Source organism: Coregonus lavaretus (genome assembly GCF_964263955.1).
Source record: "Coregonus lavaretus genome assembly, contig: HAP1_SCAFFOLD_230, whole genome shotgun sequence".
Taxonomy (NCBI): domain Eukaryota; kingdom Metazoa; phylum Chordata; class Actinopteri; order Salmoniformes; family Salmonidae; genus Coregonus; species Coregonus lavaretus.
The window spans coordinates 640682-707384 of NW_028157598.1; the positions used below are offsets into that span (position 1 = coordinate 640682).

At 47.4% G+C, this 66703-nt stretch overlaps 2 protein-coding genes across 2 annotated transcripts in view; one reads left to right on the forward strand and one right to left on the reverse strand.

The window, feature by feature from the left end:
• Positions 1-6616: 6616 nt before the first annotated feature.
• LOC311125210 (uncharacterized protein) lies at positions 6617-44691 on the reverse strand (the record flags this gene model as incomplete). Its single annotated transcript, XM_084199263.1, has 2 exons — positions 6617-7841; positions 44496-44691. The coding sequence occupies 2 exons, from the start codon at positions 44689-44691 to the stop codon at positions 6691-6693; spliced, it is 1347 nt and encodes a 448-aa protein (XP_084055389.1). The 3' UTR covers positions 6617-6690.
• A 21834-nt stretch (positions 44692-66525) lies between these two features.
• LOC311125211 (uncharacterized protein) overlaps positions 66526-66703 on the forward strand; it is a gene marked incomplete at its 5' end in the record, with an annotated part of 1886 nt that continues 1708 nt past the window's right edge. The window contains one exon of the mRNA XM_084199264.1: positions 66526-66588. Coding sequence (XP_084055390.1) covers positions 66526-66588 — 63 coding nt within the window. The remainder of the gene's footprint in view (positions 66589-66703) is intronic.

Genomic DNA, 66703 nt, shown 5'->3' on the forward strand with positions numbered 1-66703 from the left:
CCATATAGAGTCCTCTCCCCCCAATGTCCATGCCAAAACAGGTTTCATCCATATAGAGTCGTCTAACTCTCCCTCAATGTCCATGCCAAAACAGGTTTCATCCATATAGAGTCCTCTCCCCCAATGTCCATGCCAAAACAGGTTTCATCCATATAGAGTCCTCTCCCCCAATGTCCATGCCAAAACAGGTTTCATCCATATAGACTCCTCTACCTCTCCCTCAATGTCCATGCCAAAACAGGTTTCATCCATATAGACTCCTCTACCTCTCCCCTCAATGTCCATGCCAAAACAGGTTTCATCCATATAGAGTCTAACTCTCCCTCAATGTCCATGCCAAAACAGGTTTCATCCATATAGAGTCCTCTCCCTCAATGTCCATGCCAAAACAGGTTTCATCCATATAGAGTCCTCTACCTCTCCCCCCAATGTCCATGCCAAAACAGGTTTCATCCATATAGAGTCCTCTCCCTCAATGTCCATGCCAAAACAGGTTTCATCCATATAGAGTCCTCTCCCTCAATGTCCATGCCAAAACAGGTTTCATCCATATAGAGTCCTCTACCTCTCCCCCCAATGTCCATGCCAAAACAGGTTTCATCCATATAGAGTCCTCTCCCTCAATGTCCATGCCAAAACAGGTTTCATCCATATAGAGTCCTCTACCTCTCCCCCAATGTCCACGCCAAAACAGGTTTCATCCATATAGAGTCCTCTACCTCTCCCCCAATGTCCATGCCAAAACAGGTTTCATCCATATAGAGTCCTCTACCTCTCCCCCAATGTCCATGCCAAAACAGGTTTCATCCATATAGAGTCCTCTACCTCTCCCTCAATGTCCACGCCAAAACAGGTTTCATCCATATAGAGTCTAACTCTCCCTCAATGTCCATGCCAAAACAGGTTTCATCCATATAGAGTCCTCTACCTCTCCCTCAATGTCCATGCCAAAACAGGTTTCATCCATATAGAGTCCTCTCCCCCAATGTCCATGCCAAAACAGGTTTCATCCATATAGACTCCTCTACCTCTCCCTCAATGTCCATGCCAAAACAGGTTTCATCCATATAGAGTCCTCTCCCCCAATGTCCACGCCAAAACAGGTTTAATCCATATAGACTCCTCTAACTCTCCCCCAATGTCCACGTCAAAACAGGTTTCATCCATATAGAGTCCTCTCCCCCAATGTCCATGCCAAAACAGGTTTCATCCATATAGAGTCCTCTACCTCTCCCCCAATGTCCATGCCAAAACAGGTTTCATCCATATAGAGTCCTCTCCCTCAATGTCCATGCCAAAACAGGTTTCATCCATATAGAGTCCTCTACCTCTCCCCCAATGTCCATGCCAAAACAGGTTTCATCCATATAGAGTCCTCTACCTCTCCCTCAATGTCCATGCCAAAACAGGTTTCATCCATATAGAGTCCTCTACCTCTCCCTCAATGTCCATGCCAAAACAGGTTTCATCCATATAGAGTCCTCTACCTCTCCCTCAATGTCCATGCCAAAACAGGTTTCATCCATATAGAGTCCTCTCCCCCAATGTCCATGCCAAAACAGGTTTCATCCATATAGAGTCCTCCCCCTCAATGTCCATGCCAAAACAGGTTTCATCCATATAGAGTCCTCTCCCTCAATGTCCACGCCAAAACAGGTTTCATCCATATAGAGTCCTCTCCCTCAATGTCCATGCCAAAACAGGTTTCATCCATATAGAGTCCTCTCCCTCAATGTCCATGCCAAAACAGGTTTCATCCATATAGAGTCCTCTCCCCCAATGTCCAGGCCAAAACAGGTTTCATCCATATAGAGTCCTCTACCTCTCCCTCAATGTCCATGCCAAAACAGGTTTCATCCATATAGACTCCTCTAACTCTCCCTCAATGTCCATGCCAAAACAGGTTTCATCCATATAGAGTCCTCTAACTCTCCCTCAATGTCCATGCCAAAACAGGTTTCATCCATATAGACTCCTCTACCTCTCCCTCAATGTCCATGCCAAAACAGGTTTCATCCATATAGAGTCCTCTCCCCCAATGTCCATGCCAAAACAGGTGTCGTCCATATAGAGTCCTCTACCTCTCCCTCAATGTCCACGCCAAAACAGGTGTCATCCATATAGAGTCCTCTACCTCTCCCTCAATGTCCATGCCAAAACAGGTTTCATCCATATAGAGTCCTCTATCTCTCCCTCAATGTCCATGCCAAAACAGGTTTCATCCATATAGAGTCCTCTACCTCTCCCTCAATGTCCATGCCAAAACAGGTTTCATCCATATAGAGTCCTCTACCTCTCCCTCAATGTCCATGCCAAAACAGGTTTCATCCATATAGAGTCCTCTACCTCTCCCCCAATGTCCATGCCAAAACAGGTTTCATCCATATAGAGTCCTCTATCTCTCCCCCAATGTCCATGCCAAAACAGGTTTCATCCATATAGAGTCCTCTCCCTCAATGTCCATGCCAAAACAGGTTTCATCCATATAGAGTCCTCTACCTCTCCCTCAATGTCCATGCCAAAACAGGTTTCATCCATATAGAGTCCTCTACCTCTCCCCCAATGTCCATGCCAAAACAGGTATCATCCATATAGAGTCCTCTATCTCTACCCCAATGTCCATGCCAAAACAGGTTTCATCCATATAGACTCCTCTACCTCTCCCCCAATGTCCATGCCAAAACAGGTTTCATCCATATAGAGTCCTCTCCCCCAATGTCCATGCCAAAACAGGTTTCATCCATATAGAGTCCTCTACCTCTCCCTCAATGTCCATGCCAAAACAGGTTTCATCCATATAGAGTCCTCTATCTCTCCCCCAATGTCCATGCCAAAACAGGTTTCATCCATATAGAGTCCTCTCCCTCAATGTCCATGCCAAAACAGGTTTCATCCATATAGAGTCCTCTACCTCTCCCTCAATGTCCATGCCAAAACAGGTTTCATCCATATAGAGTCCTCTACCTCTCCCCCAATGTCCATGCCAAAACAGGTATCATCCATATAGAGTCCTCTATCTCTACCCCAATGTCCATGCCAAAACAGGTTTCATCCATATAGAGTCCTCTCCCTCAATGTCCATGCCAAAACAGGTTTCATCCATATAGACTCCTCTACCTCTCCCTCAATGTCCATGCCAAAACAGGTTTCATCCATATAGAGTCCTCTCCCTCAATGTCCATGCCAAAACAGGTTTCATCCATATAGACTCCTCTACCTCTCCCTCAATGTCCATGCCAAAACAGGTTTCATCCATATAGAGTCCTCTCCCTCAATGTCCATGCCAAAACAGGTTTCATCCATATAGACTCCTCTACCTCTCCCTCAATGTCCATGCCAAAACAGGTTTCATCCATATAGAGTCCTCTACCTCTCCCCTCAATGTCCATGCCAAAACAGGTTTCATCCATATAGACTCCTCTACCTCTCCCTCAATGTCCATGCCAAAACAGGTTTCATCCATATAGAGTCCTCTAACTATCCCTCAATGTCCATGCCAAAACAGGTTTCATCCATATAGAGTCCTCTACCTCTCCCCCAATGTCCATGCCAAAACAGGTTTCATCCATATAGAGCCCTCTACCTCTCTCCCTCAATGTCCATGCCAAAACAGGTTTCATCCATATAGAGTCCTCTACCTCTCCCTCAATGTCCATGCCAAAACAGGTTTCATCCATATAGACTCCTCTACCTCTCCCCCAATGTCCATGCCAAAACAGGTTTCATCCATATAGACTCCTCTACCTCTCCCCCAATGTCCATGCCAAAACAGGTTTCATCCATATAGAGTCCTCTAACTCTCCCCCCAATGTCCATGCCAAAACAGGTTTCATCCATATAGAGTCCTCTAACTCTCCCTCAATGTCCATGCCAAAACAGGTTTCATCCATATAGAGTCCTCGAACTCTCCCCCAATGTCCATGCCAAAACAGGTTTCATCCATATAGAGTCTACCTCTCCCCCAATGTCCATGCCAAAACAGGTTTCATCCATATAGACTCCTCTACCTCTCCCCCAATGTCCATGCCAAAACAGGTTTCATCCATATAGAGTCCTCTACCTCTCCCTCAATGTCCATGCCAAAACAGGTTTCATCCATATAGACTCCTCTACCTCTCCCCCAATGTCCATGCCAAAACAGGTTTCATCCATATAGAGTCCTCTAACTCTCCCTCAATGTCCATGCCAAAACAGGTTTCATCCATATAGACTCCTCTAACTCTCCCCCAATGTCCATGCCAAAACAGGTTTCATCCATATAGAGTCCTCTAACTGTCCCCCAATGTCCATGCCAAAACAGGTTTCATCCCTATAGACTCCTCTAACTGTCCCCCAATGTCCATGCCAAAACAGGTTTCATCCATATAGAGTCCTCGAACTCTCCCTCAATGTCCATGCCAAAACAGGTTTCATCCATATAGAGTCTAACTCTCCCTCAATGTCCATGCCAAAACAGGTTTCATCCATATAGAGTCCTCTACCTCTCCCTCCAATGTCCATGCCAAAACAGGTTTCATCCATATAGAGTCCTCGAACTCTCCCCCAATGTCCATGCCAAAACAGGTTTCATCCATATAGAGTCCTCTAACTCTCCCCCAATGTCCATGCCAAAACAGGTTTCATCCATATAGAGTCCTCTAACTCTCCCCCAATGTCCATGCCAAAACAGGTTTCATCCATATAGAGTCCTCTAACTCTCCCCCAATGTCCATGCCAAAACAGGTTTCATCCATATAGAGTCCTCTCCTCCAATGTCCATGCCAAAACAGGTTTCATCCATATAGACTCCTCTACCTCTCCCTCAATGTCCATGCCAAAACAGGTTTCATCCATATAGAGTCCTCTAACTCTCCCCCAATGTCCATGCCAAAACAGGTTTCATCCATATAGAGTCCTCTACCTCTCCCTCAATGTCCATGCCAAAACAGGTTTCATCCATATAGTCCTCTACCTCTCCCCCAATGTCCACGCCAAAACAGGTTTCATCCATATAGAGTCCTCTACCTCTCCCTCAATGTCCATGCCAAAACAGGTTTCATCCATATAGAGTCCTCTAACTCTCCCCCAATGTCCATGCCAAAACAGGTTTCATCCATATAGAGTCCTCTACCTCTCCCTCAATGTCCATGCCAAAACAGGTTTCATCCATATAGTCCTCTACCTCTCCCCCAATGTCCACGCCAAAACAGGTTTCATCCATATAGAGTCCTCTACCTCTCCCTCAATGTCCATGCCAAAACAGGTTTCATCCATATAGACTCCTCTAACTCTCCCCCAATGTCCATGCCAAAACAGGTTTCATCCATATAGAGTCCTCTACCTCTCCCCCAATGTCCATGCCAAAACAGGTTTCATCCATATAGAGTCCTCTCCCCCAATGTCCATGCCAAAACAGGTTTCATCCATATAGAGTCCTCTACCTCTCCCCCAATGTCCATGCCAAAACAGGTTTCATCCATATAGACTCCTCTAACTCTCCCCCAATGTCCATGCCAAAACAGGTTTCATCCATATAGAGTCCTCTCCCCCAATGTCCATGCCAAAACAGGTTTCATCCATATAGACTCCTCTAACTCTCCCCCAATGTCCATGCCAAAACAGGTTTCATCCATATAGACTCCTCTTTCTGTTTCTCCCCTCCCCCATTTTACATTTAAGACAGAGGCTCTTATCCAGAGCAATAACTCACAGCGAGTAGGTCCACCCTCTCTCTCTCTAAAAGTAGAGACAAAGGTCAACCAATGAGGCCCGAATTAAAAACACAATGATCTCTTTTTTCCCACCAAGACGTGATGTGGATTTCACCCCCCCCCCCCCCCCCCCAAAAAAAATAAATCATTAAGGTTTATTGACGAATAAAAAAATAAACATTGATAAAAACATTCTACATTAGGACATTATTCAATTGATATCATGAAATAAAAAGACAAGCTATCATGAGTGTGTACCAACCATTTATAAACCCTGGATTGCTCATGCCATGTATTGACTTCTACTGTATTTCAGAACAATGTTTCAAGGACAGAATTATATTTTAGTATTTAAGTATTTTGTTGCTGTAGTTTGGACCGTAACATTAGTACTCTCTAAAAAATTATACTTTAAAGAAACATTTTTATATATTTTGTTTTTTGTTTATTTTTTTGTTTAACATAATATAATTTGAAAGGATGCATTAAGGAGTCTGTAATAGAATACACGAGGCAAAAACAAATGTAGAAATTAATAAATGCATTTCTATCGCTTCCTAAGTATATTTTTTAACAATAGTGTGCCAAGATGGAGGCCTTATGTGTTCTACTACCCAGGTCTGGGTGTTGGAGATCATTCCACACTCTGGGTTCTACTACCCAGGTCTGGTGTTGGAGATCATTCCACACTCTGTGTTCTACTACCCAGGTCTGGTGTTGGAGATCATTCCACACTCTGTGTTCTACTACCCAGGTCTGGGTGTTGGAGATCATTCCACACTCTGTGTTCTACTACCCAGGTCTGGGTGTTGGAGATCAGTCCACACTCTGTGTTCTACTACCCAGGTCTGGGTGTTGGAGATCATTCCACACTCTGTGTTCTACTACCCAGGTCTGGGTGTTGGAGATCAGTCCACACTCTGTGTTCTACTACCCAGGTCTGGGTGTTGGAGATCATTCCACACTCTGTGTTCTACTACCCAGGTCTGGGTGTTGGAGATCATTCCACACTCTGTGGATCTCCTGAGTGTATTTTCTGGTGTTTAATCAGAGAACTTGAATGAGAGTATCTCTTGTCACATTGATCACAGCTATAAGGCTTCTCTCCAGTGTGTGTTCTCTGGTGTACGGCCAGGTTGCTTGAGGTAGAACAACTCATCCCACATTCAGAGCAGTGGTAAGGTTTCTCTCCGGTGTGCGTTCTCTTGTGTGATATCAGGTTACTTGAGGTAGCGCATCTCTTCCCACAGTCTGAGCAGTGGTAAGGTTTCTCTCCAGTGTGGGTTCGCTGATGTACTATCAGTATGTCCAATAAAGCAAAACTCTTCCCACAGTCAGAGCAGTGGTGAGGCTTCTCTCCTGTGTGTGTTCTCTGGTGAGATTTTAAATGTGATGATCTAACAAAACCCTTCCCACAGTCAGAGCAGCGGTAAGGTTTCTCTCCAGTGTGTATTCTCTGGTGTACAATCAGGTGACTTGGCTGAGTAAAACTCTTCCCACATTGATCACAGCTGTAAGGCTTCTCTCCTGTATGTGTTCTCTGGTGTGTTATCAGGTAGCTTGAGGTAGTAAAGCTCATTCCACAGTTGGAGCATCGATAAGGCTTCTCTCCAGTGTGTATTCTCTTGTGTACAGTCAGGTTTGATGACTGAGTGAATCGCTTCCCACATTGATCACAGCCATAAGGCCTCTCTCCTGTGTGTGTTCTCTGGTGTATAATCAGTTCACTTGAGGAGGTTAAGCTTTTCCCACAGTCTGAGCAGGGGTAAGGCTTCTCTCCAGTGTGCGTTCGCTGGTGCAGCTTTAAAAGCTGTGATGTTGAAAACTTCCTCTCGCAGTCAGAGCAGTGGTAATGCTTCTCTCCTGTGTGTGTCAGCTGGTGTTTTGTCAGGTTCCCTAGTTGAGAAAATCTCTTCCTACAATTAGCACAGCTATAAGGTTTCTCTCCTGTATGGATTCTGTGGTGTATTTTAAGTTCTGTTGAAGAGGTGAAACTCTTCCCACAATCAGAGCAGCAGTGAGGTTTCTTCCCTGTGGGTCTCCGCTGGGGTTTCTTGAGGTGTTCTGATGTGGAGAGACTCTTCTCTGCCTCGTCAGCATCATGATGTTGTTGAGGCTCCCCAGAGGATCCAAGATAGTCACGTCTCTCTCCTGTTTGAACAACAAAGTCAAACAGTCAATGTAGTGAATGTTTAAATGCTTTTACAAAATTATTATAGTAAAATAGATTATGTTAGTCTTACAATAAGTTATTACAGTTGCTGAAACCTTTGGCAGTGCTCCAGATAACTTTAGGTCACCAATTTTATTATTGCTATTATTTTATTATCAGCTTTACAACAGAGTAAACCACATCAAATAAAACCACAGCAAATAAAACCACAGCAAATATAGATCAATAAATCTATCAATAATACAAGATCATACTTGATGACAAAAGTATATCGTGTTATAAACTCTCCTTCTGAACTACAGTATATAGTGTTATAACCTCTCCTTCTGAACTACAGTATATAGTGTTATAACCTCTCCTTCTGAACTACAGTATATAGTGTTATAACCTCTCCTTCTGAACTACAGTATATAGTGTTATAAACTCTCCTTCTGAACTACAGTATATAGTGTTATAAACTCTCCTTCTGAACTACAGTATATAGTGTTATAAACTCTCCTTCTGAACTACAGTATATAGTGTTATAAACTCTCCTTCTGAACTACAGTATATAGTGTTATAAACTCTCCTTCTGAACTACAGTATATAGTGTTATAACCTCTCCTTCTGAACTACAGTATATAGTGTTATAACCTCTCCTTCTGAACTACAGTATATAGTGTTATAACCTCTCCTTCTGAACTACAGTATATAGTGTTATAACCTCTCCTTCTGAACTACAGTATATAGTGTTATAACCTCTCCTTCTGAACTACAGTATATAGTGTTATAAACTCTCCTTCTGAACTACAGTATATAGTGTTATAAACTCTCCATAACTTCTGAACTACAGTATATAGTGTTATAACCTCTTCTTCTGAACTACAGTATATAGTGTTATAAACTCTCCATCTGAACTACAGTATATAGTGTTATAAACTCTCCTTCTGAACTACAGTATATCGTGTTATAAACTCTCCTTCTGAACTACAGTATATAGTGTTATAAACTCTCCATAACTTCTGAACTACAGTATATAGTGTTATAACCTCTCCTTCTGAACTACAGTATATAGTGTTATAAACTCTCCATCTGAACTACAGTATATAGTGTTATAAACTCTCCTTCTGAACTACAGTATATCGTGTTATAAACTCTCCTTCTGATTTTAACACCACACTCCAAAAAGCAAGTCCTGCAGGCTCTAGTTTGATCTTATCTTGATTATTGTCCAGTCGTGTGGTCCAGTGCTGCAAAGAAAGACCTGGTTAAGCTGCAGCTGGCCCAGAACAGAGCGGCACGTCTTGCTCTTCATCGTAATCAGAGGGCTGATATAAATACTATGCATGCCAGTCTCTCTTGACTAAGAGTTGAGGAGAGACTGACTGCATCACTTCTTATTTTTATAAGAAACATTAATGTGTTGGAAATTCCTAATTGTTTGCATAGTCAACTTACACACAGCCCTGACACACACACACTTACCCTACCGGACATGGCACCAGGGGTCTTTTCACAGCCCTGACACACACACACTTACCCTACCAGACATGCCACCAGGGGTCTTATTCACAGTCCTGACACACACACACTTACCCTACCAGACATGCCACCAGGGGTCTTTTCACAGCCCTGACACACACACACTTACCCTACCAGACATGCCACCAGGGGTCTTTTCACAGTCCTGACACACACACACTTACCCTACCAGACATGCCACCAGGGATCTTTTCACAGCCCTGACACACACACACACACACACTTACCCTACCAGACATGCCACCAGGGGTCTTTTCACAGCCCTGACACACACACACTTACCCTACCAGATATGCCACCAGGGGTCTTTTCACAGTCCTGACACACACACACTTACCCTACCAGACATGCCACCAGGGGTCTTTTCACAGCCCTGACACACACACACTTACCTTACCAGACATGGCACCAGGGGTCTTTTCACAGCCCTGACACACACACACTTACCCTACCAGACATGCCACCAGGGGTCTTTTTACAGTCCTGACACACACACACTTACCCTACCAGACATGCCACCAGGGGTCTTTTCACAGCCCTGACACACACACACACACTTACCCTACCAGACATGCCACCAGGAGTCTTTTCACAGCCCTGACACACACACACTTACCCTACCAGACATGCCACCAGGGGTCTTTTCACAGTCCTGACACACACACACTTACCCTACCAGACATGCCACCAGGGGTCTTTTCACAGCCCTGACACACACACACTTACCTTACCAGACATGGCACCAGGGGTCTTTTCACAGTCCCCAAATCCAGAACAAATTCAAGAAAGTATTATATAGAGCCATCATTGCGTGGAACTCCCTTCCATCTCATATTGCTCAAATGAACAGCAAACCTGGTTTTTAAAAAAAACAGCTCACGGCACAACGCCTCTCCCCTAGATTTGACCTAGATAATTTGTGTGTATGTAGTGATATGTGCGGTTTTAAAAATTGATGTGGCTCTGTCCTTGAGCTGTTCTTGTCTATTAATGTTCTGTATTATGTCATGTTTCGTGTTCTATGTGGACCCCAGGAAGAGTAGCTGCAGCTTTCTGCAACAGCTCGTGGGGATCCTAACAAAATACCAAATAAGCATTTCGCTACAACCGCAATAAAATCAGCTAAACATGTGACCAATAACATTTTATTTGATTTGCCAAAATAAGTCTAAAAACCACTTTTTTACCACAGATTTGACCACCTACGAAGGTGGTTTGAAATGTGGCTTGAAATATCTGATTCTGTGTCCTTTTTGGCTGTTCAGACTGCAGGAAAAAGAACAGATTCGAAATCAGAAAAGCAAAGAAAATAGGATTTGAGTCACTTCAAACTGCCAATGTGAACAAGGCTTTAGATGACAGCATCCAATTTTGCTTTGTTTTTCAGATATTGTGTGAGGAACTCAACCCTCTGGTTCCATAGAGAGGAGAACGCCTGGAGGATCGTGTGTTGGCCTCTGGGGAACTCAACCCTCTGGTTCCATAGAGAGGAGAACGCCTGGAGGATCGTGTGTTGGCCTCTGAGGAACTCAACCCTCTGGTTCCATAGAGAGGAGAACGCCTGGAGGATCGTGTGTTGGCCTCTGAGGAACTCAACCCTCTGGTTCCATAGAGAGGAGAACGCCTGGAGGATCGTGTGTTGGCCTCTGAGGAACTCAACCCTCTGGTTCCATAGAGAGGAGAACGCCTGGAGGATCGTGTGTTGGCCTCTGAGGAACTCAACCCTCTGGTTCCATAGAGAGGAGAACGCCTGGAGGATCGTGTGTTGGCCTCTGAGGAACTCAACCCTCTGGTTCCATAGAGAGGAGAACGCCTGGAGGATCGTGTGTTGGCCTCTGAGGAACTCAACCCTCTGGTTCCATACAGAGGAGAACGCCTGGAGGATCGTGTGTTGGCCTCTGAGGAACTCAACCCTCTGGTTCCATAGAGAGGAGAACGCCTGGAGGATCGTGTGTTGGCCTCTGAGGAACTCATCCCTCTGGTTCCATAGAGAGGAGAACGCCTGGAGGATCGTGTGTTGGCCTCTGAGGAACTCAACCCTCTGGTTCCATAGAGAGGAGAACGCCTGGAGGATCGTGTGTTGGCCTCTGAGGAACTCAACGCTCTGGTTCCATAGAGAGGAGAACGCCTGGAGGATCGTGTGCTGGCCTCTGAGGAACTCAACCCTCTGGTTCCATAGAGAGGAGAACGCCTGGAGGATCGTGTGTTGGCCTCTGAGGAACTCAACCCTCTGGTTCCATAGAGAGGAGAACGCCTGGAGGATCGTGTGTTGGCCTCTGAGGAACTCAACCCTCTGGTTCCATAGAGAGGAGAACGCCTGGAGGATCGTGTGTTGGCCTCTGAGGAACTCAACCCTCTGGTTCCATAGAGAGGAGAACGCCTGGAGGATCGTGTGTTGGCCTCTGAGGAACTCAACCCTCTGGTTCCATAGAGAGGAGAACGCCTGGAGGATCGTGTGTTGGCCTCTGAGAGGAACTCAACCCCCTGGTTCCATAGAGAGGAGAACGCCTGGAGGATCGTGTGTTGGCCTCTGAGGAACTCAACCCTCTGGTTCCATAGAGAGGAGAACGCCTGGAGGATCGTGTGTTGGCCTCTGAGAGGAACTCACCCCTCTGGTTCCATACAGAGGAGAACGCCTGGAGGATCGTGTGTTGGCCTCTGAGGAACTCAACCCTCTGGTTCCATAGAGAGGAGAACGCCTGGAGGATCGTGTGTTGGCCTCTGAGGAACTCAACCCTCTGGTTCCATAGAGAGGAGAACGCCTGGAGGATCGTGTGTTGGCCTCTGAGGAACTCAACCCTCTGGTTCCATAGAGAGGAGAACGCCTGGAGGATCGTGTGTTGGCCTCTGAGGAACTCAATCCTCTGGTTCCATAGAGAGGAGAATGCCTGGAGGATCGTGTGTTGGCCTCTGAGGAACTCAACCCTCTGGTTCCATAGAGAGGAGAACGCCTGGAGGATCGTGTGTTGGCCTCTGAGGAACTCAACCCTCTGGTTCCATAGAGAGGAGAACGACTGGAGGATCGTGTGTTGGCCTCTGAGGAACTCAACCCTCTGGTTCCATAGAGAGGAGAACGCCTGGAGGATCGTGTGTTGGCCTCTGAGGAACTCAACCCTCTGGTTCCATAGAGAGGAGAACGCCTGGAGGATCGTGTGTTGTCCTCTGAGGAACTCAACCCTCTGGTTCCATACAGAGGAGAACGCCTGGAGGATCGTGTGTTGGCCTCTGTGAGGAACTCAACCCTCTGGTTCCATAGAGAGGAGAACGCCTGGAGGATCGTGTGTTGTCCTCTGAGGAACTCAACCCTCTGGTTCCATAGAGAGGAGAACGCCTGGAGGATCGTGTGTTGGCCTCTGAGGAACTCAACCCCCTGGTTCCATACAGAGGAGAACGCCTGGAGGATCGTGTGTTGGCCTCTGAGGAACTCAACCCTCTGGTTCCATAGAGAGGAGAACGCCTGGAGGATCGTGTGTTGGCCTCTGAGGAACTCAACCCTCTGGTTCCATAGAGAGGAGAACGCCTGGAGGATCGTGTGTTGGCCTCTGAGGAACTCAACCCTCTGGTTCCATAGAGAGGAGAACGCCTGGAGGATCGTGTGTTGGCCTCTGAGGAACTCAACCCCCTGGTTCCATAGAGAGGAGAACGCCTGGAGGATCGTGTGTTGGCATCTGTGAGGAACTCAACCCCCTGGTTCCATACAGAGGAGAACGCCTGGAGGATCGTGTGTTGGCCTCTGAGGAACTCAACCCTCTGGTTCCATAGAGAGGAGATCGCCTGGAGGATCGTGTGTTGGCCTCTGAGGAACTCAACCCTCTGGTTCCATAGAGAGGAGAACGCCTGGAGGATCGTGTGTTGGCCTCTGAGGAACTCAACCCTCTGGTTCCATAGAGAGGAGAACGCCTGGAGGATCGTGTGTTGGCCTCTGAGGAACTCAACACTCTGGTTCCATACAGAGGAGAACGCCTGGAGGATCGTGTTGGCCTCTGAGGAACTCAACCCTCTGGTTCCATACAGAGGAGAACGCCTGGAGGATCGTGTGTTGGCCTCTGAGGAACTCAACCCTCTGGTTCCATAGAGAGGAGAACGCCTGGAGGATCGTGTGTTGGCCTCTGAGGAACTCAACCCTCTGGTTCCATAGAGAGGAGAACGCCTGGAGGATCGTGTGTTGGCCTCTGTGAGGAACTCAACCCTCTGGTTCCATAGAGAGGAGAACGCCTGGAGGATCGTGTGTTGGCCTCTGAGGAACTCAACCCCCTGGTTCCATAGAGAGGAGAACGCCTGGAGGATCGTGTGTTGGCCTCTGAGGAACTCAATCCTCTGGTTCCATACAGAGGAGAACGCCTGGAGGATCGTGTGTTGGCCTCTGAGGAACTCAACCCTCTGGTTCCATACAGAGGAGAACGCCTGGAGGATCGTGTGTTGGCCTCTGAGGAACTCAACCCTCTGGTTCCATACAGAGGAGAACGCCTGGAGGATCGTGTGTTGGCCTCTGAGGAACTCAACCCTCTGGTTCCATAGAGAGGAGAACGCCTGGAGGATCGTGTGTTGGCCTCTGGGGAACTCAAACCTCTGGTTCCATAGAGAGGAGAACGCCTGGAGGATCGTGTGTTGGCCTCTGAGGAACTCAACCCTCTGGTTCCATACAGAGGAGAACGCCTGGAGGATCGTGTGTTGGCCTCTGAGGAACTCAACCCTCTGGTTCCATAGAGAGGAGAACGCCTGGAGGATCGTGTGTTGGCCTCTGAGGAACTCAACCCCCTGGTTCCATAGAGAGGAGAACGCCTGGAGGATCGTGTGTTGGCCTCTGAGGAACTCACCCCTCTGGTTCCATAGAGAGGAGAACGCCTGGAGGATCGTGTGTTGGCCTCTGAGGAACTCAACCCTCTGGTTCCATACAGAGGAGAACGCCTGGAGGATCGTGTGTTGGCCTCTGAGGAACTCAACCCTCTGGTTCCATAGAGAGGAGAACGCCTGGAGGATCGTGTGTTGGCCTCTGAGGAACTCAACCCTCTGGTTCCATAGAGAGGAGAACGCCTGGAGGATCGTGTGTTGGCCTCTGAGGAACTCAACCATCTGGTTCCATACAGAGGAGAACGCCTGGAGGATCGTGTGTTGGCCTCTGAGGAACTCAACCCTCTGGTTCCATAGAGAGGAGAACGCCTGGAGGATCGTGTGTTGGCCTCTGAGGAACTCAACCCTCTGGTTCCATAGAGAGGAGAACGCCTGGAGGATCGTGTGTTGGCCTCTGAGGAACTCAACCATCTGGTTCCATAGAGAGGAGAACGCCTGGAGGATCGTGTGTTGGCCTCTGAGGAACTCAACCATCTGGTTCCATAGAGAGGAGAACGCCTGGAGGATCGTGTGTTGGCCTCTGAGGAACTCAACCATCTGGTTCCATAGAGAGGAGAACGCCTGGAGGATTGTGTGTTGGCCTCTGAGGAACTCAACCATCTGGTTCCATACAGAGGAGAACGCCTGGAGGATCGTGTGTTGGCCTCTGAGGAACTCAACCCTCTGGTTCCATACAGAGGAGAACGCCTGGAGGATCGTGTGTTGGCCTCAGAGGAACTCAACCATCTGGTTCCATAGAGAGGAGAACGCCTGGAGGATCGTGTGTTGGCCTCTGAGGAACTCAACCATCTGGTTCCATACAGAGGAGAACGCCTGGAGGATCGTGTGTTGGCCTCTGAGGAACTCAACCATCTGGTTCCATAGAAAGGAGAACGCCTGGAGGATCGTGTGTTGGCCTCTGAGGAACTCAACCATCTGGTTCCATACAGAGGAGAACGCCTGGAGGATCGTGTGTTGGCCTCTGAGGAACTCAACCCTCTGGTTCCATAGAGAGGAGAACGCCTGGAGGATCGTGTGTTGGCCTCTGAGGAACTCAACCCTCTGGTTCCATAGAGAGGAGAACGCCTGGAGGATCGTGTGTTGGCCTCTGAGGAACTCAACCCTCTGGTTCCATAGAGAGGAGAACGCCTGGAGGATCGTGTGTTGGCCTCTGAGGAACTCAACCCTCTGGTTCCATAGAGAGGAGAACGCCTGGAGGATCGTGTGTTGGCCTCTGAGGAACTCAACCCTCTGGTTCCATAGAGAGGAGAACGCCTGGAGGATCGTGTGTTGGCCTCTGAGGAACTCAACCCCCTGGTTCCATAGAGAGGAGAACGCCTGGAGGATCGTGTGTTGGCCTCTGAGGAACTCAACCCCCTGGTTCCATAGAGAGGAGAACGCCTGGAGGATCGTGTGTTGGCCTCTGTGAGGAACTCACCCCTCTGGTTCCATACAGAGGAGAACGCCTGGAGGATCGTGTGTTGGCCTCTGAGGAACTCAACCCCCTGGTTCCATAGAGAGGAGAACGCCTGGAGGATCGTGTGTTGGCCTCTGAGGAACTCAACCCTCTGGTTCCATACAGAGGAGAACGCCTGGAGGATCGTGTGTTGGCCTCTGAGGAACTCAACCCTCTGGTTCCATAGAGAGGAGAACGCCTGGAGGATCGTGTGTTGGCCTCTGAGGAACTCAACCCTCTGGTTCCATAGAGAGGAGAACGCCTGGAGGATCGTGTGTTGGCCTCTGAGGAACTCAACCCTCTGGTTCCATAGAGAGGAGAACGCCTGGAGGATCGTGTGTTGGCCTCTGAGGAACTCAACCATCTGGTTCCATAGAGAGGAGAACGCCTGGAGGATCGTGTGTTGGCCTCTGAGGAACTCAACCATCTGGTTCCATACAGAGGAGAACGCCTGGAGGATCGTGTGTTGGCCTCTGAGGAACTCAACCATCTGGTTCCATAGAGAGGAGAACGCCTGGAGGATTGTGTGTTGGCCTCTGAGGAACTCAACCATCTGGTTCCATACAGAGGAGAACGCCTGGAGGATCGTGTGTTGGCCTCTGAGGAACTCAACCCTCTGGTTCCATACAGAGGAGAACGCCTGGAGGATCGTGTGTTGGCCTCAGAGGAACTCAACCATCTGGTTCCATAGAGAGGAGAACGCCTGGAGGATCGTGTGTTGGCCTCTGAGGAACTCAACCATCTGGTTCCATACAGAGGAGAACGCCTGGAGGATCGTGTGTTGGCCTCTGAGGAACTCAACCATCTGGTTCCATAGAAAGGAGAACGCCTGGAGGATCGTGTGTTGGCCTCTGAGGAACTCAACCATCTGGTTCCATACAGAGGAGAACGCCTGGAGGATCGTGTGTTGGCCTCTGAGGAACTCAACCCTCTGGTTCCATAGAGAGGAGAACGCCTGGAGGATCGTGTGTTGGCCTCTGAGGAACTCAACCCTCTGGTTCCATAGAGAGGAGAACGCCTGGAGGATCGTGTGTTGGCCTCTGAGGAACTCAACCCTCTGGTTCCATAGAGAGGAGAACGCCTGGAGGATCGTGTGTTGGCCTCTGAGGAACTCAACCCTCTGGTTCCATAGAGAGGAGAACGCCTGGAGGATCGTGTGTTGGCCTCTGAGGAACTCAACCCTCTGGTTCCATAGAGAGGAGAACGCCTGGAGGATCGTGTGTTGGCCTCTGAGGAACTCAACCCCCTGGTTCCATAGAGAGGAGAACGCCTGGAGGATCGTGTGTTGGCCTCTGTGAGGAACTCACCCCTCTGGTTCCATACAGAGGAGAACGCCTGGAGGATCGTGTGTTGGCCTCTGAGGAACTCAACCCCCTGGTTCCATAGAGAGGAGAACGCCTGGAGGATCGTGTGTTGGCCTCTGAGGAACTCAACCCTCTGGTTCCATACAGAGGAGAACGCCTGGAGGATCGTGTGTTGGCCTCTGAGGAACTCAACCCTCTGGTTCCATAGAGAGGAGAACGCCTGGAGGATCGTGTGTTGGCCTCTGAGGAACTCAACCCTCTGGTTCCATAGAGAGGAGAACGCCTGGAGGATCGTGTGTTGGCCTCTGAGGAACTCAACCCTCTGGTTCCATAGAGAGGAGAACGCCTGGAGGATCGTGTGTTGGCCTCTGAGGAACTCAACCCTCTGGTTCCATAGAGAGGAGAACGCCTGGAGGATCGTGTGTTGGCCTCTGAGGAACTCAACCCCCTGGTTCCATAGAGAGGAGAACGCCTGGAGGATCGTGTGTTGGCCTCTGTGAGGAACTCACCCCTCTGGTTCCATACAGAGGAGAACGCCTGGAGGATCGTGTGTTGGCCTCTGAGGAACTCAACCCTCTGGTTCCATAGAGAGGAGAACGCCTGGAGGATCGTGTGTTGGCCTCTGAGGAACTCAACCCCCTGGTTCCATAGAGAGGAGAACGCCTGGAGGATCGTGTGTTGGCCTCTGTGAGGAACTCACCCCTCTGGTTCCATACAGAGGAGAACGCCTGGAGGATCGTGTGTTGGCCTCTGAGGAACTCAACCCTCTGGTTCCATAGAGAGGAGAACGCCTGGAGGATCGTGTGTTGGCCTCTGAGGAACTCAACCCCCTGGTTCCATAGAGAGGAGAACGCCTGGAGGATCGTGTGTTGGCCTCTGAGGAACTCAACCCTCTGGTTCCATAGAGAGGAGAACGCCTGGAGGATCGTGTGTTGGCCTCTGAGGAACTCAACCCTCTGGTTCCATAGAGAGGAGAACGCCTGGAGGATCGTGTGTTGGCCTCTGAGGAACTCAACCCTCTGGTTCCATAGAGAGGAGAACGCCTGGAGGATCGTGTGTTGGCCTCTGAGGAACTCAACCCTCTGGTTCCATAGAGAGGAGAACGCCTGGAGGATCGTGTGTTGGCCTCTGAGGAACTCAACCCTCTGGTTCCATAGAGAGGAGAACGCCTGGAGGATCGTGTGTTGGCCTCTGAGGAACTCAACCCTCTGGTTCCATAGAGAGGAGAACGCCTGGAGGATCGTGTGTTGGCCTCTGAGGAACTCAACCCTCTGGTTCCATACAGAGGAGAACGCCTGGAGGATCGTGTGTTGGCCTCTGAGGAACTCAACCCTCTGGTTCCATACAGAGGAGAACGCCTGGAGGATCGTGTGTTGGCCTCTGAGGAACTCAACCCTCTGGTTCCATAGAGAGGAGAACGCCTGGAGGATCGTGTGTTGGCCTCTGAGGAACTCAACCCTCTGGTTCCATACAGAGGAGAACGCCTGGAGGATCGTGTGTTGGCCTCTGAGGAACTCAACCCTCTGGTTCCATACAGAGGAGAACGCCTGGAGGATCGTGTGTTGGCCTCTGAGGAACTCAAGCCTCTGGTTCCATAGAGAGGAGAACGCCTGGAGGATCGTGTGTTGGCCTCTGAGGAACTCAAGCCTCTGGTTCCATACAGAGGAGAACGCCTGGAGGATCGTGTGTTGGCCTCTGTGGCTGTTGGCCAACCAGGAACATTTTTGTGGCTGACCGCTTTGGCTTAAGCACCACCAGCTGCTCCAAATAGTTGAGGCTGAACCAGCTGATGCCCAGCTACATCAAGTGGCCAACACCCGCCCAGCTACCACCAGCTGCTCCATATAGTACAGGGCCTGAACCAGCTGAGGCCCAGCTACATCAAGTGGCCAACACCCGCCCAGCTACCACCAGCTGCTCCATATAGTACAGGGCCTGAACCAGCTGAGGCCCAGCTACATCAAGTGGCCAACACCCGCCCAGCTACCACCAGCTGCTCCATATAGTACAGGGCCTGAACCAGCTGAGGCCCAGCTACATCAAGTGGCCAACACCCGCCCAGCTACCACCAGCTGCTCCATATAGTACAGGGCCTGAACCAGCTGAGGCCCAGCTACATCAAGTGGCCAACACCCGCCCAGCTACCACCAGCTGCTCCATATAGTACAGGGCCTGAACCAGCTGAGGCCCAGCTACATCAAGTGGCCAACACCCGCCCAGCTACCACCAGCTGCTCCATATAGTACAGGGCCTGAACCAGCTGATGCCCAGCTACATCAAGTGGCCAACACCCGCCCAGCTACCACCAGCTGATCCATATAGTACAGGGCCTGAACCAGCTGAGGCCCAGCTACATCAAGTGGCCAACACCCGCCCAGCTACCACCAGCTGCTCCATATAGTACAGGGCCTGAACCAGCTGAGGCCCAGCTACATCAAGTGGCCAACACCCGCCCAGCTACCACCAGCTGCTCCATATAGTACAGGGCCTGAACCAGCTGAGGCCCAGCTACATCAAGTGGCCAACACCCGCCCAGCTACCACCAGCTGCAATCAAATAGTACAGGGCCTGAACCAGCTGATGCCCAGCTACATCAAGTGGCCAACACCCGCCCAGCTACCACCAGCTGCAATCAAATAGTACAGGGCCTGAACCAGCTGAGGCCCAGCTACATCACGTGGCCAACACCCGCCCAGCTACCACCAGCCGCTCCATATAGTACAGGGCCTGAACCAGCTGATGCCCAGCTACATCAAGTGGCCAACACCCGCCCAGCTACCACCAGCTGCTCCATATAGTACAGGGCCTGAACCCAGCTGAGGCCCAGCTACATCAAGTGGCCAACACCCGCCCAGCTACCACCAGCTGCTCCATATAGTACAGGGCCTGAACCAGCTGAGGCCCAGCTACATCAAGTGGCCAACACCCGCCCAGCTACCACCAGCTGCTCCAAATAGTACAGGGCCTGAACCAGCTGAGGCCCAGCTACATCAAGTGGCCAACACCCGCCCAGCTACCACCAACTGCAATCAAATAGTACAGGGCCTGAACCAGCTGAGGCCCAGCTACATCAAGTGGCCAACACCCGCCCAGCTACCACCAGCTGCTCCAAATAGTACAGGGCCTGAACCAGCTGAGGCCCAGCTACATCAAGTGGCCAACACCCGCCCAGCTACCACCAGCTGCTCCATATAGTACAGGGCCTGAACCAGCTGAGGCCCAGCTACATCAAGTGGCCAACACCCGCCCAGCTACCACCAGCTGCTCCATATAGTACAGGGCCTGAACCAGCTGAGGCCCAGCTACATCAAGTGGCCAACACCCGCCCAGCTACCACCAGCTGCTCCAAATAGTACAGGGCCTGAACCAGCTGAGGCCCAGCTACATCACGTGGCCAACACCCGCCCAGCTACCACCAGCCGCTCCATATAGTACAGGGCCTGAACCAGCTGATGCCCAGCTACATCAAGTGGCCAACACCCGCCCAGCTACCACCAGCTGCTCCATATAGTACAGGGCCTGAACCCAGCTGAGGCCCAGCTACATCAAGTGGCCAACACCCGCCCAGCTACCACCAGCTGCTCCATATAGTACAGGGCCTGAACCAGCTGAGGCCCAGCTACATCAAGTGGCCAACACCCGCCCAGCTACCACCAGCTGCTCCAAATAGTACAGGGCCTGAACCAGCTGAGGCCCAGCTACATCAAGTGGCCAACACCCGCCCAGCTACCACCAACTGCAATCAAATAGTACAGGGCCTGAACCAGCTGAGGCCCAGCTACATCAAGTGGCCAACACCCGCCCAGCTACCACCAGCTGCTCCAAATAGTACAGGGCCTGAACCAGCTGAGGCCCAGCTACATCAAGTGGCCAACACCCGCCCAGCTACCACCAGCTGCTCCATATAGTACAGGGCCTGAACCAGCTGAGGCCCAGCTACATCAAGTGGCCAACACCCGCCCAGCTACCACCAGCTGCTCCATATAGTACAGGGCCTGAACCAGCTGAGGCCCAGCTACATCAAGTGGCCAACACCCGCCCAGCTACCACCAGCTGCTCCAAATAGTACAGGGCCTGAACCAGCTGAGGCCCAGCTACATCAAGTGGCCAACACCCGCCCAGCTACCACCAGCTGCTCCATATAGTACAGGGCCTGAACCAGCTGAGGCCCAGCTACATCAAGTGGCCAACACCCGCCCAGCTACCACCAGCTGCAATCAAATAGTACAGGGCCTGAACCAGCTGATGTTTCTGTTATGTTTCTTCCAGTTCTGGAGTCTGGGTTCCTGGGGATCAGAGGGTTCCCTGGTGTGATTGGGTGCACATCAGGGGGCCCCTCCGAACACCAGGATGCCTACATTAACCGGAAAGGCCATTAAAGCTACCAGCTCACATCAACACCATCATCCCAGAAACCCTAGACCCCACTCCAATTTGCATACCGCCCCAACAGATCCACAGATAACGCAATCTCTATTGCACTCCACACTGCCCTTTCCCACCTGGATAAGAGGAACACCTACGTGAGAATGCTATTCATTGACTACAGCTCAGCATTCAACACCATAGTGCCCTCAAAGCTTATCACTAAGCTAAGGACCCTGAGACTAAACACCTCCCTCTGCAACTGGATCCTGGACATCCTGACGGGCCGCCCCCAGGTGGTAAGGGTAGGTAACAACACATCTGCCACGCTGATCCTCAACACGGGGGCTCCTCAGGGGTGTGTGCTCAGTCCCCTCCTGTACTCCCTGTTCACCCACGACTGCGTGGCCAAGCACGACTACAACACCATCATTAAGTTTGCCGACGACACAACGGTGGTAGGCCTGATCACCGACAATGACGAGACAGCCTATAGGGAGGAGGTCAGAGACCTGGCAGTGTGGTGCCAGGATAACAACCTCTCCCTCAATGTGATCAAGACAAAGGAGATGATTGTGGACTACAGGAAAAGGAAGGCCGAGCACGCCCCCATTCTCATCGGCGGGGCTGTAGTGGAGTAGGTTGAGAGCTTCAAGTTAGTTGGTGTCCACATCACCAAAAAACTATCATGGTCCAAACACACCAAGACAGTCGTGAAGAGGGCACGACAACACCTATTCCCCCTCAGGAGACTGAAAAGATTTGGCATGGGTCCTCAAATCCTCAAAAAAGGTTTTACAGCTGCACCATCGAAAGCATCCTGACTGGTTGCATCACCGCCTGGTATGGCAACTGCTCGGCCTCCGACAGCAAGGCACTACAGAGGGTAGTGCGTACGGCCCAGTACATCACTGGGGCCAAGCTTCCTGCCATCCAGGACCTCTATACCAGGCGGTGTCAGAAGAAGGCCCTAAAAATTGCCAAAGACTCCAGCCACCCTAGTCATAGACTGTTCTCTCTGCTACCGCACGGCAAGCGGTACCGGAGCGCCAAGTCTAGGTCCAAGAGGCTTCTAAACAGCTTCTACCCCCAAACCATAAGACTCCTGAACATCTAATGAAATGGCCACCCGGACTATTTGCATTGCCCCCCCCCCCCCCCTTTTTTTTTAAGCTGCTGCTACTCTGTTTATTATCTATGCATAGTCACTTTAATAACTCTACCTACATGTACATATTACCTCAATTACCTGGACTAACCTGTACCTGTATTTAGCCTCGTTATTGTTATTTTATTGTTGCTCTTTAATTTTTTTAAATTTAGTTTATTTAGTAAATATTTTCTTAACTCTTATTTTTCTTAACTGCATTGTTGGTTAAGGGCTTGTCAGGAAGCATTTCACGGTAAGGTCTACACCTTTTGTATTCGGCGCATGTGACAAATAACATTTGATTTGACTCAGCTTATCCCCTAAGGCTGGATCTTCCTGTCCCCACCCTCTGCCAGAGTAGATCTTACTGTCCCCACCCTCTGTTTCATTAATAAATTGATGACAGCCCTCCCACCTATCAGTTTCATTAATAAATTGATGACAGCCTGTACGCCCTCCCACCTATCCGTTTCATTTATTGGGCGACATTGTTTTAATCGAATAAACATGGGTCAATGGAAGCCTGCCTATTGAGTGACGCATTTAAATGGCGGCGGTGCATTTTGAACTGATTGTTCAGTACAGCACCGTTTCCGTTCTGTTAGGTTTTTATGTACTGAACGCAGACCTGATGGCGGTTGAAGCCATAACAAAGCAACACTCTACCCTGGCGTTACAAGCGCCATGCTCTGCCAATTGAGCTACAGAGGACCACTGTTCTTGAGACAGTAACGTTACTTACTGGTGTTAATCAGATCTCCTGTCTCCACTTCTTCTCCCTTCTCCTCTTTCAATGTGACAGTTATCTCTCCCTCCTCCTTCACTGTAACATCCTCCTCTTCTTTCACTCTGAACGCGTCTTCCTCTTCTTTCACTGTAACGTCTTTCTCTTCTTCTTTCACGGTAACAGCTTCACCCTCTACTTGTTTTAATGCTGTGACATCCTCCTCTTCCTCCTCCTCTTTCACTAGAGCTTCTTTCTCCGTCCAGCAGACCTCCTCTTCTTTAGCAGGAGAAGAGTAGCTTAGTGACCTCATGGTCGGGGATGTTAGCTAGCTAGGCTAGTGCTAACTTAACGAGTCAGCCAGCAAACAACAAAAACCGTAAATATGAAATGAAATGGGGTAACAAGTAAATACGACAGAATTGTGTTGAAAACACAGTGGCTAATATACACGAAATCCTTTTAAGAGCTTTATCGTTTCGGCTATTTTATAGATAGCAAGATTCCGAGTTGTCTGACTGTTGTTTTGAAGAAGCGTTCCGTCCACTAGATTATACGTCACACTAGCAGCATAGCCTTAAAGTCCCACATCGCCATCTGCTGACTGGAGTGGGTAACGCAGTTGAGCGAAAAGTTTATTTTATTTTCAGGCAAAAAGTTAATCACTTTCAACAATTGTTTTTATTTTATTTCAGGAATAAAATAAATCACAATATATGAAACGTACATAGAGGGAAAAATGCGTTGATTAATGTACTTTCAAAGTGATCATTTTAAGCTGGGATTTATTCCGAATGCTTTGTCATCTGATATTTCTCTCTCCCTCTCACTCTGAACCTCTTTCCCTATGCATCTGGCACAACACACCCAACACAGTAGACTCATAGCAGTAAAAAAAAAAAAAACAGTTACAAAAAATCTATTTAATAAAATAAATAATAATCGGTTGATCCACAAATAATCCCCCCCCCCCCAAAAAAAAAAATACATGTTTTTATTGATGAAATAGTGCAGTGCCTTCCCTCCACAAGTAGGCAGGTGTGTAGCAGTGGAGGCTGCTGAGGGGAGAACGGCTGTTCTGAATGTGTTTGATGTATCTGATACCATTCAACTTATTCCGTTCCAGCCATAACCACGAGCCCGTCCTCCCCAATTAAGATGCCACCAACCTCCTGTGGCCTGTAGTGCTGGGGTTCCAGCCATAACCACGAGCCCGTCCTCCCCAATTCAGATGCCACCAACCTCCTGTGGCCTGTAGTGGCTGGGGTTCCAGCCATAACCACGAGCCCGTCCTCCCCAATTCAGATGCCACCAACCTCCTGTGGAATGTAGTGCTGGGGGAGCCGTAGAGACCTCACTTTTTTTTTCTTCAATTTCAGAATAAACAGAAAATGTATTCTGATCAATTCTAAATAAATGATATTTAATCACCACAAAAATTCCATGAAAAACAATATATAATTACAAACCTAATAAATATGTAGGCTACAGCAGCCCAGAGGTAGGTACATTGATAGATTAAAATAAAAATTGATAGATTCTTCAACATGTGGTCGGCTGGAGGCTTGACAACTTCAGAACTTTGAAAAATAAAAATCGCCTTGTCTGCCTTGATGTTCATAAAACTCCACCGACCTGCCGTTGCGCCGTGGAACCCAGAACGATATGTGACCGCTTGGTTACAACGACACCGTTCTGCCGAGGACACCCAAACCAAATTTTCAATTTCTGGAAGTGGGAAATTTGGAAATGTGAATTGGGGAAAGTTGAAGGTAATAGTGCATTTAGGTTATAGTTTATTGAGATGCATGAATACACCACACCAAAAGCTTGATTTTATGGCTGTTTTAAAATGAATTTCCTGCAATTCTACATAATAATGATTTATGTTCACTACTTGGTCAATTGATTTGATGATTAAATGTATGTAAATCAATTCTATGAAATGATAGTTCACCTCTGTGTTTTCTTTTATTCTGTAATAGGGTATATTGTAACCATGTGATCCAGCTAATCAAATCAAACCTGTCCTTTTAGAAACAAGAAAGGCGCTCCAATCATTTAAAATAACCCTCATCAAGATCTGTTACCTAATAGTCCTACTCATCAAGATCTGTTACCTAATAGTCCTACTCATCAAGATCTGTTACCTAATAGTCCTACTCATCAAGATCTGTTACCTAATAGTCCTACTCATCAAGATCTGTTACCTAATAGTCCTACTCATCAAGATCTGTTACCTGATATTCCTACTCATCAAGACCTGTTACCTAATAGTCCTACTCATCAAGATCTGTTGTCTATACACCTAATAGTCCTACTCATCAAGATCTGTTGTCTATACAACTAATAGTCCTACTCATCAATATCTGTTACCTAATAGTCCTACTCATCAAGATCTGTTACCTAATAGTCCTACTCATCAAGATCTGTTACCTAATAGTCCTACTCATCAAGATATGTTACCTAATAGTCCTACTCATCAAGATCTGTTACCTGATAGTCCTACTCATCAAGATCTGTTACCTAATAGTCCTACTCATCAAGATCTGTTACCTAATAGTCCTACTCATCAAGATCTGTTACCTAATAGTCCTACTCATCAAGATCTGTTACCTAATAGTCCTACTCATCAAGATCTGTTACCTGATAGTCCTACTCATCAAGATCTGTTACCTAATAGTCCTACTCGTCAAGATCTGTTACCTAATAGTCCTACTCATCAAGATCTGTTACCTAATAGTCCTACTCATCAAGATCTGTTACCTAATAGTCATACTCGTCAAGATCTGTTACCTAATAGTCCTACTCATCAAGATCTGTTACCTAATAGTCCTACTCATCAAGATCTGTTACCTGATAGTCATACTCATCAAGATCTGTTACCTAATAGTCCTACTCATCAAGATCTGTTACCTAATAGTCCTACTCATCAAGATCTGTTACCTAATAGTCCTACTCATCAAGATCTGTTACCTAATAGTCCTACTCATCAATATCTGTTACCTAATAGTCCTACTCATCAAGATCTGTTACCTAATAGTCCTACTCGTTAACATCTGTTACCTAATAGTCCTACTCATCAAGATCTGTTCCCTAATAGTCCTACTTATCAAGATCTGTTACTTAATAGTCCTACTCATCAAGATCTGTTACCTAATAGTCCTACTCATCAAGATCTGTTACCTAATAGTCCTACTCATCAAGATCTGTTACCTAATAGTCCTACTCATCAAGATCTGTTACCTAATAGTCCTACTCATCAAGATCTGTTACCTAATAGTCCTACTCATCAAGATCTGTTACCTGATAGTCCTACTCATCAAGATCTGTTACCTAATAGTCCTACTCATCAAGATCTGTTGTCTATACACCTAATAGTCCTACTCATCAAGATCTGTTGTCTATACACCTAATAGTCCTACTCATCAAGATCTGTTACCTAATAGTCCTACTCATCAAGATCTGTTACCTAATAGTCCTACTCGTCAAGATCTGTTACCTAATAGTCCTACTCATCAAGATCTGTTACCTAATAGTCCTACTCATCAAGATCTGTTGTCTATACACCTAATAGTCCTACTCATCAAGATTTGTTACCTAATAGTCCTACTCATCAAGATCTGTTACCTAATAGTCCTACTCATCAAGATCTGTTACCTAATAGTCCTACTCATCAAGATCTGTTACCTAATAGTCCTACTCATCAAGATCTGTTCCCTAATAGTCCTACTCATCAAGATCTGTTACCTAATAGACCTACTCATCAAAATCTGTTACCTAATAGTCCTACTCATCAAGATCTGTTACCTAATAGTCCTACTCATCAAGATCTGTTGTCTATACACCTAATAGTCCTACTCATCAAGATCTGTTGTCTATACACCTAATAGTCCTACTCATCAAGATCTGTTGTCTATAGACCTAATAGTCCTACTCATCAAGATCTGTTGTCTATACACCTAATAGTCCTACTCATCAAGATCTGTTGTCTATACACCTAATAGTCCTACTCATCAATATATGTTGTCTATACAACTAATAGTCCTACTCATCAATATCTGTTGTCTATACACCTAATAGTCCTACTCATCAAGATCTGTTGTCTATACACCTAATAGTCCTAATCGTCAAGATCTGTTACCTGATAGTCCTACTCATCAAGATCTGTTACCTAATAGTCCTACTCATCAAGATCTGTTACCTAATAGTCCTACTCGTCAAAATCTGTTACCTAATAGTCCTACTCATGAAGATCTGTTACCTAATAGTCCTACTCATCAAGATCTGTTAACTTATAGTCCTACTCATCAAGATCTGTTACCTGATAGTCCTACTCATCAAGATCTGTTACCTAATAGTCCTACTCATCAAGATCTGTTGTCTATACACCTAATAGTCCTACTCATCAAGATCTGTTGTCTATACACCTAATAGTCCTACTCATCAAGATCTGTTCCCTAATAGTCCTACTCATCAAGATCTGTTACCTAATAGTCCTACTCATCAAAATATGTTACCTAATAGTCCTACTCATCAAGATCTGTTACCTAATAGTCCTACTCATCAAGATCTGTTGTCTATACACCTAATAGTCCTACTCATCAAGATCTGTTGTCTATACACCTAATAGTCCTACTCATCAAGATCTGTTACCTAATAGTCCTACTCATCAAGATCTGTTACCTAATAGTCCTACTCATCAAGATCTGTTACCTAATAGTCCTACTCATCAAGATATGTTCCCTAATAGTCCTACTCATCAAGATCTGTTACCTAATAGTCCTACTCATCAAAATCTGTTGTCTATACACCTAATAGTCCTACTCATCAAGATTTGTTACCTAATAGTCCTACTCATCAAGATCTGTTACCTAATAGTCCTACTCATCAAGATCTGTTACCTAATAGTCCTACTCATCAAGATCTGTTACCTAATAGTCCTACTCATCAAGATCTGTTCCCTAATAGTCCTACTCATGAAGATCTGTTACCTAATAGTCCTACTCATCAAGATCTGTTAACTTATAGTCCTACTCATCAAGATCTGTTACCTGATAGTCCTACTCATCAAGATCTGTTACCTAATAGTCCTACTCATCAAGATCTGTTGTCTATACACCTAATAGTCCTACTCATCAAGATCTGTTGTCTATACACCTAATAGTCCTACTCATCAAGATCTGTTCCCTAATAGTCCTACTCATCAAGATCTGTTACCTAATAGTCCTACTCATCAAAATATGTTACCTAATAGTCCTACTCATCAAGATCTGTTACCTAATAGTCCTACTCATCAAGATCTGTTGTCTATACACCTAATAGTCCTACTCATCAAGATCTGTTGTCTATACACCTAATAGTCCTACTCATCAAGATCTGTTACCTAATAGTCCTACTCATCAAGATCTGTTACCTAATAGTCCTACTCATCAAGATCTGTTACCTAATAGTCCTACTCATCAAGATATGTTCCCTAATAGTCCTACTCATCAAGATCTGTTACCTAATAGTCCTACTCATCAAAATCTGTTGTCTATACACCTAATAGTCCTACTCATCAAGATTTGTTACCTAATAGTCCTACTCATCAAGATCTGTTACCTAATAGTCCTACTCATCAAGATCTGTTACCTAATAGTCCTACTCATCAAGATCTGTTACCTAATAGTCCTACTCATCAAGATCTGTTCCCTAATAGTCCTACTCATCAAGATCTGTTACCTAATAGACCTACTCATCAAAATCTGTTACCTAATAGTCCTACTCATCAAGATCTGTTACCTAATAGTCCTACTCATCAAGATCTGTTGTCTATACACCTAATAGTCCTACTCATCAAGATCTGTTGTCTATACACCTAATAGTCCTACTCATCAAGATCTGTTGTCTATACACCTAATAGTCCTACTCATCAAGATCTGTTACCTAATAGTCCTACTCATCAAGATCTGTTACCTAATAGTCCTACTCGTCAAGATCTGTTACCTAATAGTCCTACTCATCAAGATCTGTTACCTAATAGTCCTACTCATCAAGATCTGTTGTCTATACACCTAATAGTCCTACTCATCAAGATTTGTTACCTAATAGTCCTACTCATCAAGATCTGTTACCTAATAGTCCTACTCATCAAGATCTGTTACCTAATAGTCCTACTCATCAAGATCTGTTACCTAATAGTCCTACTCATCAAGATCTGTTCCCTAATAGTCCTACTCATCAAGATCTGTTACCTAATAGACCTACTCATCAAAATCTGTTACCTAATAGTCCTACTCATCAAGATCTGTTACCTAATAGTCCTACTCATCAAGATCTGTTGTCTATACACCTAATAGTCCTACTCATCAAGATCTGTTGTCTATACACCTAATAGTCCTACTCATCAAGATCTGTTGTCTATAGACCTAATAGTCCTACTCATCAAGATCTGTTGTCTATACACCTAATAGTCCTACTCATCAAGATCTGTTGTCTATACACCTAATAGTCCTACTCATCAATATATGTTGTCTATACAACTAATAGTCCTACTCATCAATATCTGTTGTCTATACACCTAATAGTCCTACTCATCAAGATCTGTTGTCTATACACCTAATAGTCCTAATCGTCAAGATCTGTTACCTGATAGTCCTACTCATCAAGATCTGTTACCTAATAGTCCTACTCATCAAGATCTGTTACCTAATAGTCCTACTCGTCAAAATCTGTTACCTAATAGTCCTACTCATGAAGATCTGTTACCTAATAGTCCTACTCATCAAGATCTGTTAACTTATAGTCCTACTCATCAAGATCTGTTACCTGATAGTCCTACTCATCAAGATCTGTTACCTAATAGTCCTACTCATCAAGATCTGTTGTCTATACACCTAATAGTCCTACTCATCAAGATCTGTTGTCTATACACCTAATAGTCCTACTCATCAAGATCTGTTCCCTAATAGTCCTACTCATCAAGATCTGTTACCTAATAGTCCTACTCATCAAAATATGTTACCTAATAGTCCTACTCATCAAGATCTGTTACCTAATAGTCCTACTCATCAAGATCTGTTGTCTATACACCTAATAGTCCTACTCATCAAGATCTGTTGTCTATACACCTAATAGTCCTACTCATCAAGATCTGTTACCTAATAGTCCTACTCATCAAGATCTGTTACCTAATAGTCCTACTCATCAAGATCTGTTACCTAATAGTCCTACTCATCAAGATATGTTCCCTAATAGTCCTACTCATCAAGATCTGTTACCTAATAGTCCTACTCATCAAAATCTGTTACCTAATTGTCCTACTCATCAAGATCTGTTACCTAATAGTCCTACTCATCAAGAAGGATTACTTTATCCTATCCCAGGTATTCCTTAAAGAGGTGGGGTTTCAGATGTCTCCGGAAGGTGGTGAGCGACTCCGCTGTGTGTGTGGGGGGGGGGGGGTGGGGGGGGGGGGTAGAAGGATTACTTTATCCTATCCCAGGTATTCCTTAAAGAGGTGGGGTTTCAAATGTCTCCGGAAGGTGGTGAGTGACTCCGCTGTGGGGTGGGGGGGGGGGGGGGTAGAAGGATTACTTTATCCTATCCCAGGTATTCCTTAAAGAGGTGGGGTTTCAGATGTCTCCGGAAGGTGGTGAGCGACTCCGCTGTGTGTGTGGGGGGGGGGGGTGGGGGGGGGGTAGAAGGATTACTTTATCCTATCCCAGGTATTCCTTAAAGAGGTGGGGTTTCAAATGTCTCCGGAAGGGGGTGAGCGACTCCGCTGTGTGTGGGGGGGGGGGGGGGGGGGGTAGAAGGATTGCTTTATCCTATCCCAGGTATTCCTTAAAGAGGTGGGGTTTCAAATGTCTCCGGAAGGTGGTGAGTGACTCCGCTGTCCTGGCGTCGTGAGGGAGCTTGTTCCACCATTGGGGTGCCAGAGCAGCGAACAGTTTTGCCTGGGCTGAGCGGGAACTATGCTTCCGCAGAGGAAGGGGAGCCAGCAGGCCAGAGGTGGATGAACGCAATGCCCTCGTTTGGGTGTAGGGACTGATCAGAGCCTGAAGGTACAGAGGTGCCGTTCCCCTCACTGCTCCATAGGCAAGCACCATGGTCTTGTAGCGGATGCGAGCTTCAACTGGAAGCCAGTGGAGTGTGCGGAGGAGGGGGGTGACGTGAGAGAACTTGGGAAGGTTGAACACCAGACGGGCTGCGGCATTCTGGATGAGTTGTAGGGGTTTAATGGCACAGGCAGGGAGGCCAGCCAACAGCGAGTTGCAATAGTCCAGACGGGAGATGACAAGTGCCTGGATTAGGACCTGTGCCGCTTCCTGTGTAAGGCAGGGTCGTACTCTCCGAATGTTGTAGAGCATGAACCTGCAGGATCGGGTCACCGCCTTGATGTTGGCGGAGAACGACAGGGTGTTGTCCAGGGTCACGCCTAGGCTCTTCGCACTCTGGGAGGAGGACACAGCGGAGTTGTCAACCGTGATGGCGAGATCATGGAACGGGCAGTCCTTCCCCGGGAGGAAGAGCAGCTCCGTCTTGCCAGGGTTCAGCTTGAGGTGGTGATCCGTCATCCATACTGATATGTCTGCCAGACATGCAGAGATGCGATTCGCCACCTGGTTATCAGAAGGGGGAAAGGAGAAGATTAGTTGTGTATCGTCAGCGTAGCAATGATATGAAAGGCCATGTGAGGATATGACAGAGCCAAGTGACTTGGTGTATAGGGAGAAAAGGAGAGGGCCTAGAACTGAGCCCTGGGGGACACCAGTGGTGAGAGCACGTGGTGCGGAGACAACTTCTCGCCACGGCACTTGGTAGGAGCGACCGGTCAGGTAGGACGCAATCCAGGAGTGAGCCGCGCCGGAAATGCCCAGCTCGGAGAGGGTGGAGAGGAGGATCTGATGGTTCACAGTATCAAAGGCAGCAGACAGGTCTAGAAGGACAAGAGCAGAGGAGAGAGAGTTAGCTTTAGCAGTACGGAGAGTCTCCGTGACACAGAGAAGAGCAGTCTCAGTTGAATGACCAGTCCTGAAACCTGATTGGTTTGGATCAAGAAGGTCATTCTGAGAGAGATAGCAAGAGAGTTGGCTAAAGACGGCACGCTCAATAGTTTTGGACAGAAAAGAAAGAAGGGATACTGGTCTGTAGTTGTTGACATCAGTGGGGTCGAGTGTTGGTTTTTTGAGAAGGGGAGCAACTCTCGCTCTCTTGAAGACGGAAGGGACATGGCCAGCGGTCAGGGATGAGTTGATCAGCGAGGTGAGGTAGGGGAGAAGGTCACCGGAGATGGTCTGGAGAAGGGAGGAGGGGATGGAGTCAAGCGGGCAGGTTGTTGGGCGGCCTGCAGTCACAAGTCGCAGGATTTTATCTGGAGAGAGAGGGGAGAAAGAAGTCAAAGCATAGGGTAGGGCAGTGTGAGCAGGACCAGCAGTGTCATTAGACTTAACAAACGAGGATCGGATGTCGTCAACCTTCTTTTCAAAGTGGTTGACGAAGTCATCCACAGAGAGAGAGGAGGGGGGGGGGGGGGGGGGATTCAGGAGGGAGGAAAATGTGGCAAAGAGCTTCCTAGGGTTAGAGGCAGATGCTTGGAATTTAGAGTGGTAGAAGGTGGCTTTAGCAGCAGAAACAGATGAAGAAAATGTAGAGAGGAGGGAGTGAAAAGATGCCAGGTCGGCAGGGAGTTTAGTTTTCTTCCATTTCCGCTCCGCTGCCCGGAGCTCTGTTCTGTGAGCTCGCAATGAGTCATCAAGCCACGGAGCTGGAGGGGAGGACCGAGCCGGCCGGGAGGATAGGGGACACAGAGAGTCAAAGGATGCAGAAAGGGAGGAGAGGAGGGTTGAGGAGGCAGAATCAGGAGATTGAAGGGAGAAGGATTGAGCAGAGGGAAGAGATGATAGGATGGAAGAGGAGAGAGTAGTGGGAGAGAGAGAGCGAAGGTTGCGGCGGCGCATTACCATCTGTGTAGGGGCAGAGTGAGTAGTGTGGGAGGAGAGCGAGAGAGAAAAGGAAACAAAGTAGTGGTCGGAGACATGGAGGGGAGTTGCAGTGAGATTAGTAGAGGAGCAGCATCTAGTGAAGATGAGGTCAAGCGTATTGCCTGCCTTGTGAGTAGGGGGGGACGGTGAGAGGGTGAGGTCAAAAGAGGAGAGGAGTGGAAAGAAGGAGGCAGAGAGAAATGAGTCAAATGTGGACATAGGGAGGTTGAAATCCCCCAAAACTGTGAGGGGTGAGCCATCCTCAGGGAAGGAACTTATCAAGGCGTCAAGCTCATTGATGAACTCTCCAAGGGAACCTGGAGGGCGATAGATGACAAGGATATTAAGCTTAAATGGGCTAGTGACTGTGACAGCATGGAATTCAAATGAGGAGATAGACAGATGGGTTAGGGGAAAAATTGAGAATGTCAACTTGGGAGAAATGAGGATTCCTGTACCACCACCCCTCTGACCAGATGCTCTCGGGGTATGCGAGAACACATGGTCAGACGAGGAGAGAGCAGTAGGAGTAGCAGTGTTTTCAGTGGTGATCCATGTTTCCGTCAGCGCCAGGAAGTCGAGGGACTGGAGGTTGGCATAGGCTGGGATGAAGTCAGCTTTGTTGGCAGCAGAACGGCAGTTCCAGAGGCTGCCTGCGACCTGGAACTCCACGTGGGTGGTGCGTGCAGGGACCACCAGGTTAGAGAGGCAGCAGCCACGCGGTGTGGTGCGTTTGTGTAGCCTGTGCAGAGAGGAGAGAACAGGGATAGGCAGAGGCATAGATGACAGGCTGTAGCAAATGGCTACAAAAATGCAGAGGAGATCGGAAAGAAATGAGCTAAGCATCTGGGAGCGGAGAGAGCAGGGCCTCCCTCACCAAAAACTTCTACCTCAGAAACTAAAATTGTTTCACTGAACCACCCGAACAAAAACTCTCCCAACTTCCACCTTTAGAGATCAGAATTGTTGTGAACCACAGCGGTTCAATGTTTAAAGGAATAGACTCAACCCACTTTATTCAACTATGACACCATAGCTAACTAGCAAGCTAGCATCCAATAACAATAACACACCGTATAGCACCAACCCTTGGTCACAACAAACCACCAATAGTGTGATAACACACTAAACAGATCATTCGTGTCTGTGTCAAGTTCCTTTCATGACGCAGCAATGATTAGACGTTGGCTAGCTAGGACAAGTATATTGTATTTAGCTACTACCGTACAGTTAGCTGGTCGTGCTGGGTAGCTAGCAATGGCCACTGTGTTGACTTTGTTTGAAGAACGGCTAGCTGGCTAGCTTCGTGCTACACCCGGCACACAATGGCTATTGTGTTGACTCTGACTCTGTTCGAAAAAGCGGCTAGGTAGCTCGCTTCGTGCTACAGCCGGCACTGCCAAGACACAGAAACTACCCACAACAGCCCACGATGCCTAGCTATGACGCCGTAGCTAACTTGCAGGCTAGCATCCATTAACACACAATTTAGCATCAATACTTGGTTACAACAAACTGCCAAGAGTGTATTAGCACACTAAACAGATAATTCAAGTCCGTGTCTAGTTCCTTTCATAACGCATAACGCAGCAAAAATTAAACGATGGCTAGGGCTACATTAACATTGGAAACAGCTCTCCAGCGTTGCTAATCGATACCAGTAGCTACCCGCTAGCTAGCTAACACACTAAACAGATAATTAATGACCGTGTCTAGTTCCTTTCATAACGCAGCAAAGAAATTAAACGTTGGCTAGCTAGCACATTAGAAGGCACATTAACATTGGAAACCACTCTCCACCATTGCACTAAACAGATAATTACCAATAAACGTTCTCCGCTTCGCCGGTCTCCGCCGTAACAATACTTAACCAATACGTAAACAGTACTTACCTACAATAATTGCCTACGGAAACCTACAATAACTACCTAAATAACTACATAAATACACTACCTACCTACGATCTAAATACATGGTTTAAGCTTTACTCAACACCATATGAGAAGCCAAGCTTACCTCCTGCTAGAGAAAACACAACCTCACCCGATCAATCTAACCCTAATATACACCTAATAGTCCTACTCATCAAGATCTGTTACCTAATAGTCCTACTCATCAAGATCTGTTGTCTATACACCTAATAGTCCTACTCATCAAGATCTGTTACCTAATAGTCCTACTCATCAAGATCTGTTGTCTATACACCTAATAGTCCTACTCATCAAGATATGTTACCTATACACCTAATAGTCCTACTCATCAAGATCTGTTGTCTATACACCTAATAGTCCTACTCATCAAGATCTGTTGTCTATACACCTAATAGTCCTACTCATCAAGATCTGTTGTCTATACACCTAATAGTCCTACTCATCACTTATTATTATTACAAATAGAATATTATCACTTCTCACAATGGTGCTGGTTTATAAAGTTAGATCAAAGCTGAATCAATGTCTCGAAAGATTACACAATGATTAATTAGTATTCTACATAACAGAACCAAATGCAATAGCTACAGTAGACCTATAAACGTACTGCTACACCAAAACACAACTCCTCATTTCTAATAAGATTTTTAGGATGATTAGCTGAAGCTGAATAGTCCCAAAATAATTATCATGTGCCAAAGCTCCAGGCAGGATGTATGCTAACATCACCTGCTCTAATTCCCTCAGGAAACAGTCATTCAAGAAGATGGAAATGCTAAAGGCTATTCCCATGAAACTGATTGAGATCAATCAAATGACTGGCATGGAGATGCAGTTTCACCGGTAAAACGTGAATAGTTGTCATTCGTGATTGACAGTAATGGGTGCCTATTGACAGTAATGGGTGCCTATTGACAGTAATGGGTGCCTATTGACAGTAATGGGTGCCTATTGACAGTAATGGGTGCCTATTGACAGTAATGGGTGCCTATTGACAGTAATGTGTGCCTATAGACAGTAATGGGTGCCTATTGACAGTAATGGGTGCCTATTGACAGTAATGGGTGCCTATTGACAGTAATGGGTGCCTATCGACAGTAATGGGTGCCTATAGACAGTAATGGGTGCCTATCGACAGTAATGGGTGCCTATTGACAGTAATGGGTGCCTATTGACAGTAATGGGTGCCTATTGACAGTAATGGGTGCCTATTGACAGTAATGGGTGCCTATTGACAGTAATGGGTGCCTATTGACAGCAATGGGTGCCTATTGACAGTAATGGGTGCCTATTGACAGTAATGGGTGCCTATTGACAGTAATGGGTGCCTATTGACAGTAATGGGTGCCTATTGACAGTAATGGGTGCCTATTGACAGTAATGGGTGCCTATTGACAGTAATGGGTGCCTATTGACAGTAATGGGTGCCTATTGACAGTAATGGGTGCCTATTGACAGTAATGGGTGCCTATTGACAGTAATGGGTGCCTATTGACAGTAATGGGTAGGGGTGTAACGATCCATCTACTACATCGATGTATCGATTTATATTCATATGATCCTACTACATCGATCTGTGCTCGGCGAGTTGGCCTTTTGGACAACATATATCGATCTAACATCGTTTTAAAATGTAATAAATCGATTGTATCGATACTAGGAAATAACCCATTGGATTTAAGCACGTCAGACTTTATATGCAGGGGTGCACATAACTGGTACGCAGATACGCAAGCGCGACAAAAATCAGGAATGCGTAATGCCACTTGTGTTACTACGCGCCTTTGCGTACTTGACCGATCTTCTCATCTAACCTTACACATGACATGTTGCTTGTCAACTACTGTCAGGGATGTCCAAAAAGCAACAGACATTAAGCAGATTCTTTGGCGTTTCGCCACCTACAAAGAAACGCCAACTGGAGCCAGAGCCGAAGAAAATACTTTTTTCGGAAAAGTGGCTTGAAGCTAATGATGAGCGCACTGAAATGTGGTGCAAGATTTGCCGCTCAAATCCACATCTAGCAGACAAAACAGGTGCATTTTATAAAGGCTCAAAGAATTTCAACCATCCTTTATTTGACAAACATGAAAAGAGCAAGGAGCACACGAATGTGGCGCAAGCCATTGCTAAAAGCTAGCCGAGAATAAATGTCCAGTCGCCGAGACAAGCTGAATGAAGAACAGCGGCAAGCTCTGTTTAATATTTTTCTCTTTCCATAAAGCTAAACACGCACGTCCCATGTCTTCCTATTCTGAGGATGTTCCTTTACTGAATGCTTTTTGATGGATCTGAGGACATCACAAAAACTGAGCAGGAAATAGTTTACATTGTGTCTGTGTCCAGCAACGGAGAGTTTACTTCGGACTTTATTGGACTGATTGAATTGGGTGCTGACAGGCCATAACAGACGGACTTGTGAGACTTTTGGTAAGTTTCATAATACCAGATGGTCTGCATGGAGTCATGAAACACTGTTAAAAATATCAAGACTATTGCCAGCCATTAAAATGCAACTGGTTACCAGGTATTTATTTCAGTCACACTGGTTGAATTTTTTGGCTAAAAGGTTACTGAATCGATTTCAAGTCACTGAATCGTTTCGGATCGTATCGTTCTAAATGAACCAATATCGTCCTTGAATCGTATCGACAACCACGAATCGTGATACAAATCGAATCGTTGTTAAAACGAATCGTTACACCCCTAGTAATGGGTGCCTATAGACAGTAATGGGTGCCTATTGACAGTAATGGGTGCCTATAAAATGCCTAAATTGGTGTTTGAGGGTATTAAAATCATTACATTTTCTTGAGACGATATGTGTGGGCATAGACAGGCGTTGTAATTGGAGGATGCATGTTATCCATAGTCTATAACAGGGTCCTCCCACCAGGGGCGGTGTGTTCATTAGGGCGATATGGGCGACGCACTGCCAAACGGGAAAAGCAAGGGATTTTTTTTCTAATCAATTATATCACGGCAACAGTAGTTATCAGTGTTCTAATCTAGACGTCTGATCTGCCACTAAATGTCCAATCAGGCTAAAGTCGTGCTTCAAATGGCCCCGCCCGTTTTGGGGCGATTTCAGTCAGGTTGAAAATCGCCCAGAAGTCTCTCATAGCCTCTCATGTAAAATCTTTTTTTTTCAAATATCAGAGCTTTCAATACAATCTCTATGGGTTTCTGAGGGCTTGCACTTACGCGCTTTCGTCATACGTAACATAACCATGAACGTAACTAAGAAAAGAGCGGGTAGCAGCGTCAATCAATTCACGTACTACTATCAAGATGGCTATAGCGTTCAGTGCAACTCGATTGTCTCTTTGAAAGAAGTTCACATCAAAGACCATTCAAAACGAGCTACTGGAGTGTATGCTAGCGGTCATGAGGGAACATATTGTGGAGGAGGTGAAGTCGGCGAACTTCGTAGCTATCCAAGCTGACGAGACCACGGACGTTTCTACACATACACAGCTGGTGCTGAGGTACATAGATAGCAACCACAGAGTGCAGGAGCGCTTTTTTGAGTTCCTTCCCATCTCGGAATCAACCTCAGTCTCAATCGCCAGTGTGCTTTTGGAGAGACTGAAACTGAGAGTCAAACTCATTGCGCAAGCTTACGATGGAGCCAGTGTGATGAGGGGAGAGAAGGCTGGTGTGCAGCAAAAGGTACGTGAGCATTTCAAGAATGCCCATTACGTGCATTGCTATGTGCATCAGCTGAATTTTATGCCTGATTTCAATGAGAAAGTCATTGACCGCTTTGCTGCATTGAAAGAGAGAAGAGAACAGTTTCAGTACAAGTAATGTAGCCTCTCTCTCTCTTTGTCCCTCCCTGTCTGTCTCTTTAACACACACACGCCCAAATCAGTTCACAGTTGATGTTGTTTAAAATAGTTATTTTTCATTAAAAAAAAAAGTAAAACTTTTTTTTTACAAATCTATACAATTGGCCAGAATATGGTTGTTCATATTTACAAATCTATACAATTGGCCAGAATATGGTTGTTCATTTTTACAAAGCCATACAGATAGCTGTGTTTACCTTTTCTAGAAATTATTTTCAAATTCTGTTTTCAGGCAAAATGTCTATCACTGTTCATTTTCACAAATCTATACAAGAGGGCAGAATATGGAAGTGTATAAACATTTCCTATTACCAATAACTTGCATCAATGTTTTCAGTAGCCTCTGTCAAAAGCTCCTGCTTGCTTGTTGTGAATTATGCTCAGGTGCACATATTTCCAATTCAACCATGAGGCCTTTTTGAAGCAAGTAATGTGTATATCAGTATTGACTTATATGCTGCCCCTGTCTTCATGTTGTTGCTGGACATATCTTTTTTAAAATGTGTGTAGGTCACCTAAATCATCAGAAAAATTGCCCCCCCTGAGAATTTTTTCAGGAGCCGCCACTGCCTCCCACCCTGTTCCTGGAGAGCTATTGGAGGATGCATGTTATCCATAGTCTATAACAGGGATCTCCCACCCTGTTCCCGGAGAGCTATTGGAGGATGCATGTTATCCATAGTCTATAACAGGGATCTCCCACCCTGTTCCTGGAGAGTTATTGGAGGATGCATGTTATCCATAGTCTATAACAGGGATCTCCCACCCTGTTCCTGGAGAGCTATTGGAGGATGCATGTTATCCATAGTCTATAACAGGGATCTCCCACCCTGTTCCTGGAGAGCTATTGGAGGATGCATGTTATCCATAGTCTATAACAGGGTTCTCCCACCCTGTTCCTGGAGAGCTATTGGAGGATGCATGTTATCCATAGTCTATAACAGGGATCTCCCACCCTGTTCCTGGAGAGCTATTGGAGGATGCATGTTATCCATAGTCTATAACTGTCAGGGCCGTGTAGAAATGGTGTGGTGTGGAATCAGGTGCAGAAGCAGATTGATAGTCCAATAAACTTTACTGGAAAGTGCGAGGCAATAATCCAAAAACAGCCAGAGGCAAAACGCACACAGGCGTAAAATACAAGCGCGCATAAACAGGCGCGCAAAACTCTTCTCAACCGAGAAGTAAGCAATAAGTAGTGGCGTACCAAACACAGGTACGAAAAGACACCTAACACGAAACAATTACACACAACACTACACTAACAACAAGGAAACTAAATAGGGTGCTTAATTAGACATAACACAAGACAGGTGTGGCTAACAGACAAAACTAGTCAAACAGAAAACATCGAGCGGTGGCAGCTAGTACTCCGGAGACGACGACCGGCGAAACCTGCCCGAACAAGGAGGAGGAGCTGCCTCGGCCGAAACCGTGACAGTACCCCCCCCTTGACGCGCGGCTCCAGCCGTGCGCCGACTCCGGCCTCGGGGACGCCCAGGAGGGCGCGGCGCCGGGCGCGTAGGATGACCACGATGGAATTCGGTCATCAGGGACGGATCCAGAATATCCCTCCTCGGCACCCAGCACCGCTCCTCCGGACCGTACCCCTCCCACTCCACGAGATATTGGAGACCCCCCATCCGGCGTCTGGAATCCAGGATGGTCCGAACAGTGTACGCCGGAGCCCCCTCGATCTCCAACGGGGGCGGAGGAGTCTCCTCAATCTCGAAGTCCTGGAGTGGACCAGCTACCACCGGCCTGAGGAGAGACACATGGAATGAGGGGTTAATATTCTTGTAATCAATAGGTAGTTCTAACCTGTAACACACCTCATTCAATCTCCTCAGGACTTTAAAAGGCCCCACAAACCGCCGACCCAGCTTCCGGCAGGGCAGGCGGAGGGGCAGGTTTCTGGTTGAGAGCCAGACTCGATCTCCAGGTGCGTACACTGGCCCCTCACTGCGGCGTAGGTCGGCGCTCGTCTTTTGTCGACGTATGGCACGCTGCAGATGGACATGAGCAGCGTTCCACGTCTCCTCCGAGCGCCTTACCCACTCATCCACAGCGGGGGCCTCGATCTGGCTCTCATGCCACGGTGCCAGAACCGGCTGATACCCTAAGACACACTGAAAATGGGTTAGTCTAGTGGAGGAGTGGCGGAGAGAGTTCTGTGCCATCTCGGCCCATGGCACATATCTCGCCCACTCCTCCGGCCGGTCCCGACAATATGACCTCAGAAACCTACCCACATCCTGGTTGACTCTTTCGACCTGCCCATTGCTCTCCGGGTGGTAACCCGAGGTAAGGCTCACCGAGACCCCCAAACGTTCCATAAATGCTCTCCAGACTCTGGAGGTAAACTGGGGGCCTCGATCAGACACTATATCCTCGGGTACCCCGTAATGCCGGAAGACGTGAGTAAATAGAGCCTCAGCGGTCCGTAGGCAGTAGGAAGACCCGGCATGGGAAGGAGACGACAGGCCTTAGAGAACCGATCCACAACGACCAGGATGGTGGTATTCCCCTGAGAGGAGGGAAGATCGGTAACAAAATCCACCGATAGATGAGACCAGGGTCGCTGTGGAACGGGCAGGGGCTGTAATTTACCCCTGGGCAAATGTCTGGGTGCCTTACACTGGGCACATATTGAGCAGGAGGAGACATAAACCCTCACATCCCTGGCTAATGTTGGCCACCAGTACTTCATACTAAGGCAGTGCACCGTCCGGCCAATACCCGGATGTCCAGAGGAGGGAGACGTGTGAGCCCAATAAATCAACCGATCCCGGACCTCGAGCGGGACGTACGTCCGACCCACCGGACACTGTGGAGGACTAGGGTCGGTACGTAACGCCCGCTCGATCTCCGTATCGACCTCCCACACCACCGGTGCCACCAGACACGACTCCGGTAGTATGGGAATGGACTCCACGCACCTCTCCTCCGCGTCATACCGGCGGGACAGAGCATCTGCCTTCCCGTTCTGGGACCCAGGGATGTAAGTGATCTTAAATACAAACCGGGCGAGAAACATAGTCCATCGAGCCTGGCGAGGATTTAGTCTCCTAGCGGCCCGAATATATTCCAGGTTACGGTGATCGGTCAGAATAAGGAAAGGGTGCTGAGCCCCCTCAAGCCAATGCCTCCACACCTTTAGGGCCTGGACTACGGCTAACAGCTCCCTGTCCCCTACGTCATAATTCCGCTCCGCCGGACTGAGCTTCTTAGAATAAAAAGCACAGGGGCGGAGCTTAGGTGGTGTACCCGAGCGTTGAGATAGAACGGCCCCAATACCGGCCTCGGACGCGTCTACCTCAACTTGAAACGGTAAAGTGGGATCCGGGTGCGCCAACACCGGAGCCGAGGTAAACAGGTCCTTCAGTCTTCCAAAAGCCCTGTCCGCCTCAGCCGACCACTGCAAGCGCACCGGACCCCCCTTCAGAAGAGACGTGATGGGAGCTGCCACCTGACCAAAACCCCGGATAAACCTCCGGTAGTAATTCGCAAACCCCAAAAACCGCTGCACCTCTTTAACTGTCGTTGGGGTTTGCCAATTACGCACGGCGGACACTCGGTCCACCTCCATTCTCACCCCTGACGCAGACAACTGGTAACCCAAAAAGGAAACTGACTCCTGAAAGAACAGACATTTCTCAGCCTTGACATACAGGTCATGCTCCAACAGTCTCCTCAATACCCTGCGCACCAGGACTACATGCTCGGCCCGAGTAGGGCTGTACACAAGAATATCATCAATGTACACCACCACCCCCTGCGCCTGCATGTCCCGGAAAATGTCATCTACAAACGATTGGAAGACTGATGGAGCATTCATTAACCCATATGGCATGACCAGATACTCGTAATGGCCGGATGTAGTACTAAATGCTGTCTTCCACTCATCGCCCTCCCTAATGCGCACCAAATTATATGCGCTCCTGAGGTCCAATTTTGTGAAGAACCGTGCCCCGTGCAATGACTCCGTCATAGTCCCAATCAGCGGGAGTGGATAACTATATTTAACAGTCACCTGATTGAGACCGCGGTAATCAATACACGGACGCAGACCTCCATCCTTCTTCTTCACAAAAAAGAAGCTCGAGGACGCGGGAGAAGTAGAGGTCCGTATGTATCCCTGTCCCAGAGACTCGGCAATGTACGTCTCCATTGCCTTTTTCTCCTCCTGTGACAAAGGATACACATGGCTCCGCGGGAGCGCTGCTCCTGTCTGGAGGTCTATCGCACAATCCCCCTGTCTATGAGGTGGCAACCTTGCCGCTCGGGTCTTACTAAACACGAGTGCCAAATCCTCATACTCAGGAGGAATGCGCAGTGCTGGCATCTGGTTCGGACTCTCCACCGAGGTCGCCCCTACGGAAACACCCAGACAAAACCCCTCACACTGAGCAGACCACCCTTGAAGAGCCTTCTCTCGCCACGAAATAGTAGGATCATGGGTGGTCAACCAGGGAAGCCCCAGTACCACTGGATACGCAGGAGAGTCAATCAGATAGAGTTGAATCGTCTCCTCATGACCCCCCTGCGTCATCATCCTAAGTGGCGCTGTGAGCTCCCCAATCCACCCAGATCCTAACGGACGACTATCTAAAGCATGTACGGGGAAAGGTTTATCGACTGGAAGGAGGGGAATCCCTAACTTAACACAAAATTTGCGATCTATAAAATTCCCAGCTGCGCCTGAATCGACTAGCGCCTTATGCTGGGAACGAGGTGCAACCTGTGGAAAACAAACAGGCAATGTAAAGTGGACGACAGAAAGCTCTGGGTAAGTAGGGCGCCTACTCACCTGGGAGGACTTCCCACTGTATGGCCTGCCATCTCCCTCCTCAGGGAACCCTCCCCAGCACCTAGCCGCGGTGTGCCCTCCGCGGCCACACTTGGTGCAGGAGACTGCTCCCCTCTGGTTCCTTCCTCTTTTCGTTCTAGCGCCAGCCCCTCCGAGCTCCATCGGACTCGGCTCGGAGGTGCTGGAGGGTGGAATGGGAGGCCCCCATCTGGAACGCCCGCGGGTCGTGAGTAGGTTGTCCAGACGAATAGCCATGTCCACAAGCTGGTCAAAAGTTAAAGTAGCGTCCCTACACGCTAACTCCCTGCGGACGTCCTCCCTAAGGCTACACCTAAAATGGTCTATGAGGGCCCTCTCATTCCACCCCGCGTCAGCCGCTAGAGTCCGGAACTCCAGTGCGAAATCTTGAGCGCTCCTCATCCCCTGTCGGAGGTGGAATAGACGTTCCCCCGCCGCTCTTCCCTCTGGTGGATGGTCAAAGACCGCACGAAAGCGGCGGGAGAACTCCGCATAGGTGACTGTGGCGGAGTCTATTCCCCTCCATTCGGCGTTGGCCCACTCCAACGCCTTGCCGGTGAGACAGGAGATGAGGGCGGAAACGCTCTCGTATCCCGAGGGCGCCGGGTGTATAGTGGCCAGGTAGAGCTCCACTTGCAAAAGGAAACCCTGACACCCGGCAGCGGAGCCGTCGTACGCCCTCGGGAGCGAGAGCCGAATCCCACTGGGTTCCGGTGGATGAGTAGGCAGGTTCTCTGGTGGTGATGGAGCGACCGGTGGGGCTGTGGGAACACCGCTGATCTCCCAGCGCCGAAGAGTGTCCATGACGCCCTCCAACGCGTGCCCGATCCGATTGATGCGATGTTCCTGTCCCTGGAGACGTTCCTCCACGCTGTCGACTTGTGCTCCTGCTGATTCCATCGAAGTGGTGTGTAATTCTGTCAGGGCCGTGTACAAATGGTGTGGTGTGGAATCAGGTGCAGAAGCAGATTGATAGTCCAATAAACTTTACTGGAAAGTGCGAGGCAATAATCCAAAAACAGCCAGAGGCAAAACGCACACAGGCGTAAAATACAAGCGCGCATAAACAGGCGCGCAAAACTCTTCTCAACCGAGAAGTAAGCAATAAGTAGTGGCGTACCAAACACAGGTACGAAAAGACACCTAACACGAAACAATTACACACAACACTACACTAACAACAAGGAAACTAAATAGGGTGCTTAATTAGACATAACACAAGACAGGTGTGGCTAACAGACAAAACTAGTCAAACAGAAAACATCGAGCGGTGGCAGCTAGTACTCCGGAGACGACGACCGGCGAAACCTGCCCGAACAAGGAGGAGGAGCTGCCTCGGCCGAAACCGTGACAATAACAGGGATCTCCCACCCTGTTCCTGGAGAGCTATTGGAGGATGCATGTTATCCATAGTCTATAACAGGGTTCTCCAACCCTGTTCCTGGAGAGCTATTGGAGGATGCATGTTATCCATAGTCTATAACAGGGATCTCCAGCCCTGTTCCTGGAGAGCTATTGGAGGATGCATGTTATCCATAGTCTATAACAGGGATCTCCAGCCCTGTTCCTGGAGAGCTATTGGAGGATGCATGTTATCCATAGTCTATAACAGGGATCTCCAACCCTGTTCCTGGAGAGATACCATCCTGTAGGTTTTCACTCCAACCCTGTTCCTGGAGAGCTACCATCCTGTAGGTTTTCACTCCAACCCTGTTCCTGGAGAGCTACCATCCTGTAGGTTTTCACTCCAACCCTGTTCCTGGAGAGCTACCATCCTGTAGGTTTTCACTCCAACCCTGTTCCTGGAGAGATACCATCCTGTAGGTTTTAACTCCAACCCTGTTCCTGGAGAGATACCATCCTGTAGGTTTTCACTCCAACCCTGTTCCTGGAGAGCTACCATCCTGTAGGTTTTCACTCCAACCCTGTTCCCGGAGAGCTACCATCCTGTAGGTTTTCACTCCAACCCTGTTCCTGGAGAGCTACCATCCTGTAGGTTTTCACTCCAACCCTGTTTCTGGAGAGCTACCATCCTGTAGGTTTTCACTCCAACCCTGTTCCTGGAGAGCTACCATCCTGTAGGTTTTCACTCCAACCCTGTTCCTGGAGAGCTACCATCCTGTAGGTTTTCACTCCAACCCTGTTCCTGGAGAGCTGCCATCCTGTAGGTTTTCACTCCAACCCTGTTCCTGGAGAGCTACCATCCTGTAGGTTTTCACTCCAACCCTGTTCCTGGAGAGCTGCCATCCTGTAGGTTTTCACTCCAACCCTGTTCCCGGAGAGCTACCATCCTGTAGGTTTTCACTCCAACCCTGTTCCTGGAGAGCTGCCATCCTGTAGGTTTTCACTCCAACCCTGTTCCTGGAGAGATACTATCCTGTAGGTTTTCACTCCAACCCTGTTCCTGGAGAGCTGCCATCCTGTAGGTTTTCACTCCAACCCTGTTCCTGGAGAGCTGCCATCCTGTAGGTTTTAACTCCAACCAGGTTCCTGGAGAGCTACCATCCTGTAGGTTTTCACTCCAACCCTGTTCCTGGAGAGCTGCCATCCTGTAGGTTTTCACTCCAACCCTGTTCCCGGAGAGCTACCATCCTGTAGGTTTTCACTCCAACCCTGTTCCTGGAGAGCTACCATCCTGTAGGTTTTCACTCCAACCCTGTTCCTGGAGAGCTACCATCCTGTAGGTTTTCACTCCAACCCTGTTCCTGGAGAGCTACCATCCTGTAGGTTTTCACTCCAACCCTGTTCCTGGAGAGATACCATCCTGTAGGTTTTCACTCCAACCCTGTTCCCGGAGAGCTACCATCCTGTAGGTTTTCATTCCAAGCCTAATCTAGCGCACCTGACTCTAGTAATTAGCTGGTTTATAAGATGAATTGGGTTGTTACAGCTGGGGTTGGAGTGAAACTCTACAGGACGGTAGCGCTCCAGGAACAGTGTTGGACAGCCCTGTAACGATAGGCTATTCAATAGGCTACATCTGTCGGTACACATTTTGATTGAGGAAATGATGACGTTATTTACATATTTTTTTTGCGCTCCCTCTTCTAGAAAAATAGCACTCCACCATTGCAAGTCAGATCAGTGGCAGTTCTGTAGCCGTGGTAGCTAAGGTCCAAGGTTCTGTAGCCGTGGTAGCTAAGGTTCTGTAGCCGTGGTAGCTAAGGTTCTGTAGCCGTGGTAGCTAAGGTCCAAGGTTCTGTAGCCGTGGTAGCTAAGGTCCAAGTTTCTGTAGCCGTGGTAGTTAAGGTCCAAGGTTCTATAGCCGTGGTAGCTAAGGTTCAAGGTTCTGTAGCCGTGGTAGGTAAGGTCCAAGGTTCTGTAGCCATGGTAGCTAAGGTCCAAGGTTCTGTAGCCGTGGTAGCTAAGGTTCTGTAGCCGTGGTAGCTAAGGTCCAAGGTTCTGTAGCCGTGGTAGCTAAGGTCCAAGGTTCTGTAGCCGTGGTAGCTAAGGTTCAAGGTTCTGTAGCCGTGGTAGGTAAGGTCCAAGGTTCTGTAGCCGTGGTAGCTAAGGTCCAAGGTTCTGTAGCCGTGGTAGCTAAGGTTCTGTAGCCGTGGTAGCTAAGGTCCAAGGTTCTGTAGCCGTGGTAGCTAAGGTCCAAGGTTCTGTAGCCGTGGTAGCTAAGGTCCAAGGTTCTGTAGCCGTGGTAGCTAAGGTCCAAGGTTCTGTAGCCGTGGTAGCTAAGGTAAGGTTCTGTAGCCGTGGTAGCTAAGGTCCAAGGTTCTGTAGCCGTGGTAGCTAAGGTCCAAGGTTCTGTAGCCGTGGTAGCTAAGGTCCAAGGTTCTGTAGCCGTGGTAGCTAAGGTCCAAGGTTCTGTAGCTGTGGTAGCTAAGGTTCAAGGTTCTGTAGCCGTGGTAGCTAAGGTCCAAGGTTCTGTAGCTGTGGTAGCTAAGGTCCAAGGTTCTGTAGCCGTGGTAGCTAAGGTCCAAGGTTCTGTAGCTGTGGTAGCTAAGGTCCAAGGTTCTGTAGCCGTGGTAGCTAAGGTCCAAGGTTCTGTAGCCGTGGTAGCTAAGGTTCTGTAGCCGTGGTAGCTAAGGTCCAAGATTCTGTAGCCATGGTAGCTAAGGTCCAAGGTTCTGTAGCCGTGGTAGCTAAGGTTCTGTAGCCGTGGTAGCTAAGGTTCTGTAGCCGTGGTAGCTAAGGTCCAAGGTTCTGTAGCCGTGGTAGCTAAGGTCCAAGGTTCTGTAGCCGTGGTAGCTAAGGTTCAAGGTTCTGTAGCCGTGGTAGGTAAGGTCCAAGGTTCTGTAGCCGTGGTAGCTAAGGTCCAAGGTTCTGTAGCCGTGGTAGCTAAGGTTCTGTAGCCGTGGTAGCTAAGGTCCAAGGTTCTGTAGCCGTGGTAGCTAAGGTCCAAGGTTCTGTAGCCGTGGTAGCTAAGGTCCAAGGTTCTGTAGCCGTGGTAGCTAAGGTCCAAGGTTCTGTAGCCGTGGTAGCTAAGGTCCAAGGTTCTGTAGCCGTGGTAGCTAAGGTCCAAGGTTCTGTAGCCAGTTCTGTATGCATGTGGTAAATAAAGGACCTTGAATGACAGCACCATGAACTCCGTCCGCCCGGAGACTTCGTGACACTATTTTGATCGGCCGCTGACCACGTTTTAGCTCCATTTACATTGTGTCAAAGCCTACGCTTGGATTAGCCTGCAATTCATTAAACTGGACTGGATTAATTTACCGCACCAGCATTGCAATCCAATGCATGCACGATTTATGCAATAAACTGAGATACGGTGTATTCGGAAAGTATTCAGACCACTTGACTTTTTCCAGATTTTGTTACGTTACAGCCATATTCTAAAATTCATTAAATTGTTTTTTCCCCCTCATCAATCTACACACAATACCCCATTATGACAAAGCAAAAACAGGTTTTAAGACATTTTTGAAAATGTATTAATGATTAAAAAATGAAATATCATATTTACATAAGTATTCAGACCCTTTACTCAGTACATTGTTGAAGCGCCTTTGGCAGTGATTACAGCCTTGAGTCTTCTTGGGTATGACGCTACAAGCTTGGCACACCTGTATTTGGGGAGTTTCTCCCATTCTTCTCTGCAGATCCTCTCAAGCTCTGTCAGGTTGGATGGGGAGCATCGCTGCACAGCTATTTTCAGGTCTCTCCAGAGATGTTCGATCGGGTTCAAGTCTGGGCTCTGCCTGGGCCACTCAAGGACATTCAGAGACTTGTCCCGAAGCCCCTCCTGTGTTGTCTTGGCTGTGTGCTTAGTGTTGTTGCCCTGTTGGAAGGTGAACCGTCATCCCAGTCTGAGGTCCTGAGCGCTCTGGAGCAGGTTTTCATCAAGGATCTCTCTGTACTTTGCTCCGTTTATCTTTGCCTCATTCCTGACTAGTCTCCCAGTCCCTGCTGCTGAACAACATCCCCACTGCATGATGCCGCCACCACCATGCTTCACCGTAGGGATGATGCCAGGTTTCCTCCAGACGTGACACTTGGCATTCAGGCCAAAGAGTTCAATCTTGGTTTCATCAGACCAGAGAATCTTGTTTCTCATGGTCTGAGATTCCTTTAGGTACCTTTTGGCAAACTCCAAGCGGGCTGTCATGTGCCTTTTACTGAGGAGTGGCTTCTGTCTGGCCACTCTACCATAAAGGCCTGATTGTTGGAGTGCTGCAGAGATGATTATCCTTCTGGAAGGTTCTCCCATCTCCACAGAGGAACTCTGGAGCTCTGTCAGAGTGACCATCGGGTACTTGGTCACCTCCCTGACCAAGGCCCTTCTCCCCCGATTGCTCAGTTTGGCCTGGCGGCCAGCTCTAGGAAGAGTCTTGGTGGTTCCAAACTTCTTCCACTTAAGAATGATGGAGGCCACTGTGTTCAATGCTGCAGAAATGTTTTGGTATACTTCCCCAGATCTGTGCCTCGACACAATCCTGTCTCTGAGCTCTACGGACAATTCCTTCGAACTCATGGCTTGGTTTTTGCTCTGACATGCACTGTCAACTGTGGGACCTTATATAGACAGGTACATGCCTTTCCAAATCATGTAAAATCAATTTAATTTACCACAGGTGGACTCCATTCAAGTTGTAGAAACGTCTCAAGGATGATCAATGGAAACAGGATGCGCTTGAGCTCAATTTCGAGTCTCATAGCAAAGGGTCTGAATACTTATGTAAATACATTTTTTCAGTTTTTTTTATTTTTAATACATTTGCAAACATTTCTAAAAACCTTTTTTCACTTTGTCATTATGGGGTATTGTGTGTAGATTGCTGAGGATTTTTTATTTATTTAATCCATTTTAGAATAAGGCTGTAACGTAACAAAATGTGGAAAAAGTCAAGGGGTCTGAATACTTTCCGAATGCACCGTATATATACACATGGATCCACCTCCTGAAACGCGCTTCACTTGCTGTGCTGTTTTTGTTTGTTTTACACAGCACAGCAAGTCTGATCCAGGCCTGGACAATTCATTCTACATTCTAGTCATTTAGCAGACACTCTTATCCAGAGCGACTTACAGGAGCAATTAGGGTTAAGTGCCTTGCTCAAGGGCACATCGACAGATTTTTCACCTAGTCAGCTCGGGGATTAGAACCAGCGACCTTTCGGTTACTGGCACAACGCTCTTAACCACTAAGCTACCTGCCGGCCCCGAGCAAATCAAATCAAATCAATTGCGGTCGGATTCCCTCTAGTCATTTGAGTGTCTTCATTTTTTTTCATCAAACAGCTTAAAACATCAGACAAGCTATGAGACTGTAGTTGATTTGATTAAAACACACAGGATGTGTCTATATATGGAATTTTCGTCCAATCGACTCACCCCCAGTCTAAGGTTCTGAGCGCTCTGGAGCAGGTTTTCATCAAGGATCTCTCTGTCACGCCCTGACTCAGGGGACTCGTATATGTTGAGTCAGGGTGTGTATGTTCTATGTTGTGTATATTCTGTGTGGTTTATCTAGTATGTGTAGTTCTATGTTGGCCGGTGTGGTTCCCAATCAGAGGCAGCTGTCGCTCGTTGTCTCTGATTGGGGATCATACTTAGGCAGCCTATTGGCACTGTTGAGTTGTGGGATCTTGTTTCGTGTGAGGTCTGTTGTGTGTACTACCTTTGGACTTCACGTTTCGTTTGTTGTTTTGTCGTGTGTTTATGAGTTAAATAAACATGTACGCATATCACGCTGTGCTTTGGTCTGACCCGTCATTCAACGAATGTGACAGAAGATCCCACCAAACGAGGACCAAGCAGCGCCCAGAAGGAGCAAACGCCTGGGACTCAACAGGAGGTAACCTTAGTAGATGTCCTCCTCGGTTGGGGGAGAATTACTGAGGAGGAGGCCGTCCGTTATCGGGAGGCGATGAAGGTAGATGCCCAGGTAGGAGAGGAGAAACGGCGCCAACAGTGCCGACAATGGAGACCCGAGAGGCAACCCCAAGACATTTTTTTTTGGGGGGGGGGCACACGGGGGTGGACGACGAGGCAGCAGGAGGCCGTGGAAGGGCGGATCTGCAGGTTAGGAGAGGAGGCCACCATGTTACGGGGGCTGTTGGCTCAGAGGGAGCAGGAGTTATTCTGTCAGAGGGAGGCGCTACAGGAGGCTAAAAGGGAGAAGGAAAGTGTAGAGGCACGGCAAGAGGAGCTGGTTAGGCAGCAGAAGGACCGGGGGTTAATTAAGGAACCCAGTCCTGCTCCTCGCACCAAGTCAGTGGTGCACGTCGCCAGTCCGGCCTGTTCATGCTCCTCGCACCAGACCAGTGGTGCGTGTGTCCAGTCCGGCACCGGTCAGTGGCTCCACTCCGGAGCCAGAGCAGTCCGCTCCACCGGTGCCTGATCCAGCTCCGGTCAGCTGCTCCACTCCGGAGCCAGAGCAGTCCGCTCCACCGGTGCCTGAGAGGAAGAGGTCGTCACGCCCGGAGCCGGATCCGCCTCCGAGGCGGAATGCCCACCCGGCCCCTACCCTGTTATGTTTATGTTGTGCGGTCGGAATCCGCACCTTTGGGGGGGGGTACTGTCACGCCCTGACTCAGGGGACTCGTATATGTTGAGTCAGGGTGTGTATATTCTGTGTTGTGTGTATTCTGTGTGGTGTATCTAGTATGTGTGGATCTATGTTGGCCGGTGTGGTTCCCAATCAGAGGCAGCTGTCGCTCGTTGTCTCTGATTGGGGATCATACTCAGGCAGCCTATTGGCTGTTGAGTTGTGGGATCTTGTTTCGTGTAAGGTTTGTTGTGTGTACTACCTTTGGACATCACGTTTCGTTTGTTGTTTTGTCGTGTGTTTATGAGTTAAATAAACATATACGCATATCACGCTGCGCTTTGGTCTGACCCGTCATTCAACGAACGTGACACTCTCTGTACTTTGCTCCGTAAGAACAAACTACTCTCGGTCTACCAAGATTTGTTTTAGGTCGGGTATATCCCTGATGTTTAATGTTTAATGAGCATATTTCCTGTTGATCCTTATATATATGGTAGAACAAACTACTCTCGGTCTACCAAGATTTGTTTTAGGTCGGGTATATCCCTGATGTTTAATGTTTAATGAGCATATTTCCTGTTGATCCTTATATATATGGTAGAACAAACTACTCTCGGTCTACCAAGATTTGTTTTAGGTCGGGTATATCCCTGATGTTTAATGTTTAATGAGCATATTTCCTGTTGATCCTTATATATATGGTAGAACAAACTACTCTCGGTCTACCAAGATTTGTTTTAGGTCGGGTATATCCCTAATGTTTAATGTTTAATGAGCATATTTCCTGTTGATCCTTATATATATGGTGGTCCCAAGCCAAAAGCATGTGGACACCTGCTCGTCGAACATCTCATTCCAAAATCATGGGCATTAATATGGAGTTGGTCCCCCCCCTTTGCTGCTATAACAGCCTCCACTCTTCTGGGAAGGCTTTCCACTAGATGTTGGAACATTGCTGCGGGGGACTTGCTTCCATTCAGCCACAAGAGCATTAGTGAGGTCGTTCACTGATGTTGGGCGATTAGCCCTGGCTCGCAGTCTGCGTTCCAATTCATCCCAAAGGTGTTTGATGGGGTTGAGGTCAGGGCTCTGTGCAAGCCAGTGAAGTTCTTCCACATCGATCTCGACAAACCATTTCTGTATGGACCTCACTTTGTTCACGGGGGCGTTGTCATGCTGAAACAGGAAAGGGCCTTCCCCAAACTGTTGCCACAAAGTTGGAAGCACAGAATCATCTAGAATGTCATTGTATGCTCTGGCACTAAGATTTATCTTCACTGGAAATAAGGGGCCTAGCCCGAACCATGAAAAACAGCCCCAGACCATTATTCCTCCTCCACCAAACTTTACAGTTGGCACTATCCATTGGGGCAGGTAGCGTTCTGGCATCCGCCAAACCCAGATTTGTCTGTCGGACTGCCAGATGGTGAAGGGTGTTTCATCACTCCAGAGAACGCGTTTCCACTGCTCCAGTGTCCAATGGCAGCGAGCTTTACACCACTCCAGCCAACGCTTGGTATTGCGTATGGTGATCTTAGACTTGTGTGCGGTTTGTATATATACTGTAGGTAGGGGTAAAGTGACTAGACAACAGGATAGATAATAGACAGTTGCAGCAGTATACTGTAGGTAGGGGTAAAGTGACTAGGCAACAGGATAGATAATAGACAGTAGCAGCAGTATACTGTAGGTAGGGGTAAAGTGACTAGGCAACAGGATAGATAATAGACAGTAGCAGCAGTATACTGTAGGTAGGGGTAAAGTGACTAGACAACAGGATAGATAATAGACAGTAGCAGCAGTATACTGTAGGTAGGGGTAAAGTGACTAGACAACAGGATAGATAATAGACAGTAGCAGCAGTATACTGTTGTCTTATAAGCGTCTGGGTTAGTGTCCCACTCCTTGAAAGCGGCATCTCTAGCCTTTAGCTCAGTGCGGATGTTGCCTGTAATCCAGGGCTTCTGTTTGGGGGTATGTATGTACGGTCACTGTGGGGATGACGTTGCACTTATTAATGAAGCCAGTGACTGGTGTGGTAAACTCCTCAATGCCAACTGACACTCATTACCTGCTCTTTCATCTCTTCCTGTCCCATTTAAAGCTAACGGCTTCCTTCTCACCGTTTAAACCAGGGGTGTCAAACGTACGGCCCGCGGGCCGGATCAGGCCCGCAAACGGGTTTAATCCGGCCCGCGAGATGATTTCGAAAAGAAAAAAAAGTAGTAAGTATAAAAATGCGCTGCAATTTTTCAATAAAATAAACTGCTGTTCCAATTGCGTCCACTGGATGGCGCAATAGCAATTGTGTTAAGCAAGCAAACTGTTTATACCGGGGCAGAGCAAGTAGGTCAAGCACGTGCAGCCAATGAGCTACTTTGTTTTGCCTTCGATATTTATTACGGCTTCTACTTTTAACATTATGTGCTTTGGCACCCTCATTGCCCCAATATGTCTCTGTCAAAAAAGAGAAAAGTGGACGCAGAGTGCAGAGTGTTCCAAGAAAAATGGTCATCCTATTTAATCACGGAATTGAATGGGAAAGCTGTATGTTTGGTGTGTTCAGAGCATGTTGCAGTGCTGAAAGAATATAACCTTCGTCGCCACTATGTGAGTCTTCATGCCGACAAATATGACAACTTTCAAGGACAGCGGAGATGAGAGATGGTGAATGAACTGTTGGCGGGTCTGAAGAAACAGCAGTCTGTGTTTACTCACAGCCGAGACATCAGTGACGCTGCAGTGAAAGCTAGCTACCTCATTGCTAATAAAATCGCAGTGGCTTCAAAACCATTTAGTGAGGGTGAATTTGTAAAAACATGCATGATGAAGGCAGCGGAGATTGTGTGCCCTGAAAAGCGGCAGGCTTTTGCAAATATCAGCCTGACAAGAAACACAGTTGCAGACAGGATTTCCGATCTTTCAGTGGATTTGGACAGCCAGTTGAAGCAAAAAGTAAAGTCATTTATTGCGTTTTCGGTTGCAATTGATGAAAGCACGGACATTACAGATGTTGCACAACTGGCCATTTTTTCATCCGCGGAGTTGATGACACATTGACCGTCACCGAGGAGTTCGTGGAGTTGGTGCCGATGACAGATACAACGACAGCAGCTGATATTTTTACCGCACTCGTCGGCGCGCTGGACAGGGTCGGAGTGGACTGGTCCCGCGCTGTCAGCCTGGCTACAGATGGTGCGCCCTCAATGATCGGGAAAAAAGCAGGCGTTGTGACAAAGTTCAGAGAGAAAGTGCAATCTGCAAATGGAGGACGTGATTTTTTGACTTTTCACTGTATTTTGCACCAGGAGGCTTTGTGTTGCAAGTCATTAAAGATGGATAACGTCATGAAGGTGGTCATCCAAACTGTTAATTTCATCCGATCCAGAAGCCTGAATCACCGTCAGTTTGACAGCCTTCTCAGAGAGAAAGACCACATCTATGGCCTGCCATACCACACTGAGGTAAGATGGTTAAGCCGAGGTGCTGTGCTGAGGCGTTTATTTGATTTACGAGAAGAAATTCATGGAAGAGTTCATGGAAGAAAAGGGCAAACCAGTGTTAGAATTTCATTCCGCAGAATGGATGCCGGACCTTGCATTTATGGTGGATGTTACAGAGCACCTGAATAACAAAGTTGTCACGCAGTATTATGACAGCATACGTTCTTTCAAGTTGAAGCTGTCATTGTGGGAGACGCAACTTGCCGGTGGTGATGCAGCTCACTTCCCCTGTCTGAAAAATGTGTGCGCGACCCAACATGTGGCAGACATGAAGCGGTTCAAAGATAAAATAACTGGACTGTTACGGGAGTTTGAGCAACGCTTTCAGATTTATGTTTATATGTTTTTATGTTGATGTGCTATTGTTTTTAATTGATTTTATTTTATTTGTATATTTAACCTATTCTTGACTCTGTGGTTCTTGCACTTGTTTGGGGAACAGGATTTCATTATTTTTTATCTACATTTCTGCCTGAGAAATGACACCCTGATATAGTTCTGTGATCTGTGAAACAGTTCTGTTAATCACATTGTGTGTTTGTGTGTTCTTTTTCTTTAGAATTTTCAAATAAACTTGACGTGTTTTATGATTAATAGTGATGTTGTGTTTGTACTATTTTGGACACACTGTCCTCAGGCTCCAGCTTTATGTTGTATGTTGATCGTATTAAAACAAAGAAAACAATCTGAAGTTGTTGTTTTTAAGTTATATATACCATGATTTTTCCGGTCCGGCCCACTTGGGAATATATTTTCCTCCATGTGGCCCCTGAGCTAAAATGAGTTTGACACCCCTGGTTTAAACCATCTCTTCCTGTCCCATTAAAAGCTAACGGCTTCCTGCTCACCGTTTAAACCATCTCCTCCTGTCCCATTAAAAGCTAACGGCTTCCTTCTCACCGTTAAACTGTGTGTTAAAACAGAGCAGCGCACCCCCGTGGTGATCACTATGGTCCGCCTGTCTCCACCCCCCACAACTCCCCTGCACCACAGGATCCGCAGCGAGGAGCGCACTAATGGTGGTCAGATGGCTCCACCCCAGTACTACTGCAACCCCTCTATCTCTGCCTCTTTCTCTCTCTCTCTCTCTCTCTTTCTCTCTCTCTCTCACACACACACATATACAGCCCCTCCATGCACACAGACACAAACACGCACGTGCGTCTCATTTACAGGCTGTCTTTACCGCTGACAACACTCAGGTTTCCGTTAGAGACGGACAGAGAGAGAGAGAGAGCGGAAAAGATGAGAAGGGAAATTCCAGCCTTGTTCACTTCTCTTCTCTGGGACCGTCAGGAGACTCCGCTGGGAGGAGAAAAGTGAGATCAAGGTTTTCTCTTGGTCTTGGTTTTTTTTGTCGGCGCGTCTTGGACAGATTGAGGACTGGTAACCATTACGCACCGCACGGCTCTCTCCTGACCTCAGCCGCCTGTATGGAATTATTGGACCAACGGTCACTGAAATGTGTACAGACACAAGATGCGGCGACTCATCTCTGGCTTGGGATTCCTGCTTCTCTTTATTTACACCACAGGTAAGACATTACTTATTTTATCTTTATATATATATATTTATTTTTTATTTTTATTTTTTAGTCATTTAGCAGACGCTCTTATCCAGAGCGACTTAACAGTTAGTGAGTGCATACATTTTCCATACTGCCCCCCCCCTCCCCCGTGGGAAACGAACCCACAACCCTGGCTTTGCAAGCGCCATGCTCTACCAACTGAGCTACAGGGGGATATATATTTGACAATTGCGTAAGAAAATAGGTGTGGATAGGCCTGAGCTGAACCCTGGGAGCAGTGAGAAGGCTATAGGTATTTAAACACTAAAAATGTTGTATATTATCTTTAAATTGTTTACTAAAAATGCTGTTTCTGTACGGTAGGACTGTGACTGGCTACACTCTTGGGGACTAAATAGTTAATTCGCGTTTTATTTTTATTTTACAGACAACCTTTTGTCTGAGTGTGAAGTACAGTAGGACAGTGGGGTTACTGTCTCTACCTATATGCTGAGGAATGTACTGTCTCTACCTATATGCTGAGGAATGTACTGTCTCTACCTATATGCTGAGGAATGTACTGTATCTACCTATATGCTGAGGAATGTACTGTATCTACCTATATGCTGAGGAATGTACTGTCTCTACCTATATGCTGAGGAATGTACTGTCTCTACCTATATGCTGAGGAATGTACTGTCTCTACCTATATGCTGAGGAATGTACTGTCTCTACCTATATGCTGAGGAATGTACTGTATCTACCTATATGCTGAGGAATGTACTGTCTCTACCTATATGCTGAGGAATGTACTGTCTCTACCTATATGCTGAGGAATGTACTGTCTCTACCTATATGCTGAGGAATGTACTGTCTCTACCTATATGCTGAGGAATGTACTGTATCTACCTATATGCTGAGCAATGTACTGTCTCTACCTATATGCTGAGGAATGTACTGTCTCTATCTATATGCTGAGGAATGTACTGTATCTACCTATATGCTGAGGAATGTACTGTCTCTACCTATATGCTGAGGAATGTACTGTCTCTACCTATATGCTGAGGAATGTACTGTCTCTACCTATATGCTGAGGAATGTACTGTCTCTACCTATATGCTGAGGAATGTACTGTCTCTACCTATATGCTGAGCAATGTACTGTCTCTACCTATATGCTGAGCAATGTACTGTATCTACCTATATGCTGAGGAATGTACTGTCTCTACCTATATGCTGAGCAATGTACTGTCTCTACCTATATGCTGAGCAATGTACTGTCTCTACCTATATGCTGAGCAATGTACTGTCTCTACCTATATGCTGAGGAATGTACTGTCTCTACCTATATGCTGAGGAATGTACTGTCTCTACCTATATGCTGAGGAATGTACTGTCTCTACCTATATGCTGAGGAATGTACTGTCTCTACCTATATGCTGAGGAATGTACTGTCTCTACCTATATGCTGAGGAATGTACTGTCTCTACCTATATGCTGAGGAATGTACTGTCTCTACCTATATGCTGAGGAATGTACTGTATCTACCTATATGCTGAGCAATGTACTGTCTCTACCTATATGCTGAGGAATGTACTGTCTCTATCTATATGCTGAGGAATGTACTGTATCTACCTATATGCTGAGGAATGTACTGTCTCTACCTATATGCTGAGGAATGTACTGTCTCTACCTATATGCTGAGGAATGTACTGTCTCTACCTATATGCTGAGGAATGTACTGTATCTACCTATATGCTGAGGAATGTACTGTCTCTACCTATATGCTGAGGAATGTACTGTATCTACCTATATGCTGAGGAATGTACTGTCTCTACCTATATGCTGAGGAATGTACTGTCTCTACCTATATGCTGAGGAATGTACTGTCTCTACCTATATGCTGAGGAATGTACTGTCTCTACCTATATGCTGAGGAATGTACTGTCTCTACCTATATGCTGAGGAATGTACTGTCTCTACCTATATGCTGAGGAATGTACTGTATCTACCTATATGCTGAGGAATGTACTGTCTCTACCTATATGCTGAGGAATGTACTGTCTCTACCTATATGCTGAGGAATGTACTGTCTCTACCTATATGCTGAGCAATGTACTGTCTCTACCTATATGCTGAGGAATGTACTGTCTCTATCTATATGCTGAGGAATGTACTGTATCTACCTATATGCTGAGGAATGTACTGTATCTACCTATATGCTGAGGAATGTACTGTCTCTACCTATATGCTGAGCAATGTACTGTCTCTACCTATATGCTGAGGAATGTACTGTCTCTATCTATATGCTGAGGAATGTACTGTATCTACCTATATGCTGAGGAATGTACTGTCTCTACCTATATGCTGAGGAATGTACTGTCTCTACCTATATGCTGAGGAATGTACTGTATCTACCTATATGCTGAGGAATGTACTGTCTCTACCTATATGCTGAGGAATGTACTGTCTCTACCTATATGCTGAGCAATGTACTGTCTCTACCTATATGCTGAGGAATGTACTGTCTCTACCTATATGCTGAGGAATGTACTGTATCTACCTATATGCTGAGGAATGTACTGTCTCTACCTATATGCTGAGGAATGTACTGTCTCTACCTATATGCTGAGCAATGTACTGTCTCTACCTATATGCTGAGGAATGTACTGTCTCTACCTATATGCTGAGGAATGTACTGTCTCTACCTATATGCTGTCTCTACCTATATGCTGAGGAATGTGGCTGGACTTTATAGCGAGTGGCGGTTAATAATAATAATAATAATAATATGCCATTTAGCAGACGCTTTTATCCAAAGCGACTAACAGTCATGCGTGCATAATATTTTTTTTTTTTGTGTATGGGTGGTCCCGGGGATCGAACCCACTACCCTGGCGTTACAAGCGCCGTGCTCTACCAGCTGAGCTACAGTTAACCAAACAAATGAGATTACAGGAGAGGCCAGAGGAGGAGAGGCTCGGGGGGGGGGTTGACAATGTCCTCAACGGTAGTTGTTTTGGGGGGAGTGACAGTTATTGACTTTAGAAACGTCTATTTCCATCAGTGGTTGACTTTATTGGCCTAGACAGTTTTTAACATGTGTGGAATGTACTTTTTATTTTATTTTTTATTGTCTAATAAAATCAATCAATCAATGAACCATCAGTAAAGCCTACAGTGTAGTTTGAATGAGTGAAATCATGTATTTTGAATCTCCATTGTCTCAGTAGGCCTGTAGTCTATATGGTTGATTAACTGTGGAAGGTCTGTTTCTATATGTAACCCAGGCCTGTAGTCTATATGGTTGATTAACTGTGGAAGGTCTGTTTCTATATGTAACCCAGGCCTGTAGTCTATATGGTTGATTAACTGTGGAAGGTCTGTTTCTATATGTAACCCAGGCCTGTAGTCTATATGGTTGATTAACTGTGGAAGGTCTGTTTCTATATGTAACCCAGGCCTGTAGTCTATATGGCTGATTAACTGTGGAAGGTCTGTTTCTATATGTAACCCAGGCCTGTAGTCTATATGGTTGATTAACTGTGGAAGGTCTGTTTCTATCAGTAACCCAGGCCTGTAGTCTATATGGTTGATTAACTGTGGAAGGTCTGTTTCTATCAGTAACCCAGGCCTGTAGTCTATATGGTTGATTAACTGTGGAAGGTCTGTTTCTATCAGTAACCCAGGCCTGTAGTCTATATGGTTGATTAACTGTGGAAGGTCTGTTTCTATATGTAACCCAGGCCTGTAGTCTATATGGTTGATTAACTGTGGAAGGTCTGTTTCTATATGTAACCCAGGCCTGTAGTCTATATGGTTGATTAACTGTGGAAGGTCTGTTTCTATATGTAACCCAGGCCTGTAGTCTATATGGTTGATTAACTGTGGAAGGTCTGTTTCTATATGTAACCCAGGCCTGTAGTCTATATGGTTGATTAACTGTGGAAGGTCTGTTTCTATATGTAACCCAGGCCTGTAGTCTATATGGTTGATTAACTGTGGAAGGTCTGTTTCTATATGTAACCCAGGCCTGTAGTCTATATGGTTGATTGACTGTGGAAGGTCTGTTTCTATCAGTAACCCAGGCCTGTAGTCTATATGGTTGATTAACTGTGGAAGGTCTGTTTCTATCAGTAACCCAGGCCTGTAGTCTATATGGTTGATTAACTGTGGAAGGTCTGTTTCTATCAGTAACCTGTAGTCTATATGGTTGATTAACTGTGGAAGGTCTGTTTCTATCAGTAACCCAGGCCTGTAGTCTATATGGCTGATTAACTGTGGAAGGTCTGTTTCTATCAGTAACCCAGGCCTGTAGTCTATATGGTTGATTAACTGTGGAAGGTCTGTTTCTATATGTAACCCAGGCCTGTAGTCTATATGGTTGATTAACTGTGGAAGGTCTGTTTCTATCAGTAACCCAGGCCTGTAGTCTATATGGTTGATTAACTGTGGAAGGTCTGTTTCTATATGTAACCCAGGCCTGTAGTCTATATGGTTGATTAACTGTGGAAGGTCTGTTTCTATATGTAACCCAGGCCTGTAGTCTATATGGCTGATTAACTGTGGAAGGTCTGTTTCTATCAGTAACCCAGGCCTGTAGTCTATATGGTTGATTAACTGTGGAAGGTCTGTTTCTATATGTAACCCAGGCCTGTAGTCTATATGGTTGATTAACTGTGGAAGGTCTGTTTCTATCAGTAACCCAGGCCTGTAGTCTATATGGTTGATTAACTGTGGAAGGTCTGTTTCTATCAGTAACCCAGGCCTGTAGTCTATATGGTTGATTAACTGTGGAAGGTCTGTTTCTATCAGTAACCCAGGCCTGTAGTCTATATGGTTGATTGACTGTGGAAGGTCTGTTTCTATATGTAACCCAGGCCTGTAGTCTATATGGTTGATTAACTGTGGAAGGTCTGTTTCTATCAGTAACCCAGGCCTGTAGTCTATATGGTTGATTAACTGTGGAAGGTCTGTTTCTCTATATAACCCAGGCCTGTAGTCTATATGGTTGATTAACTGTGGAAGGTCTGTTTCTATCAGTAACCCAGGCCTGTAGTCTATATGGCTGATTAACTGTGGAAGGTCTGTTTCTATATGTAACCCAGGCCTGTAGTCTATTTGGCTGATTAACTGTGGAAGGTCTGTTTCTATATGTAACCCAGGCCTGTAGTCTATATGGTTGATTAACTGTGGAAGGTCTGTTTCTATCAGTAACCCAGGCCTGTAGTCTATATGGTTGATTAACTGTGGAAGGTCTGTTTCTATATGTAACCCAGGCCTGTAGTCTATATGGTTGATTAACTGTGGAAGGTCTGTTTCTATCAGTAACCTGTAGTCTATATGGTTGATTAACTGTGGAAGGTCTGTTTCTATATGTAACCCAGGCCTGTAGTCTATATGGTTGATTAACTGTGGAAGGTCTGTTTCTATCAGTAACCTGTAGTCTATATGGTTGATTAACTGTGGAAGGTCTGTTTCTATCAGTAACCTAGTAACACTGCCTGTTTCTCCTCAGGTAATAAACTTGCTTCCTCGCACCATGGCTGCGGAGGATCCATAGACCTCCAACGGGTCCAAAACGGTTCCATCAAATTCACGCAACCGGGTCCAGTGGCGGAGTACACCAGCATCACCTACGACGACGGCAACACCGGGAAACCGTTGGAGTTGGACACGGCGTGCACCTGGGTCATAGATGTCCCTGCTGACGGGACAGTACGGCTGGAGGGGGTGTCTGTGGACGGCGGGTCGGAGGTCATGGTGCTCTGTGGAGCCAGCGGGGAGCGGCGGGGGTTGGTGGCCGGGGAGAGGGCTCTCCTCCTGGGCTGCGGGACAGCTGTAGTCACCTGGAGGGCCCTGAGACCCACCAGCTCTCGACACAACGTACAGCTGTTCTATACAGGTTAGTCACCCTATTCCCTATATAGTGCACTTTTGACCAGAGCCCTAAATGGCACCCTATTCCTTATATAGTGCACTTTTGACCAGAGCCCTAAATTCCCTATATAGTGCACTTTTGACCAGAGCCCTAAATGGCACCCTATTCCCTATATAGTGCACTTTTGACCAGAGTCCTAAATGCTGATCCTAGATCATACTCCTATTCCCTATATAGTGCACTTTTGACCAGAGCCCTAAATGGCACCCTATTCCCTATATAGTGCACTTTTGACCAGAGCCCTAAATGCTGATCCTAGATCATACTCCTATTCCCTATATAGTGCACTTTTGACCAGAGCCCTAAATGGCACCCTATTCCCTATATAGTGCACTTTTGACCAGAGCCCTAAATGCTGATCCTAGATCATACTCCTATTCCCTATATAGTGCACTTTTGACCAGAGCCCTAAATGGCACCCTATTCCCTATATAGTGCACTTTTGACCAGAGCCCTAAATGCTGATCCTAGATCATACTCCTATTCCCTATATAGTGCACTTTTGACCAGAGCCCTAAATGGCACCCTATTCCCTATATAGTGCACTTTTGACCAGAGCCCTAAATGCTGATCCTAGATCATACTCCTATTCCCTATATAGTGCACTTTTGACCAGAGCCCTAAATGCTGATCCTAGATCATACTCCTATTCCCTATGTAGTGCACTTTAGACCAGAGCCCTAAATGCTGATCCTAGATCATACTCCTATTCCCTATATAGTGCACTTTTGACCAGAGCCCTAAATTCCCTATGTAGTGCACTTTAGACCAGAGCCCTAAATGCTGATCCTAGATCAGACTCCTATTCCCTATATAGTGCACTTTTGACCAGAGCCCTAAATTCCCTATGTAGTGCACTTTTGACAAGAGCCCTAAATGCTGATCCTAGATCAGACTCCTATTCCCTATATAGTGCACTTTTGACCAGAGCCCTAAATTCCCTATGTAGTGCACTTTAGACCAGAGCCCTAAATGCTGATCCTAGATCATACTCCTATTCCCTATGTAGTGCACTTTTGACCAGAGCCCTAAATGCTGATCCTAGATCATACTCATATTCCCTATATAGTGCACTTTTGACCAGAGCCCTAAATGCTGATCCTAGATCATACTCCTATTCCCTATGTAGTGAACTTTTGACCAGAGCCCTAAATGCTGATCCTAGATCAGACTCCTATTCCCTATATAGTGCACTTTTGACCAGAGCCCTAAATGCTGATCCTAGATCATACTCCTATTCCCTATGTAGTGCACTTTAGACCAGAGCCCTAAATGCTGATCCTGGATCATACTCCTATTCTGAGCTTTGTGAATCTGTCAGGGGTCGATGCTGTTACTATGGTGACTGTTGATTGTTCCCAGCATGATTATGAGCCGTAGTTTAAATCTGTCAGTGTGTTTGGTTTTGTTTTGTTACACATTGTGTTTTTATTTCCACTCTCTCTCCTCACCCGCTGTGTGTGTGTGTGTGTGTGTGTGTCTGTGTGTGTGTGTGTGTGTGTGTGTGTGTGTGTGTGTGCGGTGTGTGTGTGTGTGCGGTGTGTGTGTGTGTGTGTGTGTTCCTGTGGTTTCCAGGTCAGGAAGCCGTCTGGAATTCCTCGGAGCGTCAAGGCCCCTGGATGGGTGTGTCTTCAGTCCAACGCTCCTCCGAAAGCTTAAACGGCGACGGAACTCCGCGGAACGAGACCAAATCCATGTTGACTCTGGGGGGACGGAGGGGTGAGGGAGGTGAGATGGGAGCGGGAGGTGAGGCCAGCCTTCACCCGTCTGAAAGCTTTGTGGGTGATTTAGAGCTGGACCGGATCCCTGGTTCTACCCCCACCCTAGAGGGGCTGTCGACCACCTCCTCTCCCCAGGCGGGGCTCACCGTGGCTGGGCACGCCGATAGGGAAGTCCCCCTGCTTCCTGAGGAAGAACCAGACAATAGAAGGGATATGTCTGGAACTGCTCAGCTTGCTGACCACGTCACTACAGGGTACGACCCTGCCGGAATGAACACACACGCTGACACACACTCCTCACCCAACGTCAGTCAGAAGACTGCTACTGCATATGTTACCCACCCTGATCCAGACCAACACACACACTCACACACACACTCACACTCACACACACACTCACACACACACTCACCCACAGACTCACACACAGTCATACACACCTCTCACAGACACCCATCCATCTCCCTCCCCAGAGCCCTGCGTCTCGCTCTCTCTCTGACCTCCAGACCTCTCGCAGGCCCAGGGGAGCCTGGCCGGACCCCAACCCCACAACGATACACCCTGGCTGGGCTGACGGAGCGGAGCGGGGCCCCTGGGCGGAGGAGGAGCACCAGCAGCATCAGAGTATGGCGGGGTGAGTGGGGACCTGGGATGACCTCTGACCCCCAGGGGTTAAAGGTCACCTCTGAGGTCACCCCGAGTCAGACTGAGCGGGGCTTGACCAGTGTACCTGTGATAGGTGTGACTGAGGGGTTACCTGGGCCAGACATTACTAGTCAAACATCTGCATCCCACTCTCCGGATCCAGACAGATGTAATCAAAGACAGACAACCCGAACAGAACTCAATAGTGGAACGGATTCATCATTCTCTTTGGATGCATACATTACTAATGGAACAGAGTCGTTGATCTCTTTAGAGACAGACATTACTAATGGAACAGAGTCGTTGATCTCCTTAGAGACAGACATTACTAATGGAACAGAGTCGTTGATCTCCTTAGAGACAGACATTACTAATGGAACAGAGTCGTTGATCTCTTTAGAGACAGACATTACTAGTGGAACAGAGTCGTTGATCTCTTTAGAGACAGACATTACTAATGGAACAGAGTCGTTGATCTCCTTAGAGACAGACATTACTAGTGGAACAGAGTCGTTGATCTCTTTAGAGACAGACATTACTAATGGAACAGAGTCGTTGATCTCTTTAGAGACAGACATTACTAATGGAACAGAGTCGTTGATCTCTTTAGAGACAGACATTACTAGTGGAGCTCTATCTCCCTCACACACTCTAACATCACACACCACTCTGACACAAACCCTCTCCTCCCTACCCTCCCTGACTCACCCTCCTCCTCCTCTCCTCTCCTCCTCTCCTCTCCTCCCTACCTTCCCTGACTCCCCTCTCTCCCCCTCCTCCCCCTCCTCCTCCTCCTCCTCCTCTCCTCTCCTCCCTACCCTCCCTGACTCCCCTCTCTCCTCCTCCTCCTCCTCCTCCTCCTCCTCCTCCTCCTCCTCCTCTCCTCTCCTCTCTACCCTCCCTGACTCCCCTCTCTCCTCCTCCTCCTCCTCCTCCTCCTCCTCCTCCTCCTCCTCCTCCTCCTCTCCTCTCCTCTCTACCCTCCCTGACTCCCCTCTCTCCTCCTCCTCCTCCTCCTCCTCTCCTCTCCTCTCTACCCTCCCTGACTCCCCTCTCTCCTCCTCCTCCTCCTCCTCCTCCTCCTCCTCCTCCTCCTCTCCTCTCCTCTCTACCCTCCCTGACTCCCCTCTCTCCTCCTCCTCCTCCTCCTCTCCTCTCCTCTCTACCCTCCCTGACTCCCCTCTTTCCCCCTCCTCCTCCTCCTCCTCCTCCTCCTCCTCCTCCTCCTCCTCCTCCTCCTCCTCTCCTCTCCTCTCTACCCTCCCTGACTCCCCTCTTTCCCCCTCCTCCTCCTCCTCCTCCTCCTCCTCACCCCTCAGTCCTGACAGAGACAGAGACTACAACAGGACTACAAATCCCTTCATCCCCTCTCCATTCACCACAGCAGAGCTGCCTCTGGCAGATGTAGTCCAGACCGCCGCCTCACCTCTGACTTCTGATCGACCTCTACTGGTTACCACAACGACCAGCACCACGATGGACGGTGATTCACAACGGCCAGAGACGGACCCGGACGAGGACTCGGGCACACCCCCCGCTGTCACACACACACACGCTACACACACCCTCCAAACACACACCCCTTTACTCCACATCCCAACCGGTGGGTCCCCCACACACACTCCTCTCCAGGAACAAACCACCACAAATGCTG